This window comes from Vicia villosa, linkage group LG2 (assembly GCF_029867415.1).
Source record: "Vicia villosa cultivar HV-30 ecotype Madison, WI linkage group LG2, Vvil1.0, whole genome shotgun sequence".
NCBI classification, from domain to species: Eukaryota; Viridiplantae; Streptophyta; class Magnoliopsida; order Fabales; family Fabaceae; genus Vicia; species Vicia villosa.
This window is the reverse complement of record NC_081181.1, coordinates 165,779,592-165,851,680: the sequence shown is the minus strand read 5'-3', so window position 1 is coordinate 165,851,680 and position 72,089 is coordinate 165,779,592. Positions and strand designations below refer to the sequence as shown.

Below are 72,089 nucleotides of genomic sequence, written 5' to 3'. Positions count from 1 at the left end.
ATTAAAAGAAAAAATACACCAACAATAATTTAAAAGTAAATCATAAAGATTAAAATAAATAAAAAAAGTGTTAGGGATATCTCCATAGTGGATCTAAGATGTCAGAAGGTTGAGAGGACTACCTAGGTGCGCCTAAGCGGAATAATTATTTTATTTTGTTAATCGATCAATACAATGTTTGTCTTTTCGGAACACATGATATGAGCTTAGGTTTAGGGCATCGTCGATCTAATTGGTAACTCTCAAGAAGTAATATATCATGTGAATGAAACTCTAACTCATTTCTTTGATTAACAACTAAATAGCCTCTAGATTATCTAATTATATTGTGACTCTTAAAAGAGTATGTTAAAGAAGAATAGTGGATTGTCGAACTATGAAAGTTAGTGGAATATCAGCCGATAGCTCTTAGCAATAATTTCCTATTTCATCAAGTGATTATGCTTAGAGAAGGGCTTTGTCACAAAGTTATGGGAGTCAAATTTTACTAGCATATATCTCTAATATTCATTTATATTAAGTTGACTTTGCTTAACAACTCAGAGTGAGCTATGGTGGATAATGATATGTCTTGACCATTACAAATCTTTTCAAATTCCCTATCACCCAAAATACTTCATGCAAGATTTCATTCCACAGTCTCACCTTTTTATTTCACGTTATTATATTGATTGTGTCGATAATGATTTAACTGGTTACCTTAACTTATCCATCAGGTTAAGCATAGTAGAGAGAAGTGTATGAGTTTTATCTCAAACTTATGTAGGAAGTCAATCATCTAATTTGTTGTGGATATTGTTACTTAATCGATTATCTTAGTTTTAGGGATTCCAAATATGTATATAATTTGATGGAGTAGGAAGTTTATCACCTTTTTTCGTCACATTTACCATTGGCTGGTCTTCTACCTATTGTGAAATAGTTACTAGCTACAATGATAAAGGCATTCCTCTTGGACGATGCAGAATATTATGCCAGAGTCATATGAAGATCACAAAGTTTGTCTTCCTTTTCATACATTTAAAACCTTTGGCAACTGAATCTGAAATTCCAAGTCTCAGTATGGTGTTCTCGACACTATTGACTCAAAATGATGGTAGAGTGGGTGATGGGAGGTCGACATCAATAAGACTTAGACTTGAATTCCACGACATAGAGAAAATGTCTTTTTTTACCTAATAAAAAAAGAAAGACAAACATATAGCTAAAATAATTGGCATGTTTTCACTTAGACAAAGAAGTAGGATACATCTTCAGAGTCGAATGGTCTTACTTCCTAGAAATAAAATGCTTAGGATTTAAAGACCAAGTTTGAGCCCATTTACTTTTGTTAGAGTCATCTCCTGTAGGAATATAAGGTGTAACGCCCCGAATTTAATTAATTAGTTAATTAAATTATTTAAGAATTTAATCATTGGATTTAATCGAAGTTCGTGGATCAATCGGAATTGTCGGTATTATTTTGGGAAGCGTATTTGGATTATTAAGTTAAAGTCGGATTTTATTCAGTTAGTCGGAGAATTAATAAAGTTGATTTCGTTGAAGAAATAATAGTAGAAATAATATTATTATTAATATTGAACTATTTGTATTTAATTCGAATTTTATCGACGAAGTCGGAATTATTTTATTAAGTTGGCATGATAATTAATCGGATTAATTTGGTGAAATAAAGTTGAATTTTTATTTTATTAATGAGCTTAAAAATAACTTTGGGTTTAATTTGAGTTGTTGTGAAGTAAGGAGGGGTATGTCACTTAGGCCCAATTAAGTTATTTAAGTGATTAAATAAAATAACCTTACTATATTGGATTTAGAATTGGAAGAAGGAAGAGCTATCATAACACAAAGAGGAATAGGGTTTGGAGGAGAGGTGAAGAAGAGAGCCATGGCGGAAGAGAAAAGCTAGAGGAAGTCCAATTTTCGCAGCAAGTTTCTGCAGTGAGACACCTTAGTAAAACAGATGTTTTTCCCAATCGAACCGTTGGATCGTCGCGGTTCTCGAACACAGTGTTCCAGACTCGTAGAGGTAACTTCTGACCGGAGCGATTTTTGTTTTGATGATTTTAAGTCCGTCTGACAAAGCGATTTCCGAACAGGTTTTTGGTGCGTCTCTGCACGTTGTTAGAAAAGATTTTCGGAGAAAATTTGGAAGCAGCGACATAAGCTATGGCAACCGGGAGAGTAGAGCAATCTCATATCCAAGGTAAGGGTGGGGTTCTAGCTCTATAAACGGGATTATGATGAATGATATGTGGGGGTTATGGTTGTATGATTGCCTCTGTTTTGTGTGTTGTGATTGTATTGCTGAATGTTGAAATTGATTGACGTCTGTGAATAAGGTTATAAAAGTTCAATCAATGGTTGTGGGAAATTAACCTAGGGTTTATAATTATTATTATTGAGGAATTAGTTGTAGAAAATTGTTAGATGTTGGTGGAGTATAACTATAATATTGCTATGTTCCTGTGATGGTCGAAATTGAAGTGTACTGGAATCGAAGGAAGAAAATTGAGTTTTAATTTTGTTGGAAGATGTTGTCAGCGCAGGTAAGAATTTCTATAAGACTCAGTTCGCGGCGCCAAGGTTTGGACGCGGCGCGAACTGAAGGTTTCAATGGTGTTCGCGGCGCAAAGAGAGGTTCGTGGCGCGTGCTATACGAGGGCCTAAGGAAGGGCAAATCTAGGATTATGCGCACCAAGGGATCAACTCACGTGAGGTGAGAGGCCCTGCTAGTGGTTGGTGTTGCTAGGTTACAATAGGGCAGTTAGATTGGCGGCAATAAGGCTACTATATAGACTTTATTTTTGTTTAGGTATAATTTACAAAAATATTTGGATCTATAGTAAATTTCGTATATAAAAATATTTATATCAATAGTAGATTTTTTTCCGTATACCATATTTGAATAAAAAATATTTGAATCATAAATACCATTTTTCCGTAAATAATAGATTTTTCACGTATACAAATATTATTCTTGTTTAAGTATCATTTACAAAAATATTTGGATCAATATTAAATTTTCGTATATAAAAATATTTAGATCAATAATAGATTTTTTCCCGTATACCATTTTTAGATAAAAAATATTTGATCATAAATATCATTTCTCGTATATAAAAATATTTTGATCAATAATAGATTTTTTTTCCCGACTCTATTTTTGTTTAGGTATCATTTACAAAAATATTTGGATCAATAGTAAATTTTATATATAAAAACATATAGATCAATAGTAGAATTTTTTCCCGTATATCATTTTTGAATAAAAAATATTTGAATCATAAATACCGTTATTCGTAAATAATAGATTTTTTTCCGTATATAAATATTATCTTTGTTTAGGTGTCATTTAAAAAAATATTTAAATCAATATTAAATTTTCATATATAAAAATATTTAGATCAAAAATAGATTTTTTTCCCGTATACTATTTTTGGATCAAAAATATTTGATCATAAATATCATTTCTCGTATGTAAAAATATTTAGATCAATAATAGATCTCTTTCTCGTATACAGACTCTATTTTTGTTTATGTATCATTTATAAAAATATTTGAATCAATAGTAAATTTTATATATAAAAATATATATGAGAGTTGATAAGTTTGATAAAATATGAGAGTTATATTATTTTAATAATAAAATTAAAAAATTTATTGTACAAAGACCAAATAAAAACAATTTTAATATGATGACAAAAAATAAAATAAAAATATTATAGACTTTTAACCAATCATTAATTTTCTTATATTATAATATTTGTTGATCATATCATATCATAGTAAATAAATCAAGCATGCCTAGAAAATGAATCTAAACCGCCGTCCGCTCAATCTTAGCGGTGGATGACCAGAGGGTTTAACCCTAACCCGCAGAATTTTCCCTCCCTTCACTCTCCTTCTCCCATTGTCCCTTCCCAATTTTCAATTCCACTAAACCATTCTTCTTCAAAAACCCCATTCAAACGTGTATCTCTTTTTTTTTTTCTTTCGTTTCTCTTCCTCAATCTCAATGGCTAGAGGTCCAATTTCATCAATTTTCTACTTATGCACCAGAAACAGAAAAACCCTTTCAAAGTTCAAAGCTTTTATCTTCAATCACACGCATGTTCATTCTTCAACTTCTCAATTTCACCACCCTTTTCGCCCTTTTTCGACCCATTTGTTAAACCCTCGTTTTGTTCCTAGTTTCTCTCAAAGTTTGAATCTTTCTAGTGGTAAAATCCTCTCCACGAGACCTTTTTCGACAGGACGCGAGGAGGGCGGTTCAGAATTAGACGCTGGTTTAGCTAAAAATATTGATTATAAGCTTGGCAATGAGGTCAGTAATGATATTTATGCTTTTTCTGAAAATGGGGTTGTTTCCTATGATGATAATGATGATTTCAATTCAGAGGTTGTTGATTCGGTAGAATGTAGTAGTAGTAGTAATAGTAGGAATTATAGTAGCGATGACGATGAGTTAGAGAAGAAGAGTGAGGTTGATTTTACTCAAGTGGCGTCGCGTGACCCTATTGAATTGTATGGTGAGCTTAAGAGTGTAGAAAGGGGTGCAAGGTTGGTTAGAGCTGAGGTGGAAGTGTTAACAGATGTGTTTCATTATTTTGCCAAATCAGGTTGGGCTTCTAATCAGGCACTTGCGATTTACATTGGTTTGTCGTTTTTCCCGACTGCTGCGCACAAGTTTCAGAACTTTTTCAGGAAGAGATGTGCCGATGATGTTGCGAGGTACTTGATTTCGCTTGGACCGTGTGATGAGGCTGTGAGGTTTTTGTTTCCTATATTTGTGGAGTTTTGTTTGGAGAATTTTACGGAAGAGATTAAGAGTTTTAGGGAAATGGTTAAGTCGGCGGACCTCACGAAACCGCATACATGGTTTCCTTTTGCGAGGGCAATGAAACGGAAGATAATTTATCACTGCGGGCCTACCAATAGTGGTAAAACTTATAACGCTTTGCAAAGATTTATGGAGGCGAAGAAAGGGATTTATTGTAGTCCACTTAGATTGTTGGCTATGGAAGTGTTTGACAAGGTTAATGCAAAGGGTGTTTATTGCAGTATGTTAACCGGTCAAGAGAAGAAGTTTGTCCCGTTTTCAAATCATGTTGCGTGTACTGTGGAAATGGCTTCAACGCAGGAATTGTATGATGTGGCTATTGTTGATGAGATTCAGATGATGGCGGATCCGTGTAGAGGGTATGCATGGACTAGGGCGCTCCTTGGGTTGAAGGCCGACGAGATACATTTATGCGGTGATCCTAGTGTTTTGGATATTGTTCGAAAGATCTGTCAAGATACAGGAGATGAGTTGCAAGTGCAACATTATGAGAGGTTCAAACCATTGGTGGTCGAAGCCAAGACCCTACTTGGAAATCTTGAAAATATTAAGTCTGGCGATTGCGTTGTTGCATTCTCAAGGAGAGAGATATTTGAAGTTAAATTAGCCATCGAGAAACTCACTAACCACCGATGTTGTGTGATATATGGAGCTTTGCCACCAGAAACTCGTAGGCAGCAGGCTAATTTGTTTAACGACCCGAATAATGAATATGATGTTCTTGTAGCTAGTGATGCAGTGGGGATGGGCCTGAACCTTAACATTAGAAGGGTGGTTTTTAATAACCTTTCAAAGTACAACGGTGACAAAATTCTTCCGGTTCCAGCATCGCAGGTTAAGCAAATCGCAGGAAGAGCTGGTCGAAGAGGATGCCTTTATCCCGATGGACTTGCCACTACCTTGCATTTAGATGATTTGGATTACTTGATCGAGTGTCTGAAACAACCCTTTGATCATGTAACGAGGGTTGGCCTTTTTCCTTTTTACGAGCAAGTTGAATTGTTTGCCGGACAAATCTCTAACATGACATTCAGCCAGCTTTTAGAAAAATTTGGCGAAAATTGCCGTTTGGACGGGTCGTACTTCTTGTGTCGACATGATCATATAAAGAAAATTGCTAATATGTTAGAGAGGATTCAAGGGTTATCTTTAGAAGATCGATTTAACTTTTGTTTTGCTCCTATAAATGTTAGAGACCCAAAAGCTATGTACCACTTGGTTAGATTTGCTACAGCGTTCGCTCAGAAGGTCCCCGTAAACATAGCTATGGGCATGCCAAAATCTTCGGCACGGAATGATTCGGAACTCCTAGACCTAGAGAGTAGGCATCAAGTGTTATCTTCATATATGTGGTTATCAAACCACTTTGATGAGGAAAAGTTTCCATTTGCAAAGAGAGCTGAGGCAATGGCTTCAGAAATTGCTGTCTTACTTAGTCAATCGCTTGTCAAAGCAAATTGGAAACCTGAGTCAAGGGGCCGACGGAAACCGGATGGTGGAAAAAGTGAAGAGCAAACAGAGCCAAGAAGTGAAGTTGGTTTAAAAACCGAAAAAATAGATCATAGTTATTCAAGACCACAATCTCTAATTAAATTATATGACCAGTAAGTACCTTTCAAAGTGTAGCTTCTTTATTTTGGTATTTATCCAATTTCACTGTGAAATAACGGGAACATCTGTTTTATTTCAAGTGAACTTCTTTTGGTTTTACTATTTGTGCATATGCCTTGGTTATCTATATGAATGTCCTCTGGCTGGTTATTGTTTCATGTTCTTTTATAGAATCTATATTTCCATTGGCTCATCATTGTGGCTTATAAATTATGGTTTCCAAAAACACTAGGTGGTTTAAATTCCATTATTATTACTATTATTAGTGTTTTCATAGGAATCATTTTCCCGGTGTGTTTTTTTCTTTACTTTTGCCTTTTTTGTTGTGGGAATGGGGTGGTTATGGTAGAGGGTTTCAATATTATGGAGGCAAGGTGAATAGTGACCACTTGCAGTATAATTTTAAAGGTGATAGAATTGAAGGGTGAGCTTTTCGTTCTAAAATAGAAACTTAGGTTTTGTTTGGATTGATGGAATAGAATGGAGCGGAGCTGTATGAGAAGGAATGAAATGGTATTCCATTGTTTTGTTAGATCATTTCAAATCGGATGGAGCGGAGCGGAATGGAGTGATATAGATTCCATTCCATCACTTACCACCATACTCCTTCCCCTCCGATGGGCGGAATGAAGAGCTTGCCTTGTTCCGTCCTAAAATTTCCAAACAATGGTAAGGAATAGAATCTTCATTCCGCTCCGCTCCATTCCACTCCCGTCAGTGTCAAAATCTGATAGTTTCTTATTTTTTAAGTAGGATTTGAAATCCTCAAATGGTTTAGAAATCTACATGATCTGTTTTTAATGCTTCTCTGTTCTGTGATTGGTGATCCTGTGATTCTATGAATTCAATGCTTGAAATGTAATCATCATTCTGTATGTTCTTTTCATGCCAAACTCAGAAATCTTCTTTTCTACATGTTAGAAGTATAATATAATCAACATTTTTTAATACCAAATGTGTTTAAATTTCCCTTTTTAAGATTGAGTGGTGCTTACTTTTCTATTTGTAGATAACAACTGTAGCATTTCTTTGTTTCATGCATCTTGTGTTTCTCATATATGTATTTTTTTGTTATTCAGGAAACGGCATGAAAAATCGTTACACTCTGATCGTTTAAAGAAGATAATTGCATAATATGATGACTTTGGAGGTAATTATGATGAATAACTTTTTCACTTCTCCTTATGGAAATTAGGTACCCTGGTTAAACTAGTATTTCAAATGACATCATTCAGGAATATGTGAAACAAACACTAGTTTCATAAGAAAGTCAGAGAAAAAGTAAATACATGTAAAGTTTCATTTTTTTAATTCTTAGATACATGTGGAGAGTTTCATTTATTCTATGAATCTTTGCTATTCTGGTTCTTGTCAATGTCACCATTAAATTTGTGTTCCTTTACCTAACTTGTAAGGTTTCATCTTTGGTGTGCAGGTCATAATCAACAACCACTTCATTATAACAACTTATACCAAAGTTGATTCTCATAAATTCGTTGTACTCTTTTAGCCAAAACTGAGCTAGACAATGTTGGGAATGCATGAAAAAAGGAGGGAAAATGACAACTTTAGGAATGAGGATATTGATATTCATAGAAGATAGAATAAAGGAAAAGAAGAAAAAAGACAAGTAGGAATAGGGTATTTTCCATCCTGTTTAATTTTTAGATAAACAACATTAAGGCATTGTTATGGTGCCATGATCTGTTCCAAATGTAGACTAGGAATTTTATTGTAGGCCTAATTAAAGTTATTATTATTATTATTTAATTATGATTTGGTAGCTAAAGAGGCTTGTTGCCTTGAGAAATGAGGGGTGGTTAGGACCTAGAATAGTATGCATTCATCTCAAATACAGAATGCTTTCTCTCAATAGAAAATGTATGACATTTGTATCACTTATACGTTTGAGTGTTTCTTTCTTTCCCAATCTTCTGAAATTTGTTTGTGTAAAGCTTCTTCACAAATGTTGTTAAAAAGTTCTTGCTCAAAGTTGCAAAGTAATGATAATGATGAACAATACATTTTTTTCTGAATAGTAAAACTAAATAGCGGGGGTTATTTTGGGGGTTTAAAACCCCCGCAAATATTTTAAAAAATTGGTAAAAAAAGCGATTTTCTCACTGTTGACAGTGCCATAGCTGATACACATTGAAAGAAGTTAAATCAATTACAACTGACAATCATGCGATACGGTTAAAGTTCTAAGACTAGCATTTCAACATGATTATTAAGCATATATTTATGATACACAATTTTATCTTTCTATAATCGAATTTCTTGGATCCTCTTAAGTTTATGTTAATTTTAGGAGATTTTTTGTCTTTGCATGGTTTTAGCATAAGTCAAAAAAAAAAATTTATTGTAATCTCCCTTGATACAGTTAGAACATAGAGCACTAAAATCATGAGTTTTTTATAAGAAAATTTCTTTATCAATCCCCATGTCTTCTTGGTCACCTCTGGTGAAAAACCCAAACTACCCCTAACTTCGGAAATGCATTTTCGAAATGCAAAAAAAAAGGTGTTTTCGGAGATGCATCTCTGAAAGCGCCTTTTTTTTTGAAAAAATTGTCTTATTTCGGAAGTTCATTTCCGAAAACAGCATTTCAAAAATGAACTTCCGAAATAATGCGCGTTTTGCAGATTAAGCAAAACAGCCCCCTCCCCCTAATCATTTACCCTAATCATCATCAAACACTTCCAAACTCAAACTCTCTGCAAAAAATCTGCAAAAGCAAGTGTGAAGTAGCCAAACTCTTCTTCCAAACTCAACCAAACTCATCATCAAACACTAATTGGTAAGTTTATCATTGTTTTTTCAAGTTTTAGATCTATTTGATTAAACTCTATTAGGGTGTTTAGAAACTGAAAAAATCACATTAAGATAGGTTAGTACTGATATTAGGATGTTTAGTAGGCATAAAAATAATTTTGGTTTAGGTTTTTGGGGTCTGCCATTGGAGGTTGCAGAGAAGCTCTGCGCAGGGGTGTTTCGGAAGTTCATTTCCGAAAACACCTCCATCCCAGTTTTCGGAAATGAACTTCCGAACTGTATCAGAAGTGCATTTTTTTTTGTTTTTTCATTTGTCTCGCATATTAATCGATTTCGATTGTTTACAGGAACATGTCAGGCAACCAACCAGCACGCATCAGACAGGATAGGGAGACCCAGACTGCGTCGGCTAGACGCGAGCGGGCGGCGGCGCAGCTGGCGTCGACCCATGGACGGGGGCACGATCGGGGACGCCGTGTGCAAGTTCCCGTGGGCGAGGGAGAGGGTACATCTGCTTCAGGATCTAGGAGTCGGCTGGCTCGGGCATCTTCTTCCCGCCAGCGAGAGGAGGAGGAGGAGGAGGTGGCGGCAGTGCCCTACCACGAGCCGGGGGGTACCGGAGGTTGACCCTCCAGCCGGGGAGGATGATGAGCAGGAGGACGGCTATCAGGGAGGGTCCTTTGACACCTCTGTGCTGATTAGCTACCACGATCACGTCGCTCGGCGTATCTGGGAGGGAGAGGTATTTTTTATAATTTAACCGTTTAATTGTCACCATTTTTTATAATTTAACCGTTTATTTGTCGCTTATTTAATATATGTTGCTTATTTGTTTTTTTATAACAGGAGCGAGAGCCGTTGAAAATGGTGAACCACGCCCGGAAGATTTTCAGTCTGTTTAAACCAGCAGCTGAGTGGTTTAACGACCATGTGCGAGGTTCAAGGCTTAGCGGGCTCTGCATGACGGGGTACACCACCATCAGCACCGGCATGCAGGGGGCATTTGTGGAGCGCTGGCACAAGGAGACGTCCTCTTTTCACTTGCCGGTTGGGGAGATGACGATCACCTTGCATGACGTGCAGTGTCTTCTCCACCTGCCGATTAGGGGGCCGCTGTTGACCCACTCCAAGATCCAGAGGGTCGAGGCCATTGAGTGGATGGCGCTCTATTTGGGCATGGAGCACGAGGTTGCTCACTTTGAGTGCGCCACGACATCTGGGCCTCATGTCCGGTTCACCACACTGAGCCGCTATTTTGAGCACCACCTGGACGCGGCTGCCGAGGCTGAGGGTGAGGGTGACGAGCTATTCACACAGTATCACCGCGGTTGCGCTCTCCGGTGCTAGTACATGTTTGTGTTAGGCGCTGCAGTCTTTGTGGACAAGAGTGCAAGGTACGTCGACGTGACTTACCTTCGCTACTTCATGGACCTGGATACCGTTCACCAGTGGAACTAGGGGGCAGCTACTCTGGCATACCTCTACCAGAAGCTGAATGAGGCCTCCAACTGGAGGACGAGGCAGTTGGTCGGATCCTGCACACTACTTACGGTACGTTTTATTTTAACACATTATCGTATTTATTTATTTATTTATGTTTCGTATTTATTTTTAATACATTATCGTGTTTGTGTTTCAGAGCTGGATCATCTCCTACTTCTCCCGCATCCACGACTTTCACATCGATCCTACGTACGTGGACGCCATGCCCAGGGCCGCCAGATACGCTCTCCAGAGGGGGAACGATGCGGTGGGACCATACCGTTTGTACATGGACCGCACGATGCACGACGACGTCACCTGGAGGCCGTTCGTCGACTACACTCAGATTGTCCCCTTTGACGGCATTGCTCTATATTCAGGCTGGTTGGCATGCGGGACCGACATCATGGTCCGGTATCTCCCTGAGCGGTGCATGCATCAGTTCGGATTCGTGCAGCGGATACCCAGGTCACCCTTTGAGGCTGCTCCCGACACAATGACCCGAGTGCAGCTCACTGCCATATGGGAGAACTGACAGCATCATGTAGTACCGCATGAGTACCGTCTCACTCGGGTCACACAGGACTGGCACAGTGAGGAGGGGTACGTCACATGGTTCTACCGGGTGTCCCATCCTCTGCTGAGACCCGACGTTCCCGACGCTCCTAGGCCAGCACACGAGGAGATCCTGGAGAACCAGCAGGCCGAGGATGACCGCGCCATTGATCTCATGCCGATCTGCCAGCGGATAGAGATGCTTGGGCGGGACGCGTTGGATCGAGGTATCGTTGATCAGGGCGGTCCAGAGGCAGTCGCCGTGATGGAGATAATCGTCACTGATGCGGGCCGTGCGGCGGGGTACAGGCGGCAGAGGAGGGCCCAGGGTGAGAGGGTTAGGCATACCCAGTAGTGGTCGGGTTTATTTATTTTTTGATTTCGGATTGTATCTTTCGCACAATATTATTATTATTTTCGGATTGTATATATTATTTGGATTTGATTTATCATATTAGTATTTTCAGTTTATCTGTTGCTTATTTTATTTGGCGTTTGCGTTTAATTAAAATGCGAGACTGTTAAGAAAAAGCATAAAAAAACACAGTTTCTGCATAATTCGGAAGTTCATATCCGAAGACACCCCCCATGAGGTGTTTTCGGAAGTTCATCTCCGAAGACACCCCCCATGAGGTGTTTTCGGAGATGCACTTCCGAATTGAGGAAATTTTTTTAAAAAAAAAGCGCTTCAGAAGTTCATTTCCGAAGCAGGGGTATTTTGGGATTTTCGCTGGGGGTGACCCCCATAGGGAGGTGGCTAAAGAAATTTTCTTTTTTATAATTGATTCACCACTGTATCATATATTTATCTTCTTGTTTCTGTTAAAACCATTGATCATTGAAGTTATCTTACTATTATCAACATTGTTGACGAGGATTTTTTGAAAAATATCTTCACACATATTAGAATTATACCTATTAGTTTCAAAGGATAGGATTTAGATGCTTAGTTTTTCAAAGTATCAACACAATTAATGTTTTAATCATATATCATTTATCATATATCTTTTCAACACATTAATATTTGTTCAATAGTTTTTGAATTTTACGAAATAATTAACAAGCTCATCATGTTATAAATATAAAAGCACTTCATTATTTTATCATCATCATCATCATCATCATCATCAGTTTAAAATCATGTTCAAATATTAATAACGTGATTTGTCAAACACACTGATGTCTAAAATTTACACATTCCAGACTTGGCTGGCTTTTGAAGAAGAAAATTACATACCGAACACATGATTCAACATATTCATAATTTGCCAAGCATATGCATATAATCTCAATTATTAATTTCCTCTAGTAGTTAAAGATTATTAATTTACTCACTAAAACTAATTGCTCACTTTAGAAGAGCCAAACATGTTAAATAAACAACAAAGGAACTAAATTTCAACAGAAATCAACATGGTTTTCACCATAATTTCATTTAAGCAAAAATATTTCGATCAATGAATACAACACAAAACTGCTCCTTAGATACAACTGCTCTCTGCATGATCAATGGCTTCTAGATAAAGTTACAACAAGAATACAAATCCTAGCCAAGAAGAAAATAGGGATTAAAACTATCCCAAACAGAGTGATTTCCCATCTCAGACAACAAGCTGTTAGCAGCATCTTCTGTCATTATTTTCTCATGCGACTTTAGGACTAGCTTATATAGATTAGAAACCAAAGGGTTTCTAAAAAATGGATTAATGGCTTTTCCAAGCACAACTAAATCTGATAGAAGTTTTGCATCATTATTGTCAGAGACAACGAAAATGCAGTTTGAAAGAGCATAGAAACCAAGTAAATTTGCATATATGGGTAAAAATGTATCTTTGTGGTTACCTACTCCTCCTATCCAATCAATCCGTTCCTGTTGCCCGGTAATGTTTTCGGCATACGCCACCAATTGACGGAAAAATCTACTTCGCCATCCGTGTAAATAGGTCATTAGTTCATCTTTGTCAGACCATGACTTCAAAATCGGTAGCTTTTCCATATTGAAGCAACAAATTTGGCTGATTAAAAGCTTCTCTTCATAATGGTTGTCGATTTCTTTGTCGAAAACTCGTCTCACAAGATCTCCTTCGAACGATACATTGCTTTCTGATTGTAATACCCAATGACAAAGGTAGTTGAAGTAATCAATCCGTTGACCGAAAATGGATGAGAGATGATCAAAACAGAATCTTATCACTCTGTCTACTTGGATTGGAACCAATTCATGAGGAACGCTGCTTCCAGTTCTTTCTGAACTGAAATATTTTTGAACATCTAAGGAAAGGCTCAATCTAACTGAGTCATCTTCATCTTCCAAAAGCTTGATACATGTGAACCATGCATTGAGCACATGATGAGCATACGAATTCACACCTTCATTTTTCACAAAACTAGAAGGCGATGATGTGGCAGAGGGAATATGATCATTGTAAACAATTGAGCCAAGGAGCTCGGCCTGCTCGAGTATACCAGAAGCTATCAAGGATCCAGCTGCTGCATGGCGCATACTTGTCTGTTCCGATGGTGAACTACATTGTTTAATCATGTTACAGAAAAAAACAATGCAATCAAACAACCAATCTAGCTTCTCCTGATTCATTTCGTCAGAAACCACAAACCCCTTTCCTTCATTAGATGGAAAAGAACTTGCAAATAGAATTGTAATTCTCTTAGCACATACTCCCAAACAGTAAACAAGGGTTTCTCGGGTCTTTGCATGTCTTGTTTGATTGTACAAGAAAACTAACTCGTTCCAAAATTGTGACACAGAGTCAAAGTCCATTTCACCAACATAACTTGTGCCGGTGCACTTGTCATGGCTAGCTTTTTTAAATTGCAGCAAATTCCAAGCTACAAGGATCCTCAAAATGTAATACTTACATTTCCGGTTCTTCTCTGATGCCAAAATCTTCACCAATGTTCCATGAAGATTAGTTTTTGCCCAAAGGTGAATAACACTAATGTCATCAACGGAATTATTGCAGAGCGTACCATCAGATTCAACTGCTTTCAGGAACTTCAGCAGCCACTTCAGCGTTGCAAGTCGAACTTCGTATTGTGAGTCTGACAAGCAGCGAAGCAACCTATGCAAAATACCGCTGGACGTGTTCTCTACTTCATGTTTAGGTAACGGTTTTGTAATTGGAAGAGAATGACTCGAAGGCAAAAGGATTGATTCTTCCTCATCCTTAGATGCTTGAAACAAACAACCGAAATAGGAAACTGCTGCTTGTTCACGGAGTTCAGCAATGGTTGCATCATAATATGGCTGATTGTAAGATTCCAAATCTAAGCATTCTGTTGACAACTCCAAAAGCAGGTTGCGAATGGGGAAAAAATGTTGGGTTATTCGGCATGTTCTTGCAATCATGAGCATTTGATCTAGAACTCGTATGAATGTTTCATTGAGGATAGGGCACCGACATTGAGTAGGTCTTCCAATCCACGATCGAGGTGTAAGAACTTGGAACAACTCACCAATAATTTCTTTCTTTGAGTTATCAGGTAGATTACTACAATTTATCTCCAGCAGAGAACTCAACTGCAAGAGAATTCCATGAATTAAGTTGTAAGAAATCCCATAAGAACCAGATTTTACTAAGTTTTCAGCACAGGGAAGCTCGGAGACAATACTGAGAAGGACTGACGACAATTTCTCGTTTGATACAAGACTTGTTAGAGCTTTAGAAGCAAGAACACGAACTCGTAAATTACTTTGGGTTGAGCACCTCCTAATCCACGGCATTAAAAGAAAAGGGTCTAGTTCATCTCCTTTTTCCCCAGCAATTGATGAAGGCTTCAGTCTTGATAAAATAATCAGAATTGGGAACAGACTAGGATGCAGATTATTTCCCCGAATGGATTCTAAATCTCCTGAAGATGCAGGACCCAGAAACTCGGTTGCAACTTCCAGTTCATTGAAAAGAAATGAATGTAGAGATGGATACCTTGGAACATCAAAAATGTTAAAAAGTCTTTAGTTGTCAATTATCCACACTTACGAGAAGATATAAACTAAAACATGAGATGTATAAACTTGAGACAATGAGTCCATAGGCTGTGCATGTAACTTGCGATTTTATGAAAATATTTCAAAAAAACAAGAGCAAATTCAGCAAAAATCATATGTTAAGACAATTGACAAGGAAGACCATAAATGATACAGTTTCAACTTTGACATGAATATTACTCAAACAAATCCAATAATCAAACCATACCTATGAAAAAACTCAAGCCCGCTAATTGCCCGTCGTGCTGATTCTCTCTTGTGAACATTGAGGAATCCAATCATGCGACGAACTAAAGCAGTGTAAGCCAGACAAGCACTATTTCTGATTTCCCAGTATGGAGATGAGAAAGAGCGAATAGACAAAATCATAGCCTCGGCAGAGAACCCAGATGTATCAGTAGACAAGTTAGCGTCGTTGAATGCAGCTTTTAGAACATTAAATGCATGCACTGTAGGAATGACACCTTCATCTCTTATTTTTGATGACATCTCTCTTACATTTCTCTCAGCTTCCTGTGAAGAATTATTTTCTTTCATTGGGCCATTTGACTTGCATGAGTTGTCGTCTTTTGAGCTATCACTTTCGATCTGATTCAACATAGACCCACTTCCCACATCAATAAGCCACCTTAATGCCCTTGGAAGGAGCTTCTTTGGCGTGCCTTCTGGCTCTGAGAGGAAAAGAGCAGTAAATGCAGCTGGTATTCCAGCACTTCTTCTCAATAAGTCATCCACAACCTGTCCTTTGGCCACAGTTCTTTGCATAAGTTGTTCCATCCATGCCTCCGTCAATCTATGTAGCCTGAAAAAGATGATGCACAAATGAAGTCGCGGAAATATGATTTCTTATATGACAATTTGGTCATACTGATACAACATTCATTTAGGTCAGAAATAATATTTAATACACGAACAATGGCATTTCAATGACAAAATTGTAATTACCAATCTTACATTTCATTTATCATACTAAATATGCCTTTAATTTTGGTTATTTCTTATTCTGAAAATTCGATACATGTGTAGTATAAATATAAATAATTTATCTTGCATGTTCTATAATCTATATCCAGTAGAAATCATCCTTCTATTCATTATTCTTCTGTAGCATTTTTGAGATTAACTGTTTTATAAACTATCTGATATTGATAACTATCAACAAGGGTTAAACTTAAACCTTTGTGTTTGGTAATTCATCATGTTATTACACATTAAATATTGTCTATAGAAAATTATATCAAGTATTCCTTTCTGCTGTCTTCATTCAACTTTATTTAGAGTCAATTTATGATTTCGACAATAAAAACTTCCTTAATAAGAAAAGCTATAGAGCAAACATTTCATATAAAAAAAATAAAAAGTTACAAAATCCATACCTTGGGTCATTCGAGCAAAGTAAGCGATTGCAAAGAGCTGTGAACCCAGCGCGTGTCTTATCAATAGCACCATTATGCTTCATCTTCAAGAGAACTTCTAAAAAGTGATTTCCGATTGTTTCAAGTTGTTCCACATCAAGCACAGAATCAGACGAATCCGAACGTTCACTACTTGGCAATGGTACCTTTCTTATAATGGTCCCCAAAAGAAGGCTCACCTGAACAAAGAAACATTATTGAAAACATGGTAATAACCATGAAATCATAACTTTGGAAACGAAAAATTGGCACGACCTTTTAAAAATCAAAACTTTATGTCGGTGAAGATTATGCTAATAGTATTTTTATACTACTTGATAAATAAAGGCTGACTAACAACTTACGTACCTCTTTCATAGCTAGCCAACAACCAACCATGACAATTTGTTCTGATGCTCTGGTATCATGGGAAGGCTTTGAACTATTGTTCTCATATTCAGATGAAGAGATATGCTCATTGTCATGATCCGGTACTTCCAACAAAAGATTATCATCATCAACCATCTCATCCATATCTTCAGGAAGATGCCAAGCATCTGCAGAAACCACCCATAGTGTCAACGAAGTTATCCGCACTACAAGTTCTAAAAGTCTTTCCAGCAAATATCTCATCTCTGAGATGCTAGACGACGCGACATCGGAATTCCAGTCCAACTCCTCAAATGCATAACGAAGAGCAAGTAATACACCGTGGACAAAACTGTTCTTGCACGCTTTTGAAAGATCTTGCTCTCCACCTTTTACAACAACATCCAACCAGTCAATCATTGACGTCAAATACATTATCACGGGATTTCTTAACTTACTGGAGTGATTAACCCCATTTACCAATTCAGACATTGAGCTTGAATGGGAAATATTGAATGGATCTTCAATCAACCAACCTAGATCTATCGCATACTTTCTAAATATAAGCCGTAAAGTTAGAGCCCCGGCATCACTTTCCCTTACACGTGGACTGCAAACTAATTTCATAGCCCAAGCAATTGCCTTCTTCAGCATCTCTTCACTTGAAATTCCAGGTAGTGGGTTTGGATAATGGAGTAATATCTGAAATGCGCTCTCTCTCAACCGGTCCCAACTATCAACAATGGAACCAACCAACAATAGAGTTGAATCAGAAGAAGTCATTCCCTTACTGTAAGGATAAAGATGATTTTCTGACACAGAATTATCAAACTCTTTGGTTATGGAAGACTTAATAGACCAAACGTTGATCATAATCAAGATCAGATCTGTTGCCATTATCTTTCTCTTGTAAGGAGCAGAAGGATAGCATGAGAAAAACAAGAAGCCGCTTAACCACCTCATAAAGTGAAAAAGATCATCTGCTCTTTTAATTGTCAATTCTTTATTCCCTTCTGAAGGACATCCCTCTTTGTTACCTTTAATACGCTCGAAGGGGTTCCAGCTTCCTTGCTTGAATTGTCTCTCTAAGGCTGTTCGAACCCTGGAGAAGAACTTACGAAACAAGCTGCCCCATTTCATCTGAAAAGCTGTAGAACAACATCTCATATTTAAAGGCACGGCTTCCTTCATTAAAGTGAGTTCTAAATGGGAAGGAAGACTCGATGTTTTCGGGTTCAAGAAAAGAGACTCGGCAGCATCTACACGTAGTGATTCATCCATGTGAGTCAATGCATTTACCAGCCACAGAACACGGATCTTAATATCTATTCCCTTAATACATACAAGAGCATGGCTTTGTGTTCCAATCCCACGCTCTACGTTATTCGTTGAAGGACTTTCATACCAATCGATGTCTCCTTCAACCAAAGCTAGTGACCGAGATACCTTAAGCAAGGAAACTAGAATCGCAATTTTCTGTTCAAGATTCAATTCCAAGTTTGAATAAACAATTTCTGGATATTGCAGTCCCTTATCGTCCCCGTCTGGCCCAACCGAGACAAAAGCAAGCATGGGAAATATACTATCCACATCAATTTCCAGTAAAACTGGCAGAGCATAAGTGTTTAAATTGGTGCGATGTTTTGAAAATCCAGAGGCCAACCCATACAAAACTGGAGGAAGGCAATACCCTCTATAGAGTGCATACCCACCTTCAATACCATCCGTCTCCCAGCACTCATCACGCAAATATTCAAGAAAGCATTTCAGAAATGAAGTTGCAGCACAACAAACATCATCATCAACATAAGCATGTATTGTCTCGAACAACAAGTCTGGACACAAATCCAACATTTTCTTCGCACCCAACCTCTTGGTTAGCAACGCTAAAGGAACATATCTCCCCTTACACCGTGACCCTAATGAAAGAAGATCTGCTCCAATCTTTCCCAAAAACACTTTAACCTGTTCATCGCCCTCAGACCAACGCAAGGACGGTTGAATATCCATAAAAAGATCAAAAATGAGATGAACCTGTTTCACCGTCTGACTCAAAGGATCCTCCAAGTTATTCCAAATAATCCTAAGTATCCGCATCCCCATTTCCTCCGGAATGGGATCATAGTCTCCCGACAGATCAGTAAGATTAGAAAGCATTGATGTTTTTATTTGCTGCAAACAAATCTGCATTACAGTCAACGCATGAAAATTGAAATGACTATCAACAGGACTCTCACAATGCCTACAAAGCTCAGGCAAAACTCCATCATACAATATAGTCTTCTTAACACTCCCTTCACAACCATTCACAACACTAAATTGAGTATTAAGCAAGTTTCTAGAAACCGCAGTAAGAATCCCTCTAATCAAACATATCCTGCTGAGAACAGAAAGGCTGCATATCCTACTATAAACATCCTCACCCTTACAAGGAATCTTCCTAACAGCATTCATAAATTCACTATCACAACAATCAACATCTGCAACACTACTCAAATTCGAAACCTTCAAATCAAAAATACCTTGAATCAAAACCAAACCAAGCTCTTGTGAACTAATACAAACTTGAAGAGCAGCACAAAGAGCAACACCAGCAGCAACAAAACAATCCCTAGAAAAAGCATCAGAACCCGCCAAACTCAAAACAACACTCACAATTCCCTCCATCACACTCGAAAAACCATCCATTCCAACACCATTTCCATTTTCACCACCACAACTAAACATAGAAGGAAACTTCTGTAGCAAGTAATACAAACAAGACAAACCATCTTGACACTGCTCCATCACAATAGGAGAAGGACGAGACAGATCAACACTTGTCTCCGAAACAACACCGTTTAAACTACGAACAACATCACCAGCTATCAAAACAGCACAAACCTCAACAACATCATTCAAGTAACCCAATTTCGCCAACCCCATAACACTAAGCGCAACACGCGACACCGAAAAACGCTTCCCCTTACCATTACTATATTCTTCTAAAACCTTCCGAAAAGACCCAGTAAGTAATTCATGAGAAAATTTAACCTTTGAGAGAACAGAAAGAAGGGTTCGATGTAAAGGTGAAGAATTTTCCAAAAAGAGAAGCTCAAAATAGAGTTTAGAAGCGATAATGACTTCAGATTCGGAGTTGGGTTTAGTTTCGGAGTTGATGAGATTGACGAAAGATGCAGAGAGGTTTTTGGCTAAGGCGAGTTGAGAGTAAGTTGAAGTGAGAGTTGTGAGGTGGAGGAGGTTGAGATGGAAGGGGGAAGAAGGGTTAGGGTTTGTGTGAAGGGAATTGAGAAAGGAAGAAGGGAAAACGACGGCGTTGTAGGTGTAACGGTGACGGTGTTGAAGTGCACGCCATTTCGCGGACATGTTTGATGAAATGTCTGAGAGAAAGTGAAGTGAAAGTGTTTATTTGGTTTTGAAGAGGAGAAAAACGACGGCGTTTAGTTCTCAATGTTGAAGGGAAGTGATGGAAGATCGCGGCGGAAGAAGGTGGTGAAATATGTGTGCTGCTGCTCTCTCGGTTTGAGTTTCGGAGAGAGGCAGTTTTTTTTTTCAAACTTTCAAAAGCTTAAAACCCTAGGAGAAATTGGGTTTTATTTTTATTTTTATTTTTTTGACAATGTAATAGTAGGACTTAAACTATGAACTTAATTACAAACAAAATTAAGATTTTAACCTAGTCAATGTCTAAATCATTGTCAATAACACGGGGACATTGAAGATTATAGAGGAAAACTCTGACCGAGAAACAACATAGTTCTCCTTCAACAAGATTGTTGGACCTCCAACGATCATTTCTTCTATCAAATTGATCGAGAAGTCAATAGACATTGTTATAAGTATGTGTTTATATTTATATTCTTTATCAAATTTCTGTAATTTTCTTTCTACCTTGTTATAGTCGATGCATATTGATTTGGCACATCAAATATTTTCTATGTTAACTATTTTCACTTGGCTTTAATATAAGAAAAAGTTACTTTTTAAATTCATTGAAGAATAATATATTTGGACATCATATGATTCAAATTCATGATTCTTCAACGAATTTAAAAAGTAACTTTTTCTTATATTAAAGATTAGAGGAAGTATGTCATTGTTTTATAGTTTTCTATGTTTTAATGCTTTCATTTTGTTCGAAAATCTTTACAAAGTGTATTAATTTGTAGATTTTTTTAGGCACAGTGTGTTTTTTTAGGATTTTTGATCACTTCTATGGTTTTTCTTCCTTTGTTGATCCACTGCTTTTTATGTTAAGTTCACAACAATCTTTTTTTCTACGATTTAGCCTATGCATGTTGATTTCAATTTATAAACTTTTATATTAACTATAAGTTTTATCCTCTAAAAAAATACTTCAATTTGCTGAAAATATGTGTCGAGAATGTCTAGTCTTAACTACCATATCATTTCATTTTATTGTTTTCTGTGTTAACAACTTCATGAACTTACAAGACCATGTGTTTCAATAAGCTTAGAACAATTGCCCATAAGCTCTCGTTTCCGCTCTACAGGGCGAGGGTTTGTGACACATATCCTTGCTCGGCCACGGGATCCTAGACTTAGAGACCTTTGATAGGACGCCATCATCTTTGGGAATAAACCCATCAATGTGATGTTGGGAGCAAACGACATGTATCACTACTCTAATATGTAATGATATCCCTATTTTCCTTAGGGTGCTTGAATGTTTCTTTTTTGAATCACTTCAAGAAAAACATTATTGGTAGTGCAAAATAATCGTACGGTCCTCAACGTTCTAAGAGGATATATAAGTATTTTGAAACGTCGTCTTTGTTTTTTTTTACTGTTGTTGACTTGCGAAGGAAAGCATTTCTATTCTCTTATCACTTTATCTTTGGAAATATTCTTGCTCAAGCATCGGTCCAGGCTCAGTTGACTTCACTACTCGGTTTCGTATTTGAATGTATGATTTCTCTTCCTACCAAGTACTAACATTTGAACCTTCTGGTTTCTCCCTTCTTGTTCTATCCTCTTGTAAGGTTTCTAGGACGGTGAACGTTTGAATTTGTTCCCTATTTGCATCACACCTTCATTAGTTTCTTAATGTATTTAATTATGGGAATTACATCAATCTCGACCAAGAAGGCCAATAAAGATATTTTAGGAGTTTGGTTGAATTCGTAGATATTGGAGATTGCTTTCGTCTTCTCTCGTGGTGACACTTTCGCTCAAGCGGTAATTGATGCTGGTTTGGGTGGAAATTTGGGGTTTGTTTCCCCCAGATAATGATCATAGGATTTGCAATCAATATGGTGATTACACGATTCATTTCCATGAATTCTTATTCTCTCTCATTGGTTACTATCTTCCTTTCAACGAGTTTGAAGTTGGTGTCATGAACCATCTACTTATCTCTCCCACATTGTTCCATTCTATGAGTTGGGCATTCGTCAAAGTTTTCTAGCACAAGTGCGAGTACAACGGGAGCAAGCCAACTGTGATATTGTTTTCCACCTCTTTAAGGTACAAAATATTGGCAAGTATGTAAATGGTTTGGGTTTTCTTTCTCTAATACAAAGCGTTAAATACTTTGAGACTTAATCTGACGGCATGAAACATTTCAAGGACCTCTTTTTCTTAGTCGCTCTTCTTAATGAGGAAGCTCATGCAATGATCAGTCAATTGTAGCCTAGTATTTTGTCTAGGTTTGTGGATGCCTTTCGCAAATAGTGGAATTAAATCCACTTGTTAGCTGGAGATGCAATGTATTACTATTAGAAGGAAGACCTGTTCTAGGAGGAATTATACTTGAAAACTTAGTTTACGTGTGAGGAGTTATTCCATATGACTTGGCATCTAGAACTCGTTTGAAAAGGTGCATATAGAACCACTGGCTAATGGACGCTAAATCTGAGGGGGCAAGAAGAAAATATTTGGCAAATGGCCTTGGGATTTTGTTCCCCTTTCTCTTTCCCATGAATTTCTTCAGACATCTTCCTTTTTTGTGAAGATGCTATGAATAGTGAAGACACCATGCGAAGAGTACGAAAGGAGATTTTGGTCGTTGATGCTTTGGTCAAAATTTTGAATATGCCTTATGTCAGAAGGTTTCTACCTCTAAAACGCCTACTAGTGCACCTTTTGGCCTAACTATAGGATATATTGTGCAAACTATTCTTCTTCATACTCGAGGTGAGATCTGGGTATCTCCTGATCATATTATGGTAGATGAAACTTTTCTCCTCCTAGTTAGAAAAAGGAGGAAATATTAGCCTTCATTCTTAAGTTTGAAGAGGTTTGGGCTAAAAGTCATCTTTGCAAGCATCTCTGGCCTAGGCCCACAGGTGGGCAATAAAATTGTCCTCAAATGTATTATCTATTATTTTAATGTTTTGCATATTATATTTTATCATAATTTTTGAGTTCTTCATTGAATCACTCGTCATACATACAAATAATAGGTTTTCCATGCATATAATGAAGTGTCGACTAAAGTCAAAGTTATTTGAATCGATTCAAAGCTTAAATGACATGATTGAAACTGCAAAAGCCTTTTAACTTGATTCAAAGTGCAAAATCAAATTGACTCGATTCAAGCTAAATTCGACTTGATTCATGAAAGTGTCTCTAAAATCAATTTCGCTTCTATTTGCAGGGATCGACTCAATTGGAATACTTGATTTGATTCAAAAGCAAAGTGATCAATTCATTCACAACTTGACATGATTCATAAAATTACCTCTAAACTCATTTTTGTTTATGTTTGCAAGAATCGAGTCGATCAAAATGATTTACCCGATTCAGAGGCAAAATGAATATAGTCATGGATATGCTTATCAGTTTCTAAATGTGAAAATGAATTGATTCTTTTTTAAAAACTTTAATCCTATTCATTGTCTATCATTTGAATTGACTCATGGGTCATTTGAATATATTTTTGAGCTCATTTTATGCATCAAGTTATCCACATATAAACGGTATTTTCATTTTATAAATTTAAAATAAGATGAGAAAACTCTTATCAAGATAAAAAAAAATCAAATAATTTTCTGAGAGAATTTTTTTTGAAACTACGACTTCTATTCTCTCTCAAATCTTCATCTTCATTATTTTCATGGAGGCTTATGATATTGTTTGTGTGTATGACAACTGACAAATGATTGTGATAAGCCATTAGTATTTTAATTTTGCATTTTTGAGTATGTGTAGATTTCTTAACAGGTGTTTGATCTTGAGAAAATTTAAGAGGTAGATTTTATTGAAGAAAAAGAGAATGGATTTTTTTCTCCATATGTGTGAAGTTTTTCTTTGTGTATTGGTCAATATGTTGAATAAGAAGTACTTAAGACTTAAAGTTTGAGATCAAATGAAGATAAAAAATTGTCAAAATTGAATAAAAGAACTCAATGTGTGTGAAGCTTGAGAGTGAGTGAAGATCATTGAACATTTAAAGTAGAAGTTTGGCTTAATTAGTAGTGAAATCATTTAACTTAATTTCACATTTCACTTTAGTCTCTTATTTAATAAACGTTATGTTTTAATCCCTTAAAAAGGATTTTGTTAGCCAACTAAATCTTTTCCGTTAAATTGTGAGAAAAACATTAACTGTTGTTGATGTGGCATGCCAACAAGACAATAGTTGAATTATTGAGTCAACATATGCATTTAAAAAATTAATATTTTGTTTAAATTATGGGGTTTTATTTCCAGAGGTTAAAAACCTCCGCAAATTATTAATAATGTGTAAAAAAAATTAACAATTAGTCTACTATTTCCATATCTCAAACAGGTGAATCATTCGTTCTCAAATCAATACCAATTACATCAATATCAATTCTTCATTAACTATTTGACTTTTATGCTGCATCAAACATAAGGTTTAATTCAAAAAATTCATTCAAAACAATAAATAAAAAACTACATTCATGTCTTTATAAACCTAAACAAAACAACAAATAGAGAACATCATTCCTGTCCTTATATACCTAAACAATATAGAGAACATGTAATTTGAAATCATCTTCTGCTATATATGTCTTCCAATGATCCTGCATGATTTTGGAAGCTCAGTTTGAACCATAACCATTTGTTAGTGGCAATTTGAAATCATGGATTTTGTTCTCATCTTCTAATTTGTTTCCAACTGAATCTACATCAGCCACTAATTTGTTTTCATCTTCTAATTCCAAAAATTGCTTATTTGACATTATCAAATCCAACATTGTTTTATTCACCCTCCAAAACTATGTAACAAATTTAATATGTATTAAACTCACTATTTCTCTATAAGTAATAATAGTTCTTCCACCATAGCAATTTTCTGACATGAATTTGAAATCTTCTTTTGTTATATAATTCTTCCAGTGATCCTTTTCACGAAAAATAAACAATTTTTTTAGTAGCATTCACATCTTGAACGTCATCTAGTGCTTGGAGTATAGAAGATTTCTTCTTTGGTGACACGAGAAGTACCACATTTTTACTTAACCCAACATCTTGTCGTTGTAAAATATTTGTGAATAGTGTACGGATTAGTGAAAGCTCGCTTAGCGAGATCTGTCTGGCTTAGCGAGGTCTGCGAGTTCAGAATTGTATATATGTTGTAAAATCATATTTTCTTAGGTTTTATCATCTTTTCTTTGATAAAGTTAAGCTCTGATCCATTTTTGATAGTTTAGAGGCTTAGGCAACACCATTGGGTGCTACATCATGTGGATTGACTATGGATTTGTCTCGATTTCCTTGACACGGTGAGAATTTCTGGTTCATCTTCTTTTTTCCCTATGTTTCATTCCAATGGAGGGTTTTGTATCTATATTTCTACTCTTATTGTATGTACATTTGTTGATCTTGGGATCGTTTATATATTTTCTTTACAAATCATCATTGGTGTTGTTCTTGATCTTTTTGCTTAAATGCTTCGGGTTTGTGTTGTTTCAGACATGGACATCATAAATTTTGATTAGGAATGATATCTGTTAGTTTCTAGATTTTAGACATGGATTTAGGGCTAATAATCATAGTGGGTATCGAGTTTAATGCCTCCGTGTTGTTTGTGTCGGTTGGGAAATCGCTGATGTAAATAGCACGGTTAAGCTTTCACCGGTGTTTCAGACATGGACACTGATGTGGCATCTCGAATGATGCCTGGTGATTTTGATGCGTATTGTGAGTGTGATGCGATAAGATCTTCAGATTTAAGTATTCGACGGGTAGAAAGAAATGCAATTCCATAACTATTTCTCTTAGACTATTAAAATTGTTTAATTGCTTTTATTTACTTTTCCCGCATTTTACTTTCCGCACCCAATCATGAAACTTAGAACGTGAGATAGTCGAACGACAGTTTTTCTCTACCAATCTCTGTGGAATACGATGTGATATAACTTATATCACCTGGTAATAAATGATACCAATTACTTTTTGCTTGCCGCTTTACCGCTCTAGCAAAATGGCACCGTTGCCGGGGATTGGTTTTGAGATTAATCGCATTGCGATGGTTTCGCGTTTTAAGTTTCGTAAATATGTTCATATCGTATATTTTGTGCATATTCTCATACTTGTGTATTTTTGTATATTTATAAATTTTTATGTTTCCATACTTGTACATGTTCGTGTGTTTGATTTTGTTCCTCTTTACTTTTGCTATTTAGCAAGGTGAAGTTGGCTAAACAAATTGAACTCGGATAGTTCGTAAATTCTAAATCTTCACTTTTCACTTTGTTTAGCCAATGAAGGATTTTGTAAAAATTGTGTTTAATGAATATTTGTATTTATACGTATATGTGTATATATACTTTTTCTTTTGATTCGTTTATTAAGTGTTTGGTCAGGGCGCTTTCTTTAGGTTGCGTTGAGGCGAAAGCATTGGCGTGTCGTGAGGAAGTTACTTGTCATTCACGAAACAATAAAAGGCGTCGAGCTAACGACGTAAAACACGCGCTTGAGGGAGGCACACCTACGTTTTTACTTTCTTTTTTGTTGTTTTATAGGTCAATAAATGGCGAGGGAGGCTTGGATTGCTTATGTTTCCTGCTGGAAGTATTTCTGTTGCAGTTAGCTCGCTAAGCGGTAGCAGAGCTCGCTTAGCGCGGTTGCCTGCACCAGAGTTCTTTCCTCTCTCTCCAAGCCATTCTTGCCCAATTCTTTTGTTCCTATTCTTTTATACTTATTCTTTTATACTTATTCTTTTGTATATTTGTGATACTTTTGTTTATTGTTTGTATTCATTTGGTGGTTTACTTCGAGTTGAAGAAGCATGGAGAAACTTTGGAGATGAGTGTTTCAACATGCTTTTGTACGGTAATGATTAATTGAGAGTTTTGTGCATTGTCAAGGTATGAGTTTATCGCTTTCTATACTATGACATGTCCACGAAACTTAGGCTTTTTAAAAATTTTAGGCCATTCATTTTGTTGTATACCTGTTCATTTGTGAATCACTTTAGTTCCCACCATTTTTGTGAGGTAGCTTTCCATTGTTTACATATGTTGGAGACCACAATTCTTGTTTTAACTAGGTTTTATTATGTTTAATATCTTGTTTGTGTTGATTGAATAAATGCATGAAAGTGATCAAGGCATTTATGTTTCATTTTGAGCACAACTACCATGGCCAAATAGTCTTTTCACCTTGTGAGTGTGTGATCATTAGTAAACCCTTTGAGCTTTTTGTGAACATCCATGTTATTTTTGAACTTAATGCTTGTCTACGAGTGTTTGATTTTTCTTTTTGTATGGATGTTGATTTCTTTTTTCTTGAACCCTCAACTTTGTGTTGTTGTATGAATTTTTACCCTGCCTTAGAAAGTAGAGAGTATTCATATTATGATGTGGTTGAATTCAAGTTGGGGAGAGGATGGTTGTGCACTTATCGGTTTGATTGCTATGAGGTTAAGGCTGAGAAAAAGAAAAAAAAGAAGAAAAAAAGAAAAAATCCTTGAGAAAGGAAACAAAAATAAGTATGGAATAATGTTGTGTTAATAAGTATGTGATTGGTTTGAGAAATTTTGGGTTGATGAAGAAGTTTGATTGAAATTTCATTGTTTGAAACTTTGTGGAAGTAATTACTCCCTTAGGTTTAGGCAAGTTTTTGTTTCGATTAGCTTTAGGACTTATCCCTTGTTTGTTGACCAAGCCACATTACAACCCTTTAAGTCCTTGTGATTCTTGCCTTTGTATTTTCAATGAGAACTTTTGGATGAATGCATAATTTTATCTTTTGTTTACAAGATTGTGTGTGAGTGAAAGTACCTTATTTTGTGTGTTTTTCATCTACCGATGATTGTTTTTTCTAGGTGTGATTCATGAGTGAACTTGTGTTGTTTTAAAATGTTTGGCATAATTTTTGTATTTAGTCTTTGTTTTGTGATTATGTTATCGTTGTAGGATAGTGGTAAGTAAATTCGTTGACTTGTACGTTTCTCAATTTTGATCCGTGCAATTGTTTTTGTTTTTCAAAACTTGTTGATTCATGATTCTTTGATTTTTATTTTGTTTCTTCATTGTTCGAGTGACCATTGTTTGAGGACAAACAATGAAATAAGTTGGGGAGAGTTTGATAAGTGCAAATTGTATCTCTTTTTGTGTATAAGTTTTGTTGCACTTATCTATTCTTTTTGACAATATCGTTTGAATAAACGTCGATTTGTTTGGAAATACGTTTACTTTACGGATAATTGTATTTTTGTGTAATTGTGTACTGTTTGATAATTTTAATGTCTTTTTGTATGTATTTTTGTATATTTGGAGTCTCGAGTAATAAAGTGTCGAAGACACGGCTCCGGATGCACGTTTTGAAGAAATAAAGAGCCAAAGTTCTGTCAAACTCGCTAAGCGCAAATTCTAGCGCGCTATGGCCTGTTTTTTGTTCCTCTGGCAGTAACTAAAGCTTCGCAAGCTCGCTTAGCCAGATATATCTCGCTTAGCCAGATATATCTCACTTAGCCAGGTATATCTCGCTTAGCCAGATATAGCTCGCTTAGCCAGATCATTTTTTGTCGTTTAGTGTAAAATATCTGTGAATAATGTACGGATTAGTGAAAGCTCGCTTAGTGAGATCTGTCTGGCTTAGCGAGGTCTGCGAGTTCAGAATTGTATATATGGTATAAAATTATATTTACTTAGGTTTTATCATCTTTTCTTTGATAAAGTTGAGCTCTGATCCATTTTAGATAGTTTAGAGGCTTAGGCAACACCATTGGGTGCTACACCATATGGATTGACTATGGATTTGTCTCGATTTCCTTGACACGGTGAGAATTTCCGGTTCATCTTCATTCTTCCCTATGTTTCATTCCAATGGTGGGTTTTGTATGTATATTTCTACTCTTATTGTATGTACATTTGTTGATCTTGGGATCGTTTATATATTTTCTTTATAAATCATCATTGGTGTTGTTCTTGATCTTTTTGCTTAAATGTTTCGGGTTTGTGTTGTTTCAGACATGGACATCATAGATCTTGATTAGGAATGATATGTGTTAGTTTCTAGATTTCATACATGGATTTAGGGCTAATAATTGTAGTGGATATCGAGTTTAATGTCTCTGTGTTGTTTGTGTCGGTTGGGAAATCGCTGGTGTAAATAGCACAGTTGAGCTTTCGTCGGTGTTTCTGACATGGACACTGATGTGGCATCTTGAATGATGCCTGATGATTTTGATGCGTATTGTGAGTGTGATGCGATAAGATCTTCAGATTTAAGTATTCGACGGGTAGAAAGAAATGCAATTCCATAACTATTTCTCTTAGACTATTAAGATTGTTTAATTGCTTTTATTTACTTTTCCCGCATTTTACTTTCCGCACCCAATCATGAAACTTAGAACGTGAGATAGTCGAACGGAAATTTTTCTCTACCAATCTCGGTGGACTACGATACGATATAACTTATATCACCCAGTAATAAATAATACTCCCTCCGTCCCAAATTATAAGAGAAATTTCATTTTTAGATTCATTGAATAATTAATGTGTTTGGTCTATATATAGACTAGATACATTAAATATTCGATGAATCTAAAAAGTGAATTTCTCTTATAATTTGGGACAGAGGGAGTACCTATTACTTTTTGTTTGCCGCTTTACCGCTCCAACACTCACTATGAGCTAAACCTTTTGTAGTTGAGCAATGTGAAATTAATATTAAAGTAGTGTTATGGTATATGTTGTGTGGTTAGTGTTTGCTTTACCATGCGTTTACTTGATTAAAAACTTGTTCCTTTGATTGATTAACTTAGAAATATGTAATAGCTTGTTGTTGTGAGAGATCCAACAACAAGTGAATTTCTTGAGTAAAAATGGTTGAAAGAGTGGATAGAGATATTCACTTGACCTAGTTTACTTAGAGATAAGAAACTACGACCATTAAGGAAAATCAGAACTGTAACAGACATAAATTAGGGTTACAAATGGAGCTTAGAGATTTGTTTTCCTTACCATTTTATGCATGAATCTGAATGATGTAGAAATACACCACTAGATCCTTCTGACCTTGCCTGTCACGACACCACACAACATTAACACATAACTAAATTAGAAATATTAATGGATCAAAGCTCAACTCAATCACTCTCATACATTTACTCTACTTCTCTCTATACTTTTGATACTTATTCTAAGTGAAAGATGAATTCAGTCTAACTCATATTCTTGTATCGTGGCTTGGACTTGCTTATTCTAAGTGAAAGATGAATTCAGTCTAACTCATATACTTGCATGTGACACCTTTGAGAAGCGAAAATGCTCTGTTTTGTGACAATAATGACACTTCATATTCTTGTATCGTGGCTTGGACTTGCTTATGCTATTCTCTCTACCACCCTTCGGTTTCTTTTTCCAATTACTACCACTATTTTCATTGACAAGTACCTCAAATTGAGATGAAGAACTTTGTGCCTTCCTTCTCATCTCCTCATTAAGAATATCACCCTTAGTCGTTTCTAAAGAAACAACACCTTTAGGAGCAGTACTTGTAATAGAAACTCAAAACGTCTCCTAAGACTCTGTAAAGATATTAATAGAAAGAGTCCCAAAAGTTCATCATTAAATTTAGTAGTCATTCCTGGCATCTGATCAAGGAGCCCTTGAAATTCACTCAAGTGATATGAAATAGAAGTCCCCTCCTTATACTTCAAACTTATGAAGATATTCATCAAGAATAATTTATTATTCCTTGATTTATAGACATACAGGGACTATATCTTCTCCCACAAATTTTTTGCATGTGTTTCATTAGCAATATGATTATAAACATTATCTTCTACATATTATCGAATAAAATCACATACATGTTAATGTTCAAACTCTCGTTCTTCATTAGACACAAAATCCGGCTTTGCGAAACTAAAAGCCGGTAAATGCAATTTCTTCACAAATAGTAAGTCTTTCATCTTACACTTTCATAAATGGTAATTAGAACTATTCAACAATACCATCTTCATCTTTGTATTTGACTCCATCATTCAAACAAGTAAAATAGCCCTTAACCAAGAGCTCTAATACCGCTCTGATGGAAAATTATGACACAATAACAGACCAATACGCAACGGATATAAAATTTCCCACACTTGTAAGAACCTTGAAGATCAACAACAAATATAAGACGACAAATCAAACAAATAAACGCATAAAAGAACACCGATATTTTTAACGTGGAAAATCCCTCAATATGAGAGTAAAAACCACGAGTCGTCCAACCAAAGAAATAGCTCCACTATAATCAATTGAGGATACAATAGTGTCTTAAAGTAATTCACAAACAAGTGCTAACAATCGCAAATCACAAAGTAAAACTAATTTACAAATAAGAATAAAAAAGTTGAAAAATAACTCAAATCTGCAACTCCAATATGAGGCACATATCTCTTAGCTCAGACCTTGTTTTCAAATTCTGAACGGTCAAAAGTTAGGAACATGAGTTGCGAACATGCCAATAAAATTTCAACTTGATCCAACACTAAACGAATCGGGGATCGTCGATTTAGTATGACTGTTGCAGAAAAAACGGAAATGAGTTTCTCTCCTCTTTTCTCTCTTTTAAATCCCTTATTTTCTCTATCTCTCTTTACTATAATTTGATGCTCTCCAATAAGTAAGACAAATGAACTATTCATATTTAGACTTTTCTCCACATAGGAAAGGAACTCAAATCCAACTAGACTATGATATGAAGAAAGGGGGAGAAATGAACATGGAGTAAGGGGGAGTAGAGGACTATAATATGAAGAAAGGGGGAGAAAGGAACATGGAGTAAGGGGAGTAGAGGAAGGAGAAGAAGAGAGAAAGGAAAAACAGAGAAAAGGAGAGAAAGATTGAGAGGATAAAATGCAGACTTTTATAGAAAACCCAAAAAAAAAATCAAAATTTTATAGAAACCAAAGACATATTTATATTTAAGCCAACAAAAATCTAAAAATTAGATATTGCAATAAAAATATACCACAATAAGTCCCATCTGCTTTTAATCAAGAAGTCTATTTGATTATTTCTAGTAGAAGCTTCTTCCAAACGAAGTATGAAGAATGAAACAATTCCAAATCCAAAATGAAAAGTATGCTGTTGAGTTGAGAGGTTCGAGTTAAGATGTTCAGTTATTGTCGTTGATAAATGTAAAGAGCTACTCCCTCCGGCCTGAATTATAAGCAAATATTCTCTTTTTAAGTTCATTGAATAATGAATGTATCTGGTCTTTTATGTAGACCAGATACATTCATTACTCAATGAACCTAAAAAGAGAATATTTGCTTATAATTAAGGCCAGAGGGAGTAAAAAATATTCGAAGTTTTGCAGTCCAATCAGAAGTGACACTAACAAGCCTAGTTTGTTAACCATGCAAGGGCAAGAAGCACAACTTGCAGCAATTTGTGATAAACATTGAAACTGATGATGTAAAATCACAGGTTCCATGATAAAATTGTTTTAACATTGATAAAAGCACATACAGTTTTTCAAGCAAGATAGCGGTACACTTTTCTGTCGACTTTATCTCTCTCTAAGAATTCGCGCTCAATGAGGGATTCAATCCGCTTTTTAATAACAACGGGATTTGGAAAAAATCGTGCCTGCAGCTGCTTTGTGACCTCGGCGATGACATTATTATGCTCTAGAGTCCGCCTAGACTTCATAACCCTCACAATTGCTGCCTCAATCTGGGGCTTCCTATCTTCTTCCACTCTTTGCCGAGTTTCTATATTCTCTGGTTCTGTCTCCCTCTGTGCAACAACAGTCCCTATCTTTACCTTGAAAAGCTTGCTAGTGAATTTATCGTTGAAAAAGAATGCATCATCCTCAGCTATGTCCTTGCTCATTGGCTCTTTCCGGAGAACATTTTTCCCTTTGACTAAGGCCAAAGACTGAAGGCACCTCTTCAAGTCTGGCATGGGTATTGATGTAGCCTGCTCTATCTCCTTACAAGTCAACCGATCGGCATTGTTGAAAAGCATGAGTACACACATCTGATATGTGGAAACATTCAGCTCATGCTTTCGGCCATTACCAAATGTAGCCTTTAAATCAGCATTCCCCATATTAGCTTGCCAGGACAATCTCCTACCACTATGAGCGCCGAGATAATAAGCACGAAACTTCTCACATACACCCAGGATTTCAGATGGAAGATTACATTGAGGACTGGATTGAGTTGGCCACGAACCTGTTGTAAGCACCTGGACAGATAATGTAGGGCTATCTCCCAACTCAGCCCCATGGCTTGCAAGAAAACCTTGCATCATATCGTAAGAAGTCTTCATGTCTGTAAACATTCCCTCTAACTTAGAAGTGAATTGATATCCACATTCTGTTTTGAGCTTAACAATCAAACTTCTTTCGGCCTCGTCGGATATAGTCTTCCCAGATAGAAGCCTTTTTGCCAAGTGTTGCTTATAATACTTCTCAAACACATCCTTTTCTTGCAGGTACCGGAAAAGCATCATGACTTTGTCTAGTACAATCTCCACATCCTCTTCACCAACCCCTTTCAACCCTCTACGAAGTTTGTCATCTACAAACAAAGAAATGAACTCTGGAGACCGGGCATTCAAATTGATGAAATATTCAAATGCAGAATTCAAGGCATTCTGAAAAGTTTTGTCGTTGTTAAATGCCATTGTGATAACCTTGTCGTATTTATCCTTCAAATTCAGAAGACGTTGCACAAAATCCACAGGATCTTTCAACCTTTCAGGATCCATAACTAGCTGCTTACCGGTATCCCGTATAAAAGAAGTCATGACATCCTTAACAGTTGTGAGCCCAGAAGGCACCCTGCGAAACAAGTTATACATTCTTCCCAAGTCCTCATATTTGTCATCCATGAGCATATTAACTAGGCCTGAGTTTTCCATTCGAACAAGAGTTTGCATATGATTTTCAATCATCTCTTTCTCCACCACTTTAGTTATCTCTGACTCACTTTTAGGATCCAGGTAGTGAGATACCCTCTCCATTTCTTCATTTAAACGCCTCTCAGCTTTTATCAAATAATCCCCACATTCACATGATTCAATGAATTTCTGGGATTCACGACAATAAAAAGTTGCAGAAATTTCCAGAAAATGCTTCTCAAAATCCGTTTGGTAAACAGACAAACCCAAATCCATTAGCATATTTGTTAAGTTCCTCATCAAGCCTCTGTTAATTACTTCGCCATTCCTTTCTCTAAGTACGAGGTCAAGAAGTGTATCTAGAAGCCTAGCCCGAGTTTTGCTGGAATGGATCACAAAATCTCTCCAGAGATTCAAACCAAGCTCATGAACATGGGTTTTGTTTTTGCTTGGTACGAATGTTCGATCCATGTACATCAGTATGTCTCGGATCATTTGCAATGCCTCGTTATGGTCTACCCACTTCCTGTTGAGCACCTCCAAGAAAACTTCACCTTGAGCAGATTCAATTGATTGGGAAATTTGTCTAAGATGAGAAGTCATGGTCGTCACAAGTCCGGAGTAGAGTTTATCTCCAAATTTATGAAGCACCATATTATAAGCATTCCTGAACATACATAATTATGATTAGAAGTCTCAGATATATATATATATGCTCGGATATGAAGATTAATGATGAGATCTTTATTTGTTACCGTATAACAATTAAGTATGAGTTAAAGTAAAGAAAACAAAACCACAGCCGTATTCTATAACATCAATAGCATAAAGCTATTGACTTTCATTCAAATTTAAATAAATGGCAAGTTTAATAGAGGTTTGTGGTAGGGTTTGAATAAATACATAATACAGATGGAGGTCTTAGAAACAATAGCTTTTCCTTCTCACTAAATGGAAAACTAACAACAGCCTACATTTTTTACTATAATATGATTAAGCAGAAGCAAGAGAGCTGGCCAAATAGCATCCAGAGAATGTTCCAATATGATATACTACTGATCTGAAGCGAATGGAAAAAAAAAAAATTATGCAAGTATGTCACATACAAGAATCTACCAATGCCTAGCTAGATGCAACTCTCAAACTTATTAAAACAGGATAAGAGCAAGTCATAAAGGCACTAAAAACGGCTTTCTTTTAACCATTTTCTACTACAATCACTGAAAACAGGTATATAAAATATAATAACTAAATGAGAAGTAACAAAATATGTGGCTTTTATGATCATTAGTGACAACAACAACAACAACAACCAATCCTAATCTTACTAAGTGTAGTTGGCTACATGGATCAAACGACGCTAAAATTTTCTATCAAAAGCCATACTTCGATATAACTCATTAATCTCGAGATCTTTCTTAATAGTTTCTCTTACAGTTTTTTTAGGTCTTCCTCTACCTCTACTGTTTTGACTACCCTCCAATCGATCTACTCTACTTACTACAAAATTCACAGGTCTTCTCTCTATATGCTCAAACCACCGAGTCTAATTTTCACCATCTTTTTTACTATAGATGCTGCTCCAACCCTCTCTCTCTAATGATGTCATTTCTAATCCTATTTCATCTAGTCTTTTACAATTAGTAGCGACATCAAGAAATAAAATCAGAAAGCATTTTCCCAAATAAAAAACAAAAAATAACAATCTAAAGCAACTTAACAGCCTCGATAAGTTTAACATAACTTGCATATATCAATATTCAAACTTTATAACATTTGTGTGGTTTTAACATTCCGGTTTCAGGAGAAAGATGCCCAGGTAATCTAAAATTTGACCGAAAATAAGTAAAATTTGGCTAAAGATTATTTCAGCCAAGGATTAAAAGCGGGTGCTCTCAATCATTTTGATCTTCACTAAAGTCTAAAAAGCTCATTAACCACTTGTTACGAACTATATAACATGTGCATGACCATGCAACAATCTGGTGCCATCCATAAAGAAGCTAATTCGATAACCTTCAAATCACATGGCAACAACTCCATCCATTGCACCAAAACCACCCTTCATGTTCAAGACCCAAAACAAACACACACGAATAGCAAACACCTCCATATGTTGCTAAACATCCAAAACCATCTTAACCCTCAAATTCCACAATATTGAAATGTAATTCCAAAGCAAACACACTGAAAATCACACATCTAAAAATCCAACATTTTTTACCCAAAAAAACCACATCAAGTAACGTAATAATCACCATATCATCATTAACCTAATACCATCACAAAATTAATTTGCAGAATCTATAATCATGAAAAAGAAAATTGAAGGTGTTTGTTATGAACAAACCGGTAAAGCTCTTCAAAGCTAAGCCCACTAGCATTATGATTGTATATCTCATGAATAGCATGCTCAAGAATCTTCCATGTTTTTTCAGCGTAATTAGGATCCGCCACCATACGGTGTTTATACGCCTCAATCGTGAACGGTCTCTTCTTCATCGCAAAGGAAACTGCAGAAAATTCGAAGGAACGGTGAAGGTGAAGGTGAAGGTGAAGTGATTCAGAGGATTCGAAGAAGGGGGAGAAACCCTACAAGCACAGTGAACGGGAATTGGGAAACTAGGGTTTCATTTCCGAAGTTGATTTTTTTTTCTATGGAGAAATGAAAGCAAAGAAAAGAAAAAGAGACAAATTAAATAGATAATAAAAGTTGTATGAATATGTATATGATGGTGCTTGTAATGAAAGTAGTAGTCACTCTTTAGGTTTTTACTTTGGAGTATAGAATGTCCTAGAACCAATCCGACCCGATAATTTGATTTGAAAATAACCGGTCGAATCTGATTCGATTCATTAATTAAATATAATAGATCGAATCTGACTCAATAAAATAAATAAGTACAAAAAATGAAAATAAGAAACATAACACGATAGAAAAAAGAGTGAGTTAACGTTATCTATCAGACTCATGTTATTTTCAAACTAATTAATGGATAAGACTATTTTATCCTATTATTATTACTCACACAAGATTATATTAGTTTCTAAGTCATCAATTTACTAGTTACTAATTAATGCGAATATGTCTTACTAGTTATAAATTAATGTGATTATGTTTTTCTTCTTCTTATTCTATTATGAGATTGAACTAACTATTATCAAAATTAGAAACTCATATTCAACGCATTTTTCCTCCCCACAGTGAACCCTACCAGAAAAACTTCATATACACGAAATGTTATTTTCAAATGGCAATCAAATTATCAACGGACTCCACACGCACCATTTTCTTCTGAATGTAAAGGTAATGTGACTCTAAAACCTTCTTCATTGCATTTTTTTTAGCATTTTTGCTTCATTCGTGTCACACATTGTACTGGTATGATTCAGATTAAAAGAGTATGAGCATACACCTCATACATGTTTGAACGATACAATTTTTACTAGGTTTTATCTATGTATTGACATCAATTTCATTAACATTTATTTTGTTAATAGTTAATTAAGTAGTTTTTTTTCAAGAAAGTTCACAATTTAGGTTTTTAATGATTTAATGATATTTTCCTAGTAATGTATCGTATTGCAGACGTTTAACCTATTTGGTAGGCCTAACAACACAACGAAATGACCAGAAGAGAGAAAAGCATGCATGCCATACGCGTCCAGAAGCTAATGCATGCATGGGAACACACAGTCAAGCATTTGGAGGCCCAAGAAGGCGTACCCAGATAAAATTCCTCTCCTGTCATATGTGTATCTAAGCTTGAATACGCATATGGGGACCTAAGGACAAGTATCCATATGCTCTTCTAACATTCAAATAACATGCATAATCTGGTGAAAAGCATTCAGACGCCTCAGATCTAGTACAAATGCGTGTATAAATCAACAGAGCGTCCAAATGCCTACCAAGGCATATGCAGAAAAAACTAGCTTATGGCAAAAGGCATCACAACTCATAAACACAAGTCTGTACGCCCATTTACGAATATTTATTAAGGAAGCCCTATTTTCTAATTTTATCTTTTATTTTGATGGCAAAAAGGCACTTTCGAGTAGAGCAAACACGTAAAAAGCAATATGAGGCACAATTCAACAGATTTTTGGGTAGAAGCCGTTGACCAAGTGACTCCAAACACAAGACAGAGAGTGAATTATGTTTTTCGAAGATTGATAACAATTTAGAATAACTTGTGTCTTTAAAACAATTTAATTTAATTTGATAAACAACCATAGATATGGCAGTGAAAATATAGAAAGAAGACGAAGATGAAAAGAGATACACAACGGAAATAACATAAACAAATAAAGGGGGAGGATAGAGAGAATGCATGAGATATTCATACAGGTTCAAACTGACCACTTAGCCTACTCTTGTCCCCAATAGTTTTCTCTTGAGAGTTTCACTAAAAAAACACTTGAGCTTTTTACAATATTTTCCCGCGAACCTTCAACAGCAAACATATAGAGCTTTTACAACGAATAAGCTCAAGAATTAACACATTAAGATTTTACAAATGATTAGCTCATGAAATTTCAAACAAAGCTTTTACACGTGTCAAGCTCATGAACCTACAATCATATAGCTTTTACATAGGTTAAGCTCTAGAATCTACAAACAAGCTTTTATCCGGTTTAGGTTGCAACCTTTTACAAAAATAATTCCACAATAGAATCGCACTCTTGAATACAAAAAATTAAGCACAACACTAGTTACAACATAACTCTCACAAGGTATTTTCGTTCTTTTATAACTACGACAATTCTTATGAAAAATAAATTTTAGAAACATAGAGTCATAGAGAGAGTAGAAAATAACTAGTGAGGTTTCTTCATTCTTTCTTTCATTTATAATCGCTACTTGTTCTCTATTTTCTTTATAAAATTAACTCAAACATTTTTATAGACCAAATTTTTATAATTGGACATCATTTTTCAATCATATCCATCCCCCTCCCCCCCCCCCCCCCCCACCCTATTATTTTTGGAGTCACTTGGTCAACAAACCCTAACTGGTAATCGATTAAAACACATTCAAAACAACAACCTAAATCCAGAAAAGAAAACCTTAAAATGGCTATATGGATTAATCGATCAATAACTTTTCTAATTGATTAAGAGGTCGTTCACCTTGCTCTAATCAATTGGATCAGGTCCTTAATCGATTTGGTAGTGTGTAAACTTCCCTAATTGATTAGACAACACTTCTTAATCAATTCCATATAAGGTTTGATAAATTTTCAAGAAGCTTTATGAAATGAGATAGGATTTGAAAAAGATTTTTATGTGTGTGTGTGCAATTGCCTTAGTATTTCAAAATTTATTCTTAATCTTTTTACAATTTAACTTATCACTTTAATGAACTAAGTGAAATACAACTAGCTTTTACATTTTCTCTCTTTTAGACTTCGAGACCCTCTACTTGGTTCAATAACTTAATTAACACTTAAACCGGATCTTTTAATTGTCTGACTAATTAGGCTAAAGATTCTTCTTGATTAGGTGCCATCATTAAGGGCATCACTACTACAAATTCTATATTTCGTAATAGTTTCTTACTACGACCATATATTCCACGAAAGTAATATACATTTAATAGCCGCTTTTTTAAATTGAAATTCTGGTATATCAGACTTCAGATGTCCTATTACATGTCGAGACATCTGATCTGAATAAAACACATAGGCAAGGTATAAACATACATACACAATACTGAAAAGTAAACAGCACACTAGAATTGTTAACTCAGTTCGGTGTATAACAACACCTACTCTGGGGGCTACCAAGCCAGGAAGGAAATCTACTATTAGTAGTATCAATTCGAAGCTAAACAACCTCCGGTTTACAACTTCTCACTTAATCCCTACCCAATACAACTTCTACCTAGAAACCTCCTAGATATAAGAAACCCTTCTCACTTCCAATCACCATAGTGATGTCTCAGGATAACAAACCCAATTACTGATATTGACGGTCCTTTACCTCAATCTTCAATTCCAAGAACACTAGATTAAGAACCTACTAATCAAGAATACTTAATATTAATTAAAAGCTTCGATCAAGAAGAATACTCACTCTTGCTTCACAGCTTTGAGGAGAACAATAATAGAGAATTACTACTCTATAACATCAGTCCTACTCTCATATCAACATGATATTTGAGAGGCTCAAACATTCCAACTCTCCTAGAGAGTGGCTTAGAGACTCGGCCCTAATAATATAAAAATTTACATTTTCGAGTGATTCATTTCTTATGTTACAATGCTTTTATTTATAACTGTTTTCCCAACTGGATTTAGGCTTTAAATCACATCGTATCAACTGCTACAAATCTGCAGAAACTTCTACATAAAAATAGGTCTTCAATCATAATATTCCTAATTTATCTCCATAACTAGAAAGTGCATATTCTTCTTGATTCCGACTGGAATCTTCCATACCTTTAAAATCACCGTCACATAGGACCGCATAATATTCCCAGAATATTCTACATCTGTTAAATCTTGAACCGATCCAACAGCCCATCCCAAATAGTCATGATGTCAAATGACTCTGCATAGGACATCTTGTCCGACATGTTGTTCCAGATGATAAAACATTTCATCTCAACATGTTTCTTCATAAAGTGGACTTCTTACCAAGAGATATACATCTCAATATGTTTCATCTCAACATGTTCTAGAAGATATTCAAATACATAATGAATCATATAGTTGCTATAGAGGAAATATTATATCATATGGCCTAAAAGGATGTTATGATGATGAAAATTACCATAGTAGGAAATAATTGGAGTCAAATGTTGAACTAAAACACAAAGTATGATGTAATTTTTTCATATAAGTCCTCTTATATGTGATATAACATGCGTATATTATGTGTATGTATGTTTGTCATTAATTTTAAGTCGTCAATTTTGTCCTTATGCCAGATTTTTACAAATTTTTATAATTTTTTCTGAGTGTAACCAGTTACCATCTGATTATAAATGGTTACACGTTTGAAAATCCCATTTTTCAGTCAAGATTATTGATTAAATACTTTTGTTGAATTTTTATTATGCTTTTCACTCTTGCTATGTATGTCTCTCTTTGGTTCTTTTTCCTTCTTTTTGATAATGACAAAGGGGGGAAAGAATATGTTGTAATGTATGACTATGTTTGCTAACTTTTACAAGAACACAAATTGCTTAAATACACTATTGATCAATCAAGGGGAGATATCAAAGTAAGGGAGAGTATTTGTTCAAACACCAACTTTAAGCGATTCAACGAACAATTGTTGTCATCATCCAAAAGGGGGAAATTGTAAAGACAAACTTCCACCATTGTTTTGTATTTTGATGAAGACAAAGAATCTAGCTTAAATGCATTATCAAAGAAGGAAAAAACTCAAAGTTTCAAAGAAATCATTTGTGACAAGACTTGGTAGTCAAGAAACTTTCAAGAACTTTGGATATGGATGAATTGATTAATGAGCATAAGATACAAATTACAATTATGCTCTGTATAGTACTTTAGAAGTTCAGAAAAAATTGCATTTTTCATATATAATCATCCATACATGTTTTGAAATGATTTGGAACTAGACCATACTGTTACAAGCTATTTTTTGCATTTTCAAATAGCTGTAACCGATTACACAAAAATTGTAACCAGTTACAGGCACAGATTTTCCGTTTTATCTTTTAGCAGCTACAACTGTAACTGGTTACCCAAAAACTTTAACCGGTTACAAGCACGAAATTTTTAAAATAATTTTTAACAACTACATCTTTAGCCGGTTACAACCACACGGTAACCGTTTACCTCTGAACCAGTAACACTTTTTCAATTTCATTTTAAATTCAATGTTTTCCACCTCTTGATCATGAACCATATCAATGCTTCATGATATTGTACTCATTCTAAAAGGTACATTTCACATATAAGTAGTTATTGATTCTGAATTTCAAATTCACCTATTCCAATTAATCAATTCAAAATTCTTTCTCAATTTTAATCTAAGTTCCTTAGGCCAAAGACTTAGTAAAACTTCTACATAATTTTTACAACATCATTAAAAGTGTCATATTAAAGTTCTAAGCACTTGAATTATTATACATTGTGAATTATTCATTTGGAAGAGAAGCTCAATTCTCATCATTGATACAAGTACACAATCTTCTTCATCTATTATCCAATTTTTTTAATCACAAATTATAAGTGGTCATTGTATTCAAGTGAAAATAACAGACTTTCTCTTGTGTGTTGAAAATCAAAAGGTGGTGTGCCTTTGTGATCGTGGTAGAAAGTTAAGAGAATCTGGTAGAACGATTGTAACACTTCTAACATAGTAAAATTTCTCACAAGGTGTGAGGGGACTAGACGTACCCTTGTTTGGAAAGGGGAACTAGTATATATCTTGGTGTTCTTTATTTTTCTGCATTTACTTTTAGCACTTTATCATTCATAATAGTTCCGGAAAAAACAAGAACAACTTTGCTATCGCTCATAATCGAGAAAAATTGAATAATATAGGTTAATCTAATTTAACCCCCTTAGATTAACTTCAATACTTACACGAATCACAAATATGAATAACTCAAATCATCTGACTTGAGTCAGACATTGTTTGACTCAAATTACACAAATGGATTTTCATATGTTCTTGCTTCTTTATTCAAATCACTCAGTTCTTTGACTCAAATCATACCTCTTGCTTATAACACGAATCAGACACCATTTTCACTCATTTTTGTGCTAGATCTTTAGCATATATATATATATATATATATATATATATATATATAAACACCATTTTCTCTCAAAATCTTCAACAATATTAAAAAAAGCGTACACTTCTAATATTGATCGGAAAACTCATAACTCACTATACTCTCATTTTCAAAAAGAGTTTTAAATCTTTCTTAAGTTCTTGGAAATGATCTCTTTCAACTTTTACCTTATTACAAGTCCATTTTCACATGGATCTAAATATCATCTTTGGAAATTTGTGATTATTGAGAAGATTTTGTTATTGAACTTAACGTTTCTTTGATGATTTGTTTAAAATTTCATATGTTTGCAAATGTGTGTAGTGTTGTGTCTGGTTTCAACAATTCCTCTGAAAATGAAATTGGTTCTTCTCTCTAGATTCACTTTGGTGGTGTTATGTGCATGCCTATGGATAATGACAACTTTAAAAGTAACCAATGACATAAGCGATTTTGACATGACGAATATGATGAGCAACATTGGCGATAAGATGCTGCCACATGTTTAGATGAGTATCCAAGATGGATATTTTGGGTGGACAATCTAGATGTCCAATTTTATATTGACTTATTTTCTCAAACTAAGTTTGATAAGGACATTCTTATGTAAACCTAGGATATAAAATATGCAAATATTCGGTACAAAGTTACACTGTCAAAAGGGAGGAAAATGTGTAAATAATGGACGTATCCCACCAAAAATATTTGACTTCCAAAATAAAAAGGAAGCTAACAAGAACAAAGCATTTTTGTCTTCAATATTAGCCAATACTTATAAGTTGTTCTTCACATTTAAAAGGTATTTGTCTTCAATTTTAGTCAATACTTATGAGTTGTTTTTCGCATTTAAAAGATATTTAGGCCATTTTAAATCTATACTATTTTTTTTCGCTTACTTTATACACAAGCAAACAAGAGAAGAGAAAAGTTTTAACTTTATAATTGAAAGATGTGAAGAAACATCATATTGGAGCGGTGAAGATTTGAACTTGAAATATTCTACTTATTCACCTTTAAAGGATGAAATTCTAACCATCAAATTACTTATATTTTTAATTCTTTTCTTCTTATTTTCTTTCCACAAATCAAACAAGAAATAACATTGATAAGAAGATAAAAAATAGAGATATTTGATTATCTTTAAAAATTGTCATGTAGAGTTCAAATCAACATTTGATTTTTTAATAACAGATCTTTTAAAGTTGCCATTATATATTTTGGTCTTGTAGAAAAGAATAGTTTACCACAACGTAGTAAACTAAAGTTTTTCTCATCGTTGATTCTCTTTGAATTTAATGTCCAACATTTTGAATATGATTGTTTCTAGTAGAAAACAAATCTATAAAAACAATAAAATATAATTTTTTTAAAAAATATTTTGCACAGATAGATAAATAGCTTTGACTAATAGGCAATTTGTTTATACATTATTAATATATAAATATTAATAATTTATTTATATTAATATATAATAAAAAATACTATCATTTGAAATTGAACTCCGACAATTTAAGAATGGTTACAAATTAAAAAAAGTTTAGTAATATCATATAGTAAAAGTTGAGTACATGGAAAAATCTTTCATAACCCTTCCTCTTATTTTTACACGTCGCCGATTTTTGGGAAAATGTGGTCATTATACACTCAAATCGTCACTATTGAACTTTGTTGCTGAAATCAAACTAAATATTTTCTTCAACATATGTTTTCGTGCTGCTACATGACAACTTTTTTCCTAACCTATTTGACTAACATGGTTACGACTCTTCCAAAGGTCCCGATCTCCTTCCGCACACTCCATAAGCAAATATCACTTCTATACTATACCCTCCCCTTCTGCTTCCACCTACTCCGTCTCACCATCACAACACTCTCTTTTTCTCCCTCTTTCATATTACTCTTTCAGTTTCCACTGTATCAATATGGAAAAAACTTTGAGGTTTATTGATTTCGATATTATGAGTTATGAATATAAGCATAGATATGAGTTTATATTGTCGTTATTTGTTTCATTTTACATATTTAACGTTGTTTTGTTCTTTTGGTTCTGAAAGTTCGGATCTTATTGGGTTTGTGTTTTTGTAGGATTTTCTATGTTGTTGTACGATCACTGCGACGACATATCCATCTTAAAGTTTTGGTTTTTCTGAATGTTTGGATCTTACCAGGTTTATATTTTTCTTAAGTTTTCTATGTCGTTATAATTTTTGTTATATAGTCACGACAAACTTTATCCATCTTAAAGTTGTGGTTTTTCTGATGGTTCTGATCTCACTGGGTTTGTATTTGCTTATGGTTTATGGTTTATTTCGTGTTTTGTTCGGTTTTGCATAATAAGACGATTCATGTTCTTTGAGACTACTATTTGTGGTATATATTCAGTTTGTATGTTTGTTATTTAATGGTGTTTAATGGAGTATGTGTATAATGGAATTTGTGGTAGAGATCCATGTTTATGTTTAGAAATGATTTATTTTAGTATTGTGGCATCTCTGGGTTTAAACAGGTTGTCTACCAAGTGTTCGATGAAAGTTTCAAACCAAACACTTTCTTAGGTTTTCTATTTCAGATTTGCGATTGTTCGATGATGTTTTGCTGATGTTTTGTATTTATGCAGGATACTTGATCAGTGGTTTTCACACATATATTTACCGTTGTTTTTAAGTATCTTCAAGTTATTTTATTTAGTGCTTTATGTTATTATTCGTCATTTTATGCTTTGGTTGTGTGTTTTAATGTTTTCAGGTTCATATGGAGAAATCGGAGTAAATCAGTGCGAAACTCGGAAGTTTTGAGGAAGTTTAGAAAACATGCTACAGGAGGCCTGACACGGGTGGCCGTGTTGTCCAACACGGGCCGTGTCAGGAAGAGAGCTGGGAGCAAAGTTTGAGAGAAAGGAAAAACAGTGGTGCAACACGGGTGCCCGTGTTGCTCAACACGGCCCGTGTTGCTAAGTCTGGGACCAATCAATAAAAATAAATATACCAGGGGACCAACACGGGTGCCCGTGTTGCTCAACACGGCCCGTGTTGGGTTTGACGCTGATTTCAGTGAATTTTATGATTTTGTTCAGTGGTTTGCCTGCAAAGGTGTTTTTGGTATTTCCAACCAACTTAAGTGAGTCTGCACTATTTAGGAGAGCTTTCAAGATGAATTAGGGATCTTTTTGCTAGGGGTGTTCGCGGGCCGGTTTGGTTCGGTTTTGAGAGAATCTGATACCCAAACCGATTAAAATTAAATGGATTGGTTTGGATTGGATTTAAAATTTTTTGCGATAAAGCCCAAACCGAACCAATCCGAGAAACAACGGATTGGTTTGAATTAGTTTGATCGGGTAGATAAAAAATACAAAAATATTTTTAAAAAATAACTCATTTACAAAAATTAATTTTTCATAATATTATAAAAAAATATAATATTAATAGTGTTCAAATTTAAATATTATACTAGAAATTTTTCTCTACTAGATCCAAAAATATCTAACAAGAAAAATATTTAAGATTAAGACTTTTGAATCTATAACTAGTGACTTGAATTAATATGATAATGAATGTGTTTCATAACTTTATATTCATTTATGATATTACACTATCAATTTTCTAATAACAAATTAAAATAGCATAACTTGTCCACACACAACATTTTATTTTTTTCTTATTGAAGTTGAATGTTTCGTAGTAATTTTTATGATAATTAATTATGGTTGGTTTGGGTTGGGCTTGCGGGTAAAAAATTGAAAATCCGATGTCCGAACCAATTGTCATTGGATTTCATTGGTTTGGTTCGGTTCTTGCCCGAACTGAAAAAACATCCAACCCAAATATTAAGGTTTGGTTCGAATTCTGGTTTGGTTCGGATTTACCCGAACCAATGAACACCCCTACTTTTTGCCACACGAAGAATTGGAGGATTGAGAGAAGAAGCCTATGCAATTGGAGAAGAACGGAGAACTCTCATGAGCGGAAGCCATTGAAGATCAAAGTTCATCATCTCTATTGTAATGTCTTTATTTGATATCTTTGTAATTTCTTTGGATGATATGAGTAGCTAAACCCCCCAATGCTAGGGGGGTGTCCCTGATTAACATTTGTGATGATTTTGAATTCCGAATTTCAATAACATGTTTCTCTTTTACATTCAATTTAATGGTATAAGGTTTTTAATGCTTTCCTCGTCGGACCAACTGGATTGATTTATGACTGACAATTAGGATTGACCTCCATTGTTAGGGTTTTTATACCATTATATTATAGTAGATATCACCTAGGACTAGGGATACCTTATAGTAACCGGATTGTTCTTGATTATAATAATATTTGATTTGATCACTAATTTCGAAGGACTTTGGGATTAGGATTTCAATGTTCAAAAGTTTGCCCACTAAGGACTTAGGAGCAAATACCCTTAAGAACCGGTAATTGATAAGTTGAACTTTGTTAATGAAATAAGGGTTCAGAATTGTTACATGTTAATGCACACACCTACCCTGGCATGTTACTCATATTTGGCCAATTCAACCTTTTTAAGTTTATTTGCAATTTAATTTGTAATAAAAAAAACCAAAACCCCAAGGCTTTTTGTTTAATTGAAGTGCGACTAACTCTATAATCTCACGCAGTCCTTGAGATCGATATTCGGGGAATTTTCCCTTTATTACTACAGAGGCAAAATAGTACACTTGCTATTTTACCGATCAAGTTTTTGGCGCCGTTGCCGGGGACTGCCGAAAATTGTAGAGTTTTTAGTTTTATTTCAATTAAAATTAGAGTTTTTAGTTTTTAGTTATATTATTTTTGTTCCTCATTCTAATAATTGTCTAATCTGTTTATGCGAGGCAAGGCCTCAGCAGAATTTCCTTTTGACGCAGAAATTGAAAGGACTTTTCACGCAAGGCGCAGACAAACTCGTCAAGCTAAACTGGAATCTGAGGAAGAAGTAATTACAGTTCATTCTGGTTCAGACACCGAAAGTGAAGAAGAGATCATGGGCGAGGTACCACCACCAGAGAGACTTCTCGGAGACTATGGTGCTAGAAACACACCGGGAGGAAGACTTACTATTGTCAACCAACCGGTGAATGTTCCTAATTTTCAATTGCATCCAAGCACCATCACTCAGCTCGAAAGAAAGCCTTTCACCGGAAAGGTTAATGAAGATGCAAACAAGCACCTACAGAGGTTTCTGACCATGAGTACAACTTTAAAAATCGAAGGTCATACAGAAGAGGCCAAGAAGCTGAGAATGTTTCCATTCACCTTGGCAGAAGAAGCAGAAGAGTGGTTTTATTCCCTTCCAGCGGGCAGCATTACATCATGGGAAGAGATGGAAAAAGCTTTCTTAAATGAGTATTTTCCCGCCTCGGTATTTATAAGGAAGAGGTATGACATTCTGAATTTCAAGCAGCAGGAGGGTGAGCCCTTAGGAGATGCCTACAAAAGATTCAAAAGAATTCTAGTGGCATGTCCCACTCACAATATGGACAAGACTGAACAGATGCAAGTATTTGTCAATGGGCTCAGGATGAAAACAAAGCAGTTAATTGATACAACAGCTGGAGGCTCGACAAATTTCACAACAGCCTCGGGAATCACCAAAATCATTGAAGCAATAGCTGCAAATGAGCATTTGGAATTGTATGACAGGTGTGCTAGCAAACCGGAAGGAATCATTGATCTCAAGCTGGAGACTTCTGAAACTCGGGTTGAAGATGCGATAGCTGCAGAAGTTGAAAAGAAATTGAAGGCAATGAATATAGGTAAACAACAGGTGGCTCAAGTTCAACAAGCTCAACCTGTCAGCTGTGAAATCTGTAATGGCCCACACCAAACGATGTACTGTTTCGCTACTCCCAAGCAGATTGAAGAAATCAAATTCCTAAGGCAAAACAACCCGTATTCTAACACCTATAATCCAGGGTGGAAGAATCATCCAAATTTTGCTTGGAAAGATCAACAACAACAAGGTACCCAGAAGGCAGAGTGGGAAGTGGCAATTGAAAGATTAGATGGGAAGTGTTCTCAGTTCCAAGAAGAAACAAGAAACAACCACAGAAACACTTCAGCCTCAATTAAAAATCTGGAAGTTCAAGTGGGGCAGATAGCACAGCATCTCACTCTACAGGCACAAGGTACCCTTCCGAGCTCAACTGTGAAAAATCCGAAAGACCAAGAGAAGATTAATGCTGTTACTACAAGAAGTAGGAGAGTAGCAGAGTCTGAAAAAGAAAAAGAGGAAATAGATGACCCCATGGTAATAGAGGTGGATCTGGAAATAAGAGAGAATCCAAAAGAGCCAGAAGTTGTGGTGCCACCAGTTCAACCAATTGAAGAAAAAAATAAGAAAGACGCGGAACCGGTGATAAAACTACCCTTCCCCTCCAGAGTGACAAAGAAGGGTTCAAGAGAGAAAGACTTTGAGAAGTTTACTAAGTTGTTCAAAAAGTTAGAGGTAAACCTACCATTCTTTGAAGCCCTTGAGCACATGCCTTTGTACAAGAAATTTATGAAGGAGGTGTTGGGAAAAAAGAGATCACTAGGAGGAGAACCAAAAATTGCAACGGAGAAGTGTGGTATAGTTTCGACAGCAAGAAAGATCCCAATAAAGAGGAAAGACCCTGGGGCGGTGGCGATACCATGCACTATCAAGAATATAGCATTTAAAAAGGTACTCCTCGATTCTGGGTCTAGTGTGAGTTTAATGCCTTTGTCCATTTTCAAAAAGCTTGAATTAGAAAAGATTAGTGAAAGTAAGACACAGTTAAGGTTCGCTGATCACACCGTTAAGAAATCATATGGGGTAGCTGAAGATGTACTAGTGGAAGTAGATAAATTTGTATTCCCTGTGGACTTCCACATCATGGACATTCCGGAAGACGAAGAAACTCCTATCCTTCTTGGGAGGCCATTTTTGTCGACAGGCCGCTGCAACCTCGACATTGAAAAAGGAACGCTGACGCTGAAATCTTTTGATGAAGAAGTAACGTTGAAGATGTTAGGAGTCAAAAGACAGAGGGCGGTTGTGAATGATCAAACTTCTGATGGTATGACAGAAAGTGAGGAAAAGAATAAGAAGTCTAAACAGCCCCAAGAAAAAGTGTCAAGCATAGCCTCCCGGGTGGAACCATCTTATGTAGTTGTCAAAAATCTTAAGAAAGCTAAGGAAGTCAAGAAGAAGGTGGAGGAGAAAGAGCAAGGAAAGAAGAAGAATGTGGGAAGTAAATTAAAGAGAAAAGCGGTGAATGCCTTTCGTCTTCATGAGTTAGTGGTTGCGAAAGTGACAAGCAACAAGGTTTGGAAAAGGAGATACCCTCCATAATAAAGGGTAATGGACCGTCGAGCCTTGCGACGTTAAACGAAGCGCTTCGTGGGAGGCAACCCACGGTTTTAATAATTAATTTCTCTGTTTGTTTATTTTATTTTCAGGAAATAAAAGAGGACGTCTCTGGTGAAAGCTTGGAAGTGATCATGAGAGTGCATTATCCTCTGTGAGTCACCTCTCTCGAACTCGTTCTGAAACATTGAGGTCAATGTTTAGTTCAAGTTTGGGGGAGGCTCTTCTCTGTGCATTTTATTTTTATGTTAGTTTTATGTTATTGGTATGATGTGAAACCATAAAGTGAATTCTGCCCAAATTTTTACCGAAATTTTAAATTTCTGTTGAAGAAGTTTTGATCCTAAAGAGCGATCGGGAATAGTATATAGAGATGAAGCGAGGATTGTTTGAGGACAGGAAGTGCGGAATAATGTGACAAGAGGTTTGTTTAAGCACCCTTGGTTCCCTGAAAGAGATACGAGTCTAACGTGTAGATTTGCACCATAGTACTTGTCTCCTGAGAAGTACTTCTCGAGTAGTTTATTGATATAGTCTGGCATAATTCGGATTCACTTGCATGATGGCTGGTTGAGAAAAAAAAAAGGAGATATAAAGTTGGCACCAAATGATGAAAAGGCGGTAAAAGGCAATCGGCTCGCTAAGTTGGGTAACCCTCACCCGGTTATTCAGCCCAAAGGAGATTGATCCCCAAACGTCGTCCAAAAGGACAATATATAACTGCAAGGTTTGAAAATTTCATCGGTAATAAAAAGTAGCCAATGCTGCTAGTTTGGTGCCAGAAAAAATAATAGATAGCCTTGATCCGTCTCATGCAGGGATGATTATTATAAGAAATGCAGTGCCTTAATATGATTGTCCGAATGAAAGAGGAGGAAAATCGGAAAGAGACTTAAGTGCAAAGCATAGTTGGAGAGGTATCCGAAACGGGAGCTTGAGGATTAATGTGGTAACAAAACTCGTCGCGTCATGTGAATGCCAAATCACTGTTTCTTGATCAATACAGACAGATATCTCACGTATGAACACCGTGTGCTTTGAAGGTCATTAACTTTTGTAAGTGTTGCTTGAGGTCAAGCAACGGTTTAAGTTTGGGGGAGTTTGATCAGTGGTTTTCACACATATATTTACCGTTATTTTTAAGTATCTTCAAGTTATTTTATTTAGTGCTTTATGTTATTATTCGTCATTTTATGCTTTGGTTGTGTGTTTTAATGTTTTCAGGTTCATATGGAGAAATCGGAGTAAATCAGTGCGAAACTCGGAAGTTTTGAGGAAGTTTAGAAAACATGCTACAGGAGGCCTGACACGGGTGGCCGTGTTGTCCAACACGGGCCGTGTCAGGAAGAGAGTTGGGAGCAAAGTTTGAGAGAAAGGAAAAACAGTGGTGCAACACGGGTGCCTGTGTTGCTCAACACGGCCCGTGTTGCTAAGTCTGGGACCAATCAATAAAAATAAATATACCAGGGGACCAACACGGGTGCCCGTGTTGCTCAACACGGCCCGTGTTGGGTTTGACGCTGATTTCAGTGAATTTTATGATTTTGTTCAGTGGTTTGCCTGCAAGGGTGTTTTTGGTATTTCCAACCAACTTAAGTGAGGAGAGCTTTCAAGATGAATTAGGGATCTTTTTGCCACACGAAGAATTGGAGGATTGAGAGAAGAAGCCTATGCAATTGGAGAAGAACGGAGAACTCTCATGAGCGGAAGCCATTGAAGATCAAAGTTCATCATCTCTATTGTAATGTCTTTATTTGATATCTTTGTAATTTCTTTGGATGATATGAGTAGCTAAACCCCCCAATGCTAGGGGGTGTCCCTGATTAACATTTGTGATGATTTTGAATTCCGAATTTCAATAACATGTTTCTCTTTTACATTCAATTTAATGGTATAAGGTTTTTAATGCTTTCCTCGTCGGACCAACTGGATTAATTTATGACTGACAATTAGGATTGACCTCCATTGTTAGGGTTTTTATACCATTATATTATAGTAGATATCACCTAGGACTAGGGATACCCTATAGTAACCGGATTGTTCTTGATTATAATAATATTTGATTTGATCACTAATTTCGAAGGACTTTGGGATTAGGATTTCAATGTTCAAAAGTTTGCCCACTAAGGACTTAGGAGCAAATACCCTTAAGAACCGGTAATTGATAAGTTGAACTTTGTTAATGAAATAAGGGTTCAGAATTGTTACATGTTAATGCACACACCTACCCTGGCATGTTACTCATATTTGGCCAATTCAACCTTTTTAAGTTTATTTGCAATTTAATTTGTAATCAAAAAAACCAAAACCCCAAGGCTTTTTGTTTAATTGAAGTGCGACTAACTCTATAATCTCACGCAGTCCTTGAGATCGATATTCGGGGAATTTTCCCTTTATTACTACAGAGGCAAAATAGTACACTTGCTATTTTACCGATCAATACTCAAGTTGCTTTCGTCGTTATACTCTAAACCTATTTTCAATTTGTTATTTAATTCGTCGATTTCTTCTTTTGTCCTTCCTCCTAACATATTATTGCAAGTTACAATCTATATTTCACCCTTGCTCATTTTGCACTGCATAAGTATCAGATATTTTAGGGAAGTTTCCGGAGTACATTACGGGGTGGAATTCAAGTGGCTGTTAAAACTCTTGGGGAAGAAGTATTCACTAACGATGATAAAGTTTGAGTTAGTATAATTAGTAATTATGCAATCTGTTGTTTTATTCATACTATTTGGATTATTCAATTTATAATATGTATTCTCATGTCTCTCAGAAAAGATGTGTTTACGTAGACAAAATTTCACATAAAAGATGTGTTATGTAATTTTATGTGCATATCTGTTATGCAGAATTTTGTTAAACAAGTCCTTGAAACAATTGAACTCGATGATATAAAGGATAACATTTTTAGTTTCGTTGGTCAAAGTGGATTATCTACCGAGCAATGTAAAAGGCTAATCATAGTAATGGAGGTTGTATTGTATCTAATCGTTCAATAATTTTTATGGATGAAGCTACATTAGGTTCACTAATTTACATTTCACTTCCATTAATTTATTTCAAGTAAAACTGATCATTTTCTATTTACTTGTGTTCATTTGTTTTGGACAATTTTGCTATGGACTTATGTAAGCTCCTCAAGGATAAGTTGCAAATGGATGAATTGGTAATGATAATTCTCTTCGATAAGGTTAACTCCAGTTCACTTTTTCTGCAAATTTATCAACTTTCAATTCAATTTTATGGCCAAGTTGACTTGTTTTGACAACAAATTATGATGTGCATGATCATAGGTATTTTTTCTAATTGAAGAGTCGGAGTTGAAATATTTGCAAACTATGATGGATTTTATTTCAGAAATGAAGAATAAGCTCGGCCTTTTGCCTTCACAAAAATGTTATGATTCTCTGCTTGTTGCATGTGTTAGACGCTGGCCTTAGGATCTAGAGGGGGGGTGAATAGATCGTTCACAGTTTTACGGATTTAAACGACTTTTCAGCGGGAGTGATTCTGAATCGACTCGCGTCTATTCCGAACCACTATTGAAACGATTATATATGTGTTTAAAAACCAGTCAAAGACTTGAGTTGAATGATGAGAGTATATGTTGCAGAATCAAAGCGTTTCTCTTATTGAAAATCAGATTAACTTTTTGTATGATGGACAATGTTTGCAATGCAGTAAGAGTGATAGAAACAAATATACAAACGCTTGGTGATAATGATCAAATTGAAGGTAATTCAATGTGTGGTGGATTGTGATGTTTATGTAAGTACTTAATTCACAATCTTAACACTCAAATCGTTGATCAATTTACTATTATAACCAAATATGAACAGAATGTAAATGAAAAGGTAAAAGCGACAAGAACACGATATTTGTTTAGGCAGTTCGTCGATCGTCCTCGCTACGACTACGTCTGCCCCCAATTCCAAATTGAAATTGGGTAATCTTTCATTAATGTTGAAAGTAGTATATACAAAGAAGATAACAAAGCGATAAACGATAAACCAATTATGTCGATCCTTTGAATCTTCTTCCCCCTTAATCTTAAGCAAGATCAAGGTTATCCAAGAGCTTCACTTTGATTCCCTTCTGCAGTGTCTTGATTCCTTGAACTCCCCGTTCCTCAATCGTTACACTCAGCCGAATCCTCAATGAACGCCTCTTGATAAAAACCCCCAAGAACCACCCGTCGCGGAGGACAAAACCCGCAGATTTTATTCACCAACAAACCCCACAGACCTTCACCCACTAGGAATCTTCAATTCCGTTCCATGGACGTTATCGAACTCATCACTAACCCGCAACGCAAGAATGATTATGTGTAATTGTGTTGGAGATGATGAAGAACGAAGATGAGAAGCATTTGTGTATCTTTCAGTCGTTGGTGTTTTTGAATAATTAACCCTTGCACAATATATATGATTGCATAACAGTTGGAACCAAGAATAACTGAATTTTGGACTTTCTTGATCAGTTAGGTCGACCTCTTGTAGGGGTTAGGTCGACCTAGCAGTGCTTGCTGAAGTTTGCTCCCAGTTAGGTCGACCTGTTGAAGGAGTAGGTCGACCAGAATCCTCTTCTGATGCGTTCTGGGAACATTTTCTTAGATTAGGTCGACCTAGTTGTTATGTAGGTCGACCTAGCAGCAGTATATGTATTTTTCTTCATTTTAGGTCGACCTGGGTTGACAGTAGGTCGACCTAACTGCTGATTTTCTGCATTTTCCTTGTTCAGCTTGTGTTGAGTCAACCTTTATGCATAGTAGATCATCCTGTGCTTTCATGAGTGATTAAATGCTTTGCTTTTCCGATTCCTCCTTGTTGTTTGGATGCTCATTTGAGTTTGCCATAAATCAAAAACATCTTAGAGAGTAATCTTGTATTCACAGCATGGTCCAAAGCGAATAATAAATCTCATAATGCTCAATGAGGCTCCTTAGTTAAAGATGAACTTTGTGTCTTCTATGATAGAAATGAAATCAACGATACAAATGGATTTAAATTTTCAGATTTTGAAGTTCTAAAAGATTCAATTAGAGGGTTATTTCAATTATCACGTTTGGATGCTGATAAGCTTAAAAGTTTTGTAGTGTCAAAACAAACGGGTACTAGGAATGAGAATAAAAATCATCCCGTATCAACTTTTGTATTATCTATTGCATATACATGTGTATGCCGAGTGAACGCCGAGGAAATTAGGAACAAAATATTTTTCATTATATAGTTTATTTTCTCATATACTTTAAAGTTGAATAATTATGAATAATTTTATATTATATAATTTATTGCATTTAGAATTTTGAGTTATACATATAAATTTGTGTGTTTTTTATTGGTTTTGAAAGGAGTTTGGTCTTGAATAATACTATTGGAGCTCAAACTATACATATGTATGGATAAATTTGTCTTAATAATTTTTTCTCATGGTCATCCATTGTTAATTTATTATGTAGTACTCAACAGGTGATACCACTGGCATGACATACGGTATCACACGGGTACCACACCAATTACCAATATGTGTGAATGCACGGGTAACACAATAGTGAACATACAGATAATCAGACCAAAATTCATGTGAACGCACGGGTTATTATATTTTTATTTTGAAATTATTTTTAATTTAAAATACAATAATTTTTAAGATTTTAAATGATTAATTGAAATATATATTATTGAAGTCTTTCTTTTAAAAATTGAAAATTGATACAATTTTGTTTTTATTTTAAAAATATTATTTTCTTTTAAAAATAATAAAACAATTTTGTTTTACTTATCTAAACTTTTATTATATTTTCAAAACAAAAACGTGCGTACCACATCAGTACCGTACAAACGCACGAGTAACACACCAGTACCGTGCGAACGCAGAGATAACGATATTAAAATTTGCGCGAACGCACGAGTTTAATACATAAAAAGTTAAAATACATATTATTGATGTAAGACAATTTTGATAAAACAATTTTATTTTTCTTTTAAAAATAATAATTTTTTTGGATAGAACAATTATGATCTTATATTTTCATTTTTTATTACATTTTAAAATAATTATATTGTTTATGAAAATATTTTTATATACTGAAGAAAATAAGAAAATATTGATTATCACACTAATACCCGTGCGGGTGCACGAGTATCATTAGTTGGTTAGTAAAAAGTCATAAAATCATTATCCTCTAATATTAACAAATTGCTTTTCAATCTACATCTTTCTTTAGTAGTTAAGAGTTTGGCAATTTATTTATTATAAATTGATCTCTAAATTAATTACAAAATTATTTAACGACTGATTTGGAAAGCGGTGCGACAATTAATTTGAAAATGTGATGATATTGGAAATTAAGTCTACAAATATGTACTAAATTAATAAATTTTAAATAGTAAGTTGAAGTATGACCCTCTAAAATTAAAATTTAGAACTCTTTTTCTATATGATTGAGAATGTAAATGTATTTAGAGAAAAATAAATTGTGAAAGCAGGAATGAGTGTGAAAAGGAAACAGTAGGATACAAATAGTAATCCCCATATTTGCAAACTTTATTTTTCTTTGGGCAGCAGTAATAGCCCAATGCAGTGTTAATGATCCAGCCCAATTGAATATCATTAACAAATTGCAAAAAAAAAAACATTGAAACAATAACACTAACCACTAGATTTTCTGTTTCTATATAATAGTCGGATTAATAAAAAGTATTTTAATATATATAACTTAGAGATTAATTTTAGTTTTTTTTTTTTAGAAAAAATGTTTTTTGTTTGCTTAAAACCGCCTAGTAAAAATAAGTTTTTTTTTTTTTAAGAAACTCCTAATAACAGCTTCTTGAAATTATTATTTTAATTAATTTTTTATATTCTTACTCTTTCGAAATAAAAAATTATGCAACAAAATGAAAACTTCTAAAATTGATAATTTAAGAAGAAAAAATAATATTACAATTAGTATTAGGAAAATGATAAATTGACAAAAAAAAATTGTATACTAACACTGTATATTTATACATACAATATGGATGCATTCTAAGTTGTTAATAATTTGTGTTGTCTTGATTTATGTGCAACAACATATCGTTTTGTCAATATCTACGGTGTATATACGGTGTGTGAAAAAAAAGGTGTTAGCATAACATGCCTCTTAGTATTATGCGATTGTTGTTAGTGTACCGGAATTTCTTGTACAACAATGTAATTAATTAAAGTTATAACAATGGTGGTATATTTCATTCATACTCAACATAATTTACATCATTTATATAGCTTGTTAGTTAGTTTAAGTTAATAATAGATTTAGTTACAAATTAATTAAATAAATTACATTCTCGCACGACTCTATAGTACATATGAGAAACTAACTATTTTACTAAGTTATGCATTTGGACGAGTGTATAGTATAACTACTTCACCGGACTATATACTTAAGGTGTATAGTATATCTATTTCACTAAACTATAAACTAGTATGAGTGTATAATATAAATGAAAATGTTATGTTTATAAGTTATCAAACATCATTCTCCCACAAGACACATACAAATAAATCCTAGATGTTCCCTAAAATACACATATTAATACAAAATATGTCTTCTTCCTCTTTTCTTCTAGTCTCTTCTTCCAAATTCAATTATCATTATCATCACCGACAACAGTTACTTCTATACACTAGAAAATGACAACCTCATTGTACATGAAAATATAGTCTGAGGTGCTTCTTTTATCAGTTTTGTCACCATACCAATCATAATATTAATAATTTCCAATCTTGTCTTATTTTTCTTCTTCTTCACAACAACAACTCAAAATAGCATGACAAGTCTCATGTTCCCTTTAAACACATGAGTATATTATCTTCAATGTCACTAGGTTTGACTTCCTAGGCTCATTCATGAGCCTAATGATTATACTTACTACATAACAAATGTCAAGTCTGTTATTGCATAAGTGTCTCAGTGATCCCACAATCCGCTTAGGCCTAGTTGCTTCTACCTTATCTTCACCTATTCAACGATATCATAAAGAATTCTCCTTCTTCACAACAACTCAAAATAGCATGACAAGTCTCATTGTTCCCTTTAAGTACATGAGTATATTATCTTCATTGTCATTATGTTTGACTTCCTAGGCTCATTCATGAGCCTAATGATTATACTTACTACATAACAAATGTCAAGTCTGTTATTGCATAAGTGCCTCAATGATCCCACAATCCGCTTATGCCTAGTTGCTTCTACCTTATCTTCACTAATTCAACGATATCATAAAGAATCCTATACCTCTCAGTGTTATCGCTTAAATCAGCCTTGGCCAAACTAGTTTCAACAACAATATCAAAGGTAAAATCAACTGATATCTTCTCTAAACCGTTTGCCTATCTTCAAATACACATTGTAAGTATTATTATTGACTCCATTATGATTAATATGAATTTTTTTCTCAATTTATTCACTCACTTCCGCATCAACTACACTTTTTAATTAAACATAAAAAATTCATTGTTCTTAGTTGATTCACTCACTTTAGCCTTAACTACATTTCCCTATTCAATATGTGCTTTTCAACATCAATTTCTTCACCCGAACCTTCACTTAGAATATGTTCTACAAAAATATGTGGGGTATCACTTCCTTTATCAAATGTGTCAAGTCACTTCCATATCTTTGATTTATTGAAAATCACATCTTTACTGGTACGCACCTTTTTATCCACAAGATTGTACAACTTATAGACGCTTATGGAATAATAGCCTATGAATATTACGATTTCACTTTTGTCATTCATCTCACTTCTTCTTTGATCACCTATGTGCTTGAAACATGCTGATCTAAACAATTTGATATTTTTCACACTTGGCTTTCTTCCACTCCAGGATTCTTTAGGCACTTTCATTTTCAGCTTCTTAGTGGAACAATTATTATGTAGTATATAAGTGATTTTGTTCATTGCTTTTACAATCAATTTGCACCATTTAAGTACATATTGAGCTCCAAACAATAACTTCATTTATGTAATTAATCTTTCCCAATTACTTCTAGATTAAAGATGTTTGAAGAAAATCTATCATTAGTATTCAATCTTGCTACAAGAACCCTTAAAAATTCATCCACCTCACCAAGTGTTTCTCAATTCAGTGATCCCCTGACAATTCTCTCATTTCTTCATTTGAAGAAAATCAAACTCCCGATGCCAATTGTTAGCGATTTCTTGTGCAACAAAATAATTAATTAAAAATATAACAAATGATAGTTTATTCATACTCAAAACAATTTTTTAAAATATTTATATAGCTTGTGGGTTTAACAACCAATCTAATTAACTAACCACTTGTTAGTTAGTTTAAACTACTAATAGACTTAATTACAAACTAGCTTACCCACACTAGTGAAAAAAGAATAATATAATTTTAAAATTTACACCCAATATATTAGAAAAAAGGTGTAAATAAGAAATGTGTGGCAATTTTGTAAATAAATTATCATTTTAAATATTATTAGGTGATAATAAACACCCTATTCTAAAAAAACAGGTTTAAATTGAAAATGTTATTATAATCAAATCTCTATTACTCCCGTTAAACTAAAAAAACGGGTGTAAATTTATATAGACTAAAAAAATTATTTTATTTTATAACTCAAATTCATAGCATTGAAACTGAAACAACACAACATTCTTATCATCGAAACCCAAATTCCCAGATTCATCGAAACTCTCTGAAACTCATTTCACCGAAACCCTTCTCTCATCGCACAACTCTGAAATTCATTCGCACAGCTTCGAATTCTATTTGCACAGCTCATTCGCTCATTTCACCGAAACTCTTCTCTCATCGCATTGTGAATTCGAACTCCGAAGTACTTTTCACTTTCGATTTTCCCCCAAATTTTCAAACTTACTCTTCAATTTTCCATGTTCTGATTTCTTAGTTGTAACAATTTTGTTTAGGAGAAGAAAGATAAGAAGCTTCTGGAAAAGAAAAACAGATGAAAGTGAGTGATTCCTATCGATTCCTCAAATTCATATTGTGCTTTGTTTTTTCCTTTTTTTTTTATGTGCAATAAATTGATATAGGAACAAATATGTGATGTTTTTTGATCTAATGTGTGTATTTTTCTTTGTTCGCTTCGTCGAACACTTGGCGTGCGTTTCAACAAGTGATTTCGTATGAGACGATCTCTGTCGTCAATGAGTTCCCTCATGATCCTCATAATGGAGGAAGTTGAACAAGCTAGTAGAACAACTGTTGTAAGCTGTCATAGAGTTCTGAGTATGTTATCTCAACCAAGAGATAAGTTCATCATAAGAATTTAATGGTGGAAACTGGTGAAGCTGTGAATAGGTTCAAGAAAGTTGTGTCTTTGCTTCAAGATGGTATGGGTCATGCAAGATTTAGGAAGTTTAGGAATCAGAAACAAGTTCCTTTTCCTCAAAATGCCTTCTTGGACAATCCGGTTTGCAAGAAATTGAACAACCATCACACCAAGAAGGTTCACTTTAGTCAAACTACTTATCCTGAGAATTCGGGTTAGGAACTTGCATTGACCGTGCGAAACCTGAACACTTTGTTGGAATTCAGCTCTAATGGGAAAATTCCTCTTCCCCTTGCTCAACAAGCTGCGTCGAGTTAGTCGACTCACTATTAGTTCTTTCAGCATCAGCAGCAACAAAGGTTAATGATTGAAGACAAACTTGTTTGGATTGTTTACATTGTTGTTGCAATTCTTAAGATAGAACAAAGCACAGTTTGAGATAAAAGCTCTTTGGCTATTTATTTTTCATCTATTGCAATATAGTTGATTTTCTTAGTAATTGTGACTTGGTTAATATGACAAAGAAGTGTGCTATTGTTGTTCATTTTATTGAAGATGCAAGACATCCCCAGCTAAGTATAGAAATTTTGTGGGCATGGTAGCTGTCATATTTTCTTATGTTGCTTAGCTTGATCATAAATATCTTTATTGTATTCAATGTGACTTTTTTCGGCTTGTCTTTTTCTATAATTTCAATTTGTGGAAGCATCTGCATCAAGCTAAAGGCTAAGTTAAATTTATGAGGTCAATATTAGTTTAAACTGACAAGGTGAATGGTTTAGATATTTTAAAAGGAGTTGGTCCAGTAGTTTTGAATTTTTAGGTATTAAGTTTGATTTTGGCATGCTTGTGGGTGCATAACTCCGTACAATTTTAACATTAAATCCTTAAGTTATCTAGCAACATGAGAATGATCATTTTAAGATTTTAATATGTATCTTGCTTGAGTGTTTAGGTACTAACTCAATCTAACAATCATGGATTTCTTACTAAGAAATATAAGTAAAAATCTCAACCCTCTAATTTTGTTATTGTTTGGAAGGTGGGTTTGGAATGGTGTAATGTGATGAAAAGAGACGAGATTGAAAAAGTGGTTAGAAGACTTATGGTGAATCAAGAAGGGGAAGAATTGTGAATGATTCTTCCAGTGATGCATTAAATGGGTTGGTAAAATGCATCTTATCATTAAATGCCTGATTAGTGATTTCACACCAATTTTGAGTACTCAATTACATTTCTCTAACTGAATAAGAGTACATTTTTGTGGTTATCAATATAACTAATTAATGTTTATTAAGATCGGAAGAGTATAACATAATCAGGTATGCTTGTGTTTTAGTTAAGAGGTTATTTCTATGTTCAGTACTTTTCTTCTTTGCACACTTAAATTGATGTGCATGTAATGAAATTTTCAGATTTTTTTTTGATGTTATGGTTGCAGCTTGCTACTAATACTTTGGAACGTGTTGCGCCACTGACACATGCAGTTGGAAATATGTTAAAGAGAGTTTTCGTCATTGGATTTTCAATAGTGGTGTTTGGTAATTAAATTAATTGACTTATTTGAGTTTATTTTGAGCTTATGAAAACGGTTTATAGTTTATACGAAAATATGAAAACAGTTTATAGTTTATACGAAAATATTCAAACTTTATGTTAACATCTGCAGGCAACAAGATATCTACACAAACTGGCATTGGAAAATAAACATATTTTATATATAGTCTTCAAACTCCAACCTACTGTTATTGTGAAGTAAACAAAGAACTGTAATTTGAAAAACGTATCTCCAGTCTGTTTCCATGGGTGGTCGCGGCGGCTGAACACCCCACCTCTCTTTAACACATTTTACAATGTTTTCGTCATGAAAAGTTGCAGGTTATGTGCGCGTGATAATTTTGGAGAAAAGTTGTTTATTATATCTTTATCCAATATATCTCAGCTTGTTTGATTTGTGTTATAGAAAGTGCTGCAGAGTATCCGAATGTAGTCCAACCTACCTCACTGTTTCTTAATCCTAGTAAGTTCTGTTAAAATTATCTGACTCTACGTCTTGTGGTCACTTTACTTGAGCCACAGTTTATGATATGCCTTTTTAAGAAGTTTGGTAGATACTATCTAAAAAAAAGGATTTAAAATCATATATTTAGAATTAGCTTCCAAAAAAGGCTTTTCACTAATGCTGTAATATGTGGTAATAATTACTCTCCTCTGTTAACTAATGATCATACCCTGCTATTGAATTGAGATTGGAATATGTTTCCATTATGAAAAGGAATCTAGTACTTGTGTATTTAGTCTTTTCGAGAATAATAAACATGACTTATTCTTCTACTGTTTATGTGCACTCACTCTTGGTGAGATAGCTTAGAATGCTATGGTTTATTTAAAAGGGAATGTTTTCAATAGTGCACTCACTTTTTTTTGGACGGTAGTTTTGAAAATAAACCTCTACATCCACAAGCAGCCCAGCTATGGAGCAATCAAGAAGGTAATAAACATATTTGATATATAGTCTTACAATCATTATGAGTCTTGTGATGAATATAATTTGTGAATCTGAAATAGCTATGATGGTTTTTTGGAATGTGTTGAACAGATTACAGAAAGATGGTTCTCAAGTTATACAATTCTCCAAGTGCCACTGGTGGAAAAGGAACTTCATATTTTTTTGGGGTTTGGTACACATAGACTATTATTTCAAACACATCAGAACTCCTTGTAGAAAGTTCGTTGATACATGAACTGTTCTATCTTATTTACAGTTTTTTATTAGATATCTGATGTCATGACATTTTTTCAAGAGTTAAAATCTGTTGTTTTTTCTTTTTAGTTTTAACATCATCTAACAATTAGTTTCACACGTGCAGTTTTTTTCTCTGTGAGGTTGTTCAGTCAGTGCAGCACAAACTACAAAGTGAAGAAAGAAAATAGATTCACTAATCTCTCTTTAAAAGCTTCGAGTTCTACTTTTAATGAATCACTAATTGAACAGTATCTTTCTACCTCTTCATTCATTTCATTCACCTAGAAGATGGACAGTTCACTAATAGCAGAAGAAGCAACAAGCAATGGGGATAGTTCGGGGAAGAGATCAAGCAAAACCTTGGGGGACAACCTACTTACAAATACCTGCCAATCAATTCGGAGATGGGGGTTCTCCAGATATTTACCCTGCATTTAAGCACACCCTCAAAACAATTTCTAGTGATTCAGGGTGAGATTGATAATACACTTTCACAATAATTATCTGTAAACATAATTTAACTTTTCCTTCATTGAAATGGAAGTAGGAGATATGGCATTATTGAATGCGACACTATGATACAGGAGGGCATTGAAAAGACTGTAAGTGACCTACCTATTATCCTCCAAGAATTGTTTGTACTTAAATTCATGTTCACATTTCTTTTAATATGTTATTAGACGAGATTTACGGCTTTATTCTTCTAGGTTTGGTTGTTATAGTTGTTCTCTAGAGTGTTATTAATTGTAGATTACAGAAAATAGCGGTTTGTTCAAATTCAATTACACAAGATTGCTACAGCGGTACTATAGCAGTTATTTGATGATATTTATATTAAATATCTTATTGCTGAACAATAGCGATAGACGCTGTCTAACAACATCTCCATAAGTTCAAGCAAAACCTTTCCTTTCTTATTCCTATGTTAACAAGACTGATGTTAACATCAAAATGCGTTTTCTTTAAACTGGCGAGGCACATGGTTATCCCCTACATGCTAATGTTGGTTCCACCGAATCACTGGACAGGGTATGGCACATATTCAAATATTTTCCTATTCAATTTATTTTTTAAATTTGAATTTTCTCTATGTTAGCTAAGTTCTGTTGACTTGTATAATGCTTGAAAGTTTGATAGCAATCTTTGAATCATAAATATTGCAATATTATTGCAGGTATGACAAAGGAGCATACTTGTTTTTGCCATCATACGTAATGAGAATACATGGAGCAAAACAGCAACGTGAAGCTGTAAAGAGGGATCCCAAGAATCAACTTGACCCTATTTTTGAGGTTGAATTTTTTTAATGTTTGTACATTAGTATCCCAGTTCAAAGTCCCAAGTTAATACTTCTTGAAATTAATGCTGGACTTTTTATACTTAGGCACTTAACACTCTTGGTGATACCAAATGGAGGGTAAACAAAAGCCTAATTGGAAGATTATCAAGGTAATTGCTTGATATTGTTGATATTATGAGAATGAATTCGTAATGATATGCTTCATTATAATTATATTTCAGTACTAATATGCTTTGTATCTTATATGTAGAAACATGAGCAAAACAATGGATAGGCGTGTGGATATTATGTAATGAAGAACATGTTTGATATTGTTGATACTTCCATTGTTGAAAGATTCGATGAGGTAGTATAATTTGCAGACACGTCACCCTATGAAAAAGAGACAATCGACCATATTCGGCAACTTTGGTCTCAAGTATTTTTGCAAATGGTTGAAAATCAAAAGGTTGAGGAGCAAAATCTATCAGATCAAATGCAAATGGTTGAAGAGGATAAAGAGATAGAAATGTTGCCAAAACAAAAGCCAAAGAAGAAGAAGAAAACTTATATATGAAGAAAGTGTTATGACTTAGTTAAAATATAATTTTTATGTGTACGATTTTATAGTACTTGAAATATTATGACTGCACATGATTTTGTATAGTTTTTGATTAATATTAAAAATATTTTGACTTAGTTAAAATATGATTTTTATGTGTATGATTTTATAGTATTTGCAATATTATGACAGAAAATGAAATATAACTAAATGGTGTGTATGAAATAGGGTGTAAATAGATATAATTGTTCATTCATAAATGGCGTATTTACACCCGATTTTTACTAAAATAGGGGGTAATTAAGAACATATTTACACCCGATTTTTATTAAAATAGGGTGTAATTAAAACATAATTATGCCCAATTACACCCGATTTTTATTAAAATAGGGTGTAATTAAAACGTATATACGCCCAATTACACCCGATTTTTATTAAAACAGGGTGTAATTAAAACGTAATTACGCCCAATTACACCCGATTATTATTAAAACAGGGTGTAATTAAAACGTAATTACACCCGATTTTTATTAAAACAGGGTGTAATTAAAAACGTAATTACGCCCAATTACACCCGATTTTTATTAAAACAGGGTGTAATTAAAAACGTAATTACGCCCAATTACACCCGATTTTTGTTAAAAATAACGGATGTAAATTCTTTAGACATTTCTCACCCTGTGGATATACACCCGATTTTTATTAAAAATAATGGGTGTAAATTTAATAAAAAACGGGTGTAAATTAACATTTTTGTACTAGTGCCAACTATATACCGCAGGCGTATATGAAGCATACTTAACCAATATTATAAAATTTATTCAAGATAATTTTTATCTCACATTAGTATTCTATGTTTTTAGCTCAATTTTTTCCCACTATTTATGTAAATATTCTTATCCAATCATTATAATTGACTCAGAAAAAAAGAGCCGAAGTTTCTTGATATAAATCCACAAAACTTTATGTTTCAAGTTTCTTGTAAATTGCCAGACATGATTTAACTTATTAAATTCATGACTACTCATGAAAGTTGCAAATATGAGTCCACATGCCAAAAGCTACATCATGCTATAAAATAGTGTTTCTTTTTTCATAACAAAATAAAAGCTTATAAAGTGTGACAACAATAAGATAAGTTTGGTCAAATAATTAATAAAATGATGAATAGAGCCCCACACCTTCCAAAAAAAGAATAGAATGACCTGTGTTTCAAAGACCATTGCCATTTTCTTGTATTCTCAAATTCATTCTATATAGTTTTATAAGTAAAAAAGAATACTTTTTTTATAAGTTTAAATGACTAATATTTTTATAAAAATATGGTTGGTAAATTTTAATTAAGAATAAATTCTTTGAATAGTTTGAGTTTAAATTTTAACTAAAATTTATTTATTTTATTAAAAATATATCGTCGAATCTACAAGATTATTCTATGTCGCTAATGGATTAAAAATATAATTTTATATTTTTATTTATAAATTTATAGCATTTTAACATTATAATTTAGGACTATAAACTTATGGAAGAAGTTAGAAGATTATGGAAGTAACACTTTTATACAATTGTGGGGTACCAAATTAAAGTAGAAGACAACTATTTTTTTCCTAAATGATATTTGTAGAGTGGCAAAATATATGATGTAAATAAAGCAAAATTAGATCATATGGGACATAGGGATTGTACAATTTTCATGGTGTTTTCAAAAGGCAAAGGGAAAGAAAATAATCATTAATTTAATTTGTTGTAGTGGGTTAATAATTGAAGAGTTTGAATAATTTGTAGTATGGGGGATATTAGACCCTCTTAGCTGCTTATATGATTGAACCAATTTGAATTCAAAGATCATGATATCAAAGGTTTTTTTATAATTTTTTTATGAAGTGTAAGATTGGAAAGAGAAGTTTACAGCTACCAATTTAATATTTATTTTATATTAATTTTAAATTTCTTAATATGGTTGCTTCTGGCCATTAGAAAATATATAAAACCCCCAAACTTAAAAATGTGTGTGGTATTGGACCTTACATTTTGAGCCTTCAATTGACAAATTAAATAGAAGTTTATTCCACAAAGTAATGAATAGCATATGGAAATAAGTGAATAGTGGGACTTTTTTTATAAAATAAATTAGGTGAATTAGATAATTAAAACCTATCAAAATATACAACACATTTGATATTAAGACTAAATTTGAATATGCCACATTTTATTTATTCAATTTTAAATAATGAAATTTTAACATCAGACTTCTCAATCAATTTAAAAATATATATATTTAAAGCTAAAAAAATATGAACATAAATACTTATTATCCACAAACTATATTTTATTTAGGACTCCAATTTATGATTGCTAGTAAAAATCAGTAAAATAAAAGACATATAGATATAGTTAAGAAAGTAGGACTAAAGTTTTGGCTTTTTAGGAGACAAGACGAGTATGTGATTGTTGTATCCATAAAGATTAAAAGTTATATAAATTTTTGATAATCTCCGCGTTCACAAAAACTCTAAAAAAACAGAACAAACATATTAAAGATATGTGTTTAAAATCTTGATCCATTTTTAAAAATTGTTAATAAAACAGACATTTTTGACAAATCAGACTTATTTTGCGGCCAAATATTAGTGATCTCTTTATTAATTTATAAATTGAATGAATATTTGCTTGTAAAATAATTATAGTTAAGAAAAACATATCACATATGCATGGTGCATTATTTATGGAGTATTAATATATATATCCACAAAAGACTAAATTAGCTTGCAAAAATACATCCCATGTTCCCAAAAGGAGCTACAAAACAACCAAAGTTAGTTCATCAACTTTCTTATTACTCTATATTTTTTTAAAAAAATTTAAAACTATATATTGGGCTTTGTTTCATTGCACTTGTGACAATAAACTAGGGCTAAACTTTTGAGGTAAAGAGGTCCCCAATAACACATTGAAGTACAATCGACTGTGGAAGAACTACCGACCAATTCCCATTTCTTTGAGTTGGGACCAAAATGTGTTGCTATTAACATTAATAAAGCATCTTACTTGGTCTTTTTTTCTAAAGCATCTTGCTAGTACTTAGTTTACATGTACTTAATTTTCATTGATTAAAGGATTAGGTGATTGAATGTTTATGATTTGTTTGTGGGGTGTCATGTTAGGGAATTAAGATGAAAATGATGTCTAAACAGGTCCTATAGCTAATCTATTAGGAAAGTTAGTTTTAAGCTATTAATTATATGATTACAAGAGAAATTAAATATAATTAACATGATAAAATTATGCTTTAAAACTATTTAAAATGAGATATGTATTTTTAGCAAATTTCATTCTTTATAAAAAGATTTAAGGATACAAAATTACAATTTGAACCGTCTAATCTTAATTGAATAATAAAATAACACAGACTACAAGATTACATAGAATTTTGACAATAAGTAAACTTTAATTAATCGGCATTTAGTTAAATGATAAGAGTATGCAATACTAATTTGTAAAAACATGTTTTCATAACCGATTCCAAGAGACATATATGGATTTACAATTGTTTGCGATGATTTTTTGTTTAAAGAATGAACAATCAAATATGAAATACAAATGAATATTTAAATAGTACGAATCTGAAGTTCTCACTGGTGTTTTATCGGTATCTATATGTTTGATGGCGGCTTTAAAAATATCTTCAAAATAGATTTATAATTGAACGTTGAAATCGGTTAAAAAAGGGTTGGAAGGTTTATTTATAAGAAAGATAAATGAATGCAATAAAATGACACATCTATTCTACTATCTACTTAATACAAATGTAAAGAAGTGATGGTAACTCTAACCACATGTCATCTTGATAATAATTATTGCCACATGTTATTTAAAAATAATTCTAAATACAAACTCTAATTATACAAACTCAATATTAAAATAAATAATAATTATAATAATAATAGAATAAATAATAATTAAAAATGTAATAATAATAATAATAATAACAACCTTAATAATATAAATAATAAGTAACAATTAATATTATTTAATAATTGACACAATATTAAAAAATAAAATAATAGTAATAATAAAAATATTATTTAATAATTGATGCAATATTAATAATTAAAATAATAATAAAAAAATAAATATTTTTATAATAATATTGAGCCATAGTAATAAATAATACAAATAAATAATAACTTAAAATAGAGTAAAATAAAAATAATAAATATTTTAATAATAATAATACAAATAAATAATAATTTAAAATAGAGTAAAACTAAATTTACATAAATAATATTTTCATATAAATTGTTGGATTCAAAATATATTTAAAAAATATTTAAATTATTATTAATTATATATATATATATATATATATATATATATATATATATATATATATATATATATATATATATATATATATATATAATTGATTAAAAAGTAACGCTTATTGACACTACCTTACGAATAAATAATATAATAATAATAATAATAATAATAATAATAATAATAATAAATATAGTAATTATAATTAAAATAATATAATCAAGTATTTTTCCACTAATATTTATAATAACTATAATATAAAATAATTATTTTCAAAATTATTGTATCTTAATAGTTTTGTATAATAATCTAGACAACTATTTAAAAACGTTTACTCAATTAATGACATATATACTATATAAATAAATTACTTAAGTAATATGTTTTATTGAATTTATTTTGTGATTAAATTAATAAATATATTTTTATATTGATAATAATGAATAAATAGTGATGCCCAAAATTAATTTAAATTGAAATCAATAGAAAATATAGATAATAAATAGTAAGGATAGTGGAAACTAAAATACTCAAGTAGATAAAATATTAATTTAATTGAATAAATATAGAAATATATCACATAAATATTTGATTATTTTTTTTAAACCTTTTTTTTTCAATTCAATTCTGTAACTGCTATTGTTTAATTAGAATCATTCACCCATTTATTATATTATATAAATTTGACATTTTTATAAATATAATAAAATAGTTACATGTTTCTATTCAAATAATATATTTATTTAACTCAAATTTATCATATCATATATTAAGACATTAGTTTGCAATATATTTTAATATAAAAAAATAACAATTTGTTTTAATAAATATTTCATAACTATTTGAACGTTTTTTTTTCAATTCAATTTTGTAATTGCTATTGTTTAATTAGGATCATTCACTCATTTATTATATTATATGAAATTGATATTTTTATAAATATAATAAAATAGTTACATGTTTCTATTCAAATAATATATTTATTTAACTCAAATTTATCATATCATATATTAAGACATTTGTTTGCAATATATTTTAACATAAAAAAATAACAATTTGTTTTAATAAATATTTCATAACTATTTAAACGTTTTTTTTTTCAACTCAATTCTGTAACTCCTATTGTTTAATTAATATCATTCACTCATTTATTTATTATGTTAAATTTAATTAATACGTTATTATTTTTATTATTTGTTATTGTTCTATCCATATCCAAAATCATTGTGTATATAAATATGTGATAATGGTTTCTTATCATTTTCTACAAAACAAATGTTTGAAGGTGATCTTTTTTTTTTTTTATATATAATAGTTTTTGTTTCCCTTTACATATATGTCTTGCATTTAGTTTGTGTGGCATAATAGAGACTGAGTTATTCTATTACATATATGTCTTGCATTTAGTTTGTGTTTCTCTTTTTTATTGATATTATTTTTTCTATTTGAATCAGGAGAAGATGATAAGTTTGTGTTTGATCATTGCTGCTTGGAAAGTCTGCAGATTGGTCACTTATGAATGTTTTTATTGATGTAATTTTTATTATTTTAGTTGTAAATTTTAAATAATTCTTCAAATAAATAGATATATCTTTGTCCCTAATATCTTTATTCACCATATTGTTATTGTTACTATTGTTTCATTTGTTACTATTTTATTGTAAATTATTTGTTACTATTGTTCCATTTGTTCTTTCATTTACCTTTATCGTATAAATTATTAAACTAATAATACTTTTAATCTCTATCTAAGAGTTGATCGTGCATATGTTCCTTAAGGTAATATTGAGAAACTTTACGTGCTAAAAATGTGGTTGAAGAATTCTGATTTACTGGGGTTAAACACATAACATTTTGAAATTAATAAGCCTGTAATAAGTCTTTGGAGTGTTCTAATTTAGAATTTATAGCTTACAAAAAATATTTTTTTGTAGGTTATTGTATTTGGTTTCAATTTCATATATGGCTTAACAACTAATAACTATTTGGTTATTTAGTTTTTTAATGGTTCAATTTTGAAGTTTTCTTTGTGTGATGTTCTTTCACGTGATTGTGTTAGGATTGAAACTATTAATGATATTATAATAATATGTAAGTCATTTGAATATTTAATTTTTTATTACCTAAATTTAGATGATGGTAATTTTATCTTAAGTTTGTATATTTTTTAATTATTATATCAAAATAACATGTCAGTTTATATGATTTTTGTTAGTATAATTTAGATGTTTCTATAATTTATATTTGTTTTCAATTAATAATTAGATAACCATTTAAATTAGAATAATAATAATTATTAAAATTATTTCTTAATAAAGTTTTTGTAATCTCGATAAAATCAATTTTTAATTAATTTTTTAAAATAAATTTATATTGTCTCTAAAAATAATACCAAACTTATTTTTAATGAGTAAGTTATAACTAATTTTTTTTATATCTTATTATTCTTAATGAATATAG

At 33.7% G+C, this 72,089-nt stretch overlaps 4 protein-coding genes and 2 long non-coding RNA genes across 10 annotated transcripts; 4 read left to right on the top strand and 2 right to left on the bottom strand.

The window, feature by feature from the left end:
* Positions 1 to 3,797: 3,797 nt before the first annotated feature.
* LOC131652844 (DExH-box ATP-dependent RNA helicase DExH18, mitochondrial) lies at positions 3,798 to 8,394 on the top strand. Its single transcript, XM_058922823.1, has 3 exons — positions 3,798 to 6,447; positions 7,534 to 7,604; positions 7,890 to 8,394. Exons 1-2 carry the CDS (start codon positions 4,019 to 4,021, stop codon positions 7,586 to 7,588), a joined length of 2,484 nt encoding a protein of 827 aa, XP_058778806.1. The 5' UTR covers positions 3,798 to 4,018; the 3' UTR covers positions 7,589 to 7,604; positions 7,890 to 8,394.
* Positions 8,395 to 12,662: 4,268 nt separating this feature from the next.
* Positions 12,663 to 20,600, bottom strand: LOC131652843 (uncharacterized). Its single transcript, XM_058922822.1, has 4 exons — positions 17,036 to 20,600; positions 16,649 to 16,866; positions 15,481 to 16,074; positions 12,663 to 15,210 (listed from the first exon to the last, which is right to left on the bottom strand). The coding sequence occupies exons 1-4, from the start codon at positions 20,399 to 20,401 to the stop codon at positions 12,813 to 12,815; spliced, it is 6,576 nt and encodes a 2,191-aa protein (XP_058778805.1). The 5' UTR covers positions 20,402 to 20,600; the 3' UTR covers positions 12,663 to 12,812.
* A 12,221-nt stretch (positions 20,601 to 32,821) lies between these two features.
* Positions 32,822 to 37,022, bottom strand: LOC131652842 (cullin-3B-like). Its single transcript, XM_058922821.1, has 2 exons — positions 36,674 to 37,022; positions 32,822 to 34,990 (listed from the first exon to the last, which is right to left on the bottom strand). The coding sequence occupies exons 1-2, from the start codon at positions 36,823 to 36,825 to the stop codon at positions 32,950 to 32,952; spliced, it is 2,193 nt and encodes a 730-aa protein (XP_058778804.1). The 5' UTR covers positions 36,826 to 37,022; the 3' UTR covers positions 32,822 to 32,949.
* Positions 37,023 to 60,061: 23,039 nt separating this feature from the next.
* Positions 60,062 to 61,694, top strand: LOC131647332 (uncharacterized). The gene is made up of 3 exons (XR_009297794.1): positions 60,062 to 60,266; positions 60,358 to 60,401; positions 60,568 to 61,694. It is a non-coding gene; the product is annotated as an uncharacterized LOC131647332 (long non-coding RNA).
* A 68-nt stretch (positions 61,695 to 61,762) lies between these two features.
* On the top strand, positions 61,763 to 63,144 carry LOC131647331 (uncharacterized). Its single transcript, XR_009297793.1, has 3 exons — positions 61,763 to 61,885; positions 62,164 to 62,263; positions 62,392 to 63,144. It is a non-coding gene; the product is annotated as an uncharacterized LOC131647331 (long non-coding RNA).
* Positions 63,145 to 63,170: 26 nt separating this feature from the next.
* On the top strand, positions 63,171 to 65,358 carry LOC131647330 (DNA-directed RNA polymerase 1, mitochondrial-like). Of its 5 annotated transcripts, none has more exons than XR_009297792.1 (7): positions 63,171 to 63,213; positions 63,322 to 63,450; positions 63,593 to 63,939; positions 64,016 to 64,070; positions 64,643 to 64,760; positions 64,853 to 64,917; positions 65,019 to 65,358. XR_009297792.1 is itself a non-coding variant. In XM_058917234.1 (7 exons), the coding sequence occupies exons 4-7, from the start codon at positions 64,391 to 64,393 to the stop codon at positions 65,059 to 65,061; spliced, it is 333 nt and encodes a 110-aa protein (XP_058773217.1). In that variant the 5' UTR covers positions 63,171 to 63,213; positions 63,322 to 63,450; positions 63,593 to 63,939; positions 64,016 to 64,390; the 3' UTR covers positions 65,062 to 65,358. The 5 variants fall into 5 exon arrangements, 4 of the variants coding, with proteins under 4 accessions (XP_058773217.1, XP_058773215.1, XP_058773216.1 ...); XM_058917234.1 differs by having other exon boundaries at positions 64,016 to 64,497; XM_058917232.1 differs by having other exon boundaries at positions 63,593 to 64,497.
* Positions 65,359 to 72,089: the final 6,731 nt, after the last annotated feature.

Excerpts from the sequence above, each read along its gene's own strand:
- LOC131652843 (XM_058922822.1), bottom strand. The coding sequence starts at position 20,401 with ATGTCCGCGAAATGGCGTGCACTTCAACACCGTCACCGTTACACCTAC. Across the intron at positions 16,075-16,648 it reads CTTTGCTCGAATGACCCAAG|GCTACATAGATTGACGGAGG; the intron begins GTATGGATTTTG and ends CATCTTTTTCAG. Across the intron at positions 15,211-15,480 it reads GGGCTTGAGTTTTTTCATAG|GTATCCATCTCTACATTCAT; the intron begins GTATGGTTTGAT and ends TGATGTTCCAAG.
- LOC131647330 (XM_058917234.1), top strand. The coding sequence starts at position 64,391 with ATGTTAACAAGACTGATGTTAACATCAAAATGCGTTTTCTTTAAACTG. Across the intron at positions 64,498-64,642 it reads CCACCGAATCACTGGACAGG|GTATGACAAAGGAGCATACT; the intron begins GTATGGCACATA and ends ATATTATTGCAG. Across the intron at positions 64,918-65,018 it reads CTAATTGGAAGATTATCAAG|AAACATGAGCAAAACAATGG; the intron begins GTAATTGCTTGA and ends TCTTATATGTAG.
- LOC131652844 (XM_058922823.1), top strand. The coding sequence starts at position 4,019 with ATGGCTAGAGGTCCAATTTCATCAATTTTCTACTTATGCACCAGAAAC. Across the intron at positions 6,448-7,533 it reads CTAATTAAATTATATGACCA|GAAACGGCATGAAAAATCGT; the intron begins GTAAGTACCTTT and ends TTTGTTATTCAG.
- LOC131652842 (XM_058922821.1), bottom strand. The coding sequence starts at position 36,825 with ATGAAGAAGAGACCGTTCACGATTGAGGCGTATAAACACCGTATGGTG. Across the intron at positions 34,991-36,673 it reads AGCTTTGAAGAGCTTTACCG|GAATGCTTATAATATGGTGC; the intron begins GTTTGTTCATAA and ends ATGTATGTTCAG.